General features: G+C 54.1%; 3 protein-coding genes across 4 annotated transcripts; 2 read left to right on the top strand and 1 right to left on the bottom strand.

Moving 5' to 3' along the window:
* Positions 1–19,404: 19,404 nt before the first annotated feature.
* On the top strand, positions 19,405–30,166 carry LOC119112904 (uncharacterized). 2 transcript variants are annotated; one of them, XM_037237211.1, is made up of 2 exons: positions 19,405–19,453; positions 28,106–30,166. In XM_037237211.1, exon 2 carries the CDS (start codon positions 28,109–28,111, stop codon positions 28,805–28,807), a length of 699 nt encoding a protein of 232 aa, XP_037093106.1. In that variant the 5' UTR covers positions 19,405–19,453; positions 28,106–28,108; the 3' UTR covers positions 28,808–30,166. The 2 variants fall into 2 exon arrangements, with proteins under 2 accessions (XP_037093106.1, XP_037093104.1); XM_037237209.1 differs by having other exon boundaries at positions 19,406–19,536.
* Positions 30,167–31,832: 1,666 nt separating this feature from the next.
* LOC119112511 (DDB1- and CUL4-associated factor 15) lies at positions 31,833–48,627 on the top strand. The gene is made up of 14 exons (XM_037236720.1): positions 31,833–31,891; positions 33,026–33,123; positions 35,443–35,558; positions 36,257–36,355; positions 36,709–36,864; positions 38,221–38,336; positions 39,379–39,668; positions 39,873–40,034; positions 40,299–40,416; positions 41,753–41,862; positions 42,576–42,710; positions 43,208–43,296; positions 45,650–45,909; positions 47,234–48,627. The coding sequence occupies exons 2-14, from the start codon at positions 33,070–33,072 to the stop codon at positions 47,317–47,319; spliced, it is 1,791 nt and encodes a 596-aa protein (XP_037092615.1). The 5' UTR covers positions 31,833–31,891; positions 33,026–33,069; the 3' UTR covers positions 47,320–48,627.
* Positions 48,628–51,354: 2,727 nt separating this feature from the next.
* On the bottom strand, positions 51,355–65,639 carry LOC119112507 (cGMP-specific 3',5'-cyclic phosphodiesterase). The gene is made up of 5 exons (XM_037236715.1): positions 65,499–65,639; positions 62,590–62,673; positions 60,813–60,966; positions 58,497–58,582; positions 51,355–53,026 (listed from the first exon to the last, which is right to left on the bottom strand). Exons 1-5 carry the CDS (start codon positions 65,637–65,639, stop codon positions 52,808–52,810), a joined length of 684 nt encoding a protein of 227 aa, XP_037092610.1. The 3' UTR covers positions 51,355–52,807.
* Between the last annotated feature and the right edge of the window lie 4,699 nt (positions 65,640–70,338).

The following is a 70,338-nucleotide window of genomic DNA, read 5'->3' as shown; positions in this document are numbered from 1 at the left end:
AGGTTACAGGAGAGTTACAGGACAAAACCGTGCAGGTTACAGGAGAGTTACAGGGGGGTATTTCAAAGTTATCTTGCCATTCATGAGGTCGTAAAACGATTAATTCAAATCCCGCCATTCTATAAGCCATGCGGTGATCAAGACCAAAGAAACATACAATTGTCGAATCGTTCATATCTAGCGTTCGCGAGCGCCATTTCCAGATATAATGACCATCAAGTGACTAGCAATCAATGTTGTGTAAGGTGGGATGACGTAATGAAACCGTGGCACATTTACTAAACAGAGAATCGTGCTGTCTTAGCAATCTTTTCCACTTAAAAAGCATGCCAATAGTTAGTAGTGAGCTTGTTTCATCATTTCTGTTACGTGCTTCAATATATTCTAATGAGAAACATTCTCTTGAAGACGAGTTGGGCCAGCAGCCAATCTCGTAGAGTTATCCTAAATTTTGGAAATGATCCGTTATGAAAATGACGTTCCGTTATGATACGTTCCGTTATGACGTTCTGCCAGCAAGGTAGTTTTCCGTGGGACAATCCACATGAATCCAGGAGGGAGAATCCCGAAAAATCCTCAAAGTACGGTCAATACGGAGAACCAGTTATCCCACGTTTCATTATAACTCTGACTGTGCATGGCTCACGTGAGGCGAAACTGGGGGATAATCTACAGACCTGCCGAACGAACCGAATTGGATATCTTTGGTCTAAAGTGCTTCTAATTATCTGGAATTATGGTTCTTCACTCTTGTCGGGTGCCCATCTGCTAACCTGCAAGGTTAACATTGAACGACGTTACGACGACGACAACGACGTTAACGACCGAACGAGCACGCTCGGTCGTTCGGGGCAGGGGTGACTTATCCGAATTTGGGATGGGGGCAAATATTTTGTGAAGGGCCCTCAAACCAATGTTAAAATTTCAGTGCAGATGCTTAGCCAGAGTCTCGGCAAGGGAGGGGCACAAAGTTGGCAAAGGGTCCGTTGTAAGTAAAGCTCCCTCCCCCCCAATACAAATTACCGAACATGGCCCATTTGTTGATGGAGGCACGCTTTTTTCATTTATACGTTCTGCAACTGGAATGGAAACTGGAAGCTACCGCGGGATCAATTCTGCCTGAATTTTAAAGTCAGTCAACTAAAGAAATCATGCGTCAAGCGACCACATGCAATAAATCACCAATGCTTTTCGTTTTACGATAGTCCAGTTGACCCTTCTTAAACCGATGGAACCCAAAAGTTCTGTCGCAGTCTTATCTGAGCTGCACAGAGATATTAAGGACCCGCGAATTTAGGTCGAAATGGCTTACCAATTTATATCAACGTAGCCAAGACATGTTAGCCTGGAAAAACTCAGCATTCAGTCTTAACTGATAAGTGATACAAATCATGTAACGCAGTTTGGAGCATGCGCGCTCGCAAATCTTTAAAAAATCTCGATGTCAGGCGTTGGAGTCTCTGCAGGCAGTGCAGCGTCGACCCCGCGGCTTACATTGAGCCGTTGCCAATGGTTGGAAGAAAGTAATGACACAGTTGACAAAAGTACATTTAAACGCTTTATGGCTTTAAACCGTGCATTTAGAAGGTGACCGGGCGTATATTTCAGCTGTCCGATTCATAGATTGATGAATTGCACGGATTGGCCTTTGCAATCTGGGGGTAGAACCGGAGGAGTAAAGGTAGAATCACAATTTTGTGTGATGCTGCAGGTGTTCATCTGTCCAGAGAACAGCCACAAAGCTGCAAAGAATACACACGAGCCTAAAATTCGAACGATACGGATTAAACATTCGGAGTATTATTCAACGATGGTCACTCTCGCACACACGGCGCCCACCGCCTGGTGTTACTTGCAAGAGGCCAGCGCCGTTGGGTTATACGCAGTAGCGTAGGCAGGGTAAGGGAGGGGAGTACAGGGGGCACGTTCCCCCTTAGGTTCTTAGGGGCCCTTTGGGCTCTTCGAAATCTACGATTAAAGGCCCGATTTGAGGGTCCGAAGGGCCCGAAAAGCCAGCCAGGTGTCTTATTCAGGGCCCCGGCCCGCAGGGCCCGGCACTCAAATGCTAGCCAGACGGTTCTGCACCTTGATCATTGGCCCACTGAGTCAATAAGGGCCTATATTTTGGTCACACGCCACCAGTAGCGCACAGTCGGCTCCTTGGTGGCATAGGCCTAAGGATCCATTTCCCAAGCAGTGACAAAGCCGGAGCCAGTGATTTATACTGTTCGTGGTCCCCACAGCGCTTCATAGGGCTCCTGTGCTGTCAAGGGGCCCAGAGTCGGCAAGAGGCAGTATTCGAAGAGGTCCGAAGAGCCTAGAGGACCCACCGTGTCCGACGATCAAGAGCCCGGTGGGAGGGTCTAAGGACATCAAGGGCTGGCCGGAGTCTTATTCAGAGGTCCAGACCTGCGACGACGGACCCTCAAATAACGGTCAGAGGGCCCTTTGCACCAATCAGGGACCCACTGAGTGTCGATATGGGCCTAGATGTCAGTTAATTACCACCGTGCCACATAGCTCCGTGTCAGTATGGGCCTGAGGACCCGCTTCCCAATCAGCTATAAAGCTGGGACCAGTGATTTATACTGGTCGGGGGCCTTGTATCTGTCAAGGGCCCACAACGCCTAAGAGAGAGCCCTGTGCTCGCAAGGGGCCCGAGCCGACCAAGGGAATTGTTTGACAAGATCCGTAACAGGGCCCGGGCGGCCCACCAGAACCGACTTTTAAAGGCCCGGCTGGAGGGTATAAGGGCCCGAAGGGCTGGCCGTAGGTCACATTAAGTCACATTTCACATAAATAAGCCACATAAGGTCGCATTTCAGACCGCGGCCCATAGGATCCTGGCCTGAAATATCAGTCAGAGGTCCTCTTGCCACATTTTAGCAACCCCTGAGGCAATGCGGGTGTCTAAGTGGGTCAGCAACCACGTACACCGAGCAGTTGGGTCCATGTCCGTCTGAACCCTTGAGATCCATTTCCCAAGCAGAAACGAGGCCAGGGTCTGCGATTTGCAATGTTCGAAGTCCCTAACACAATGAAATCCTGTGTCGGTTAGGGACCACAGTGCCGAACGGGGTTGCGGTGGCAGCAGGTGGCCCCGAGTCGGATCGATGTTTGAAGGGGCCTGAAGATGGGTCGGAGGGTCTCTCGAGACCGGAGATGAAGGCCCCGATGGGAAGGCTGAAGGGTCCGAAGGGCCGGCTGCAATTCGCAAGGACCCCCGTCCACAGGGCCGAGAAATGTCAGTAAGATGACTTCTTGTGCCGATAGGGACCCTTGACACAGAGCTTTCCTCTGTTTCGACCACAGATCACGAACAACGAACAGTCAGCTCTGTGCTGGTCTGACCTCTGGGGCCCATTTCTCCAGCAGGGACAAGGCCAGGCCCGCGATTTACGTTGATCTGGCTTCGTTATCGTGAAGGGGCCCGCAGTGCCTAACAGGGCATTCTGTGTCAACAAGGGGCCTCAACTCGGTCAGGGAAAGACTTGTCCAACAGGGACGGGAACGGGAGCTCGAATGGCAGAGGGTCTGCCGCGTTGGTCGGGGCCCTCTGGCAATTGAGGGAAACAAAAACTTATGATGAGCGATCACATTGAGATAATAGAAGAAATATATGCCAGTCAGGGCCCCCACTACCGAACGGTGCGCCCTCCAAACCTTTTCTAGCATGGGCCCGTTAAGCCCAACTGGAGTCTATGTGCCAATTATTTGATTGCCTGCGGTAAACAGGGATGTCGTGTTAATGACGGTTCGTGCGCCGATCCGGGGTCAGCTACGCGGGTCAGAAGGCCTCCTGCGTCAGGGAACGGACCAATGTGATATGATGTATTCCTCTACAGGCCTCCGGATCGGCCAGGGAATGCCCCCTCGTGTCGCCAGAATGACGGCCGGAAAACACAGCGCGGTGGAACAGAATGGCCTCCCAGCTTTTCGCCGGGAACCATTACCGGAAACAAAGAAGGGCTCTCAGTAGTGTTTACTGTATTGGTCAGGGGGCCACAGTGCGCCTAACAGGGGACCCCTTGTCGGTAAGGTCCCGAAACGGTAACGGCTCCGTTTTCTGATTAGAGAGAGGAACGTGACCCCGAATGTCAGGGGGCCTCTTTAGATGACCTGGCCCGCTGATGATGAAAGGCGATAGGATAAATGACAATGGGAGGGCTTATGATGAGACAGTGAAAGAGTCCTGTATCGGATGCGGGCCCAGGAACGAACTTGGCACGGACCTCCACCCCATTTCGGTCAGGGGCCCGATAAACCAAACTGCCAATTGTCGGACCCCTGTGTCGGTAAGCGATCCGTCGGCGTCATTGAGCCCCTGCGTCGATCCGGGATCGACTGCTCCCGTCTGAGAACCTACCGCGTAAGTGAGGGGACCGATGCATGATGCATCCCTCTGCAGCCCTCCTGATCGACCAGAGGGCCCCGGCCAGCGTGTCTCCAGAAAAGTAGCCGGCAAGTACCGCGCGTGGTGGGTTGGAACGGAGATCCCCTCCATCCCCCGACCGGGAAAGAGGATGGACCCCTATTGATCTACTTACGAGACTTCCTGTCCGTGAAAGGTAACGGGCCTCATTACTGTTCAACTCACTGGATCCCTCAACGGGTGATTCTGTGGCATGATGACACATGAAGAACGCTGTGGTCCCTCGAAAAATGTGGGCCAAATCTGGTAATTTCTCCGGTTGTTTTTTCACCTTTATCAAGCTGTGTGACGCCCCCACCCCTTGTTACCAAAACTTTGGCGTCTCCCCGGGCATAAAATTGAGCTTGTAGAATCTGATATAGGCTTTTCTTGGCCTAAAGTGTTCAGATAGGCCCTTTCCGGACCCGCGATGCTCACTTCATCAGTCTAAAACGTGTCATTTTATGATTTAAGAAGGGCCTTACTTGAGTCCATCATAGGCTCTTTCCAAACCCGAGAGAGTCCCTTCTGTGCTCACGATAGGGCCCACCCAGACCTCGGACGGCCCCTTCTGAGTTTGCGATGGGCTTGTCCTGATCAGAGACGGACCCTTTCCAGTTCTACGATGTGGTTTTTCAGGCCGGAAAAGGGTCATTCCTGTGCCTGACATTGTCGTAGAGATTTTGTGCCTTGAAATTGATCCTTTTGGGCCTGAGATTGGCTCTTTACGCTTACTTGGATTACACGCAATAAGCGAATATATTTCGGAAATTCGTCAGGGACCCTTTTGGGCCACCTGAAATATGGAAGAAAAGATAGTCTTGCCTCACACATGGCAACAGTTTGCCCCCCCCCCCCCCGGATATACCGACACTGGCTTCCTGAGCCTACCATGGGCCCACTCCAGACCAGGGATGGGATTTTCCCAGCCCCAAAAAGTAAGATAGGCCTTTTCTAAGCCTAACGTTCTCCCATTTTCAGCCTCTGCTGGGTCCCTGCCTGGTTTGAGACGAGCCATTTCTGAATTTATGATGGACCCTTTCCAGATTTGAGGGGGCACCTCTGAGTTTACAATGGGCCCTTTTCCCGACTTGAGACGGACCCTTTTTGTGGACACGAAACGATCGCCTTCTGAGCTTAAAATGGTCCCTTTCCAGAACAGGCATGGGGCTTCTACGCTTGCTTTGGTAACAAAGTAAGCAAATACTTCCACATCTCTGGGGGCTCCTTCTGGGTCACCTGAAATTGTGGAGAGGGGCAATCCCCTTGGAGGCGATCGCTCAATATCTTGGGGACGATCGGTCAATATATTGGAGGCGATCAGTCGATATCTTGCCAACAGCTGTCAGTCAGCGAATGACAGCTGCTTCAATCCGCAGCCTCCGAGCTCAAGTGACTGGACCCTAATTTTCCTTCTGGAAACTGGATGCGTTGATGATAAATGTTATACATGCTGTATAAGCACCGTAATTCATTTAGAGCGGATATCATCAGAGTGGCCGGCCGCTGTAATTGAGAAAAAGTTAAGCCTACCCTATCCGCTCCGCTGGAAGCGCCTTGGACATTTTGGGGTGCTTGCACCTTATTTATCTATAACAAGTATGTCTTTTATAACGCCATAACGACGCACCACCGCACTTCTTTACCATGAGCTGGACCAAACATCGTTTTGAGGACTTCCTACTCTCCCCTTTCCTGTCCTCCGAGTACATCCACGCGTTTCGGACATTGAAAACGGTGCTGGCAATTTGCGCTTTATTGACTACCGATCTGCGCTAGCTGCGTTGAAATCGATTGATAGATGTGCCGACTGTATCGACTCAAAAATGCCTAAGTAACCTCTGCATTTGGCCCCCTGTTCCCCGCACCTTCGGGGGGAACAAAATCGATAGAAAAAACCGCGTGTTGGTGTACTTGGGGGCGTGTTTCGTAACTTTCCACTGCTCAGCTCCCCCTCCCACCGACCCATAGGCGTAGGAACGTTTTAAAAAGTGGGGGCCAAGGTCAGGGTGTACTTCAGGATTTTTATTGGAAAGCGAGCCCGATGACCCGGGGGGGGGGGGGAGGGTAGAGATTGCTATCGCTCTTTATTCAAATGTCATGGCTGCTGTGCTAGCTATGCATGTAGAGCCGTTTATCACTGGTGCACAATCTTGCCTATTCGACTCATGTGTTATTTGGCAAATAAGGCTATCCAGCTTCCCTAGATTATTCGTCCATTTTAACATTGTCTCTCCTGGGGAGACACAATTCCACGAGGAGGTAGGTATTTTGGGTCATTTAGGAAGCATTTGCCTCCACAGTGTAGACGCCAAAATATGGCATGGATATAAGCTGGTGAGAACTTTGAAAGTGGATCGATGGCCCACAGTGCGCCAGGTTTTTCATGCGCCTTCATTTCATTGGCTGCTTTTCAAGAAATAGGACTTGCCGCAGCATTTTAGGCGGAGACAAATTCGGGAGCTTGAAACTGCTAGAAAAAATGACAAAATCCATAAAACTGAAGATTCTCTTTTGAGAATCAAGCCACATAAGAGGGCCTATCTGTCATATGTTCCTTATCTGGGCCCTGCTCCTGTCCGCCGTCGGTGGTCGCTGTCCTAGCCTGGATGTCTCCCGCATGACTGACTGCGAGCTGATCGTATGGCTACTTTGTTGCATATTTTTGGATCAGCGTTACCTCCACATGGTGTATGAAACATATGTTGGATACCTGCAACAGTATTTTTCCCGAATTATCTTCCCTTATACCACCCCACCGCAGAAAAAACCTCCGGGAAGCTGTCTGCCCTAGGTATGGTTTGGCCCAACGGACACTTCGTTGCCCATCATTCAACGTACGCGACTTGATCTGCTTTTGTGCGTAGGCAGAGGCGTAGCCAGAGCCTTGCCAAGAGGGAACAAGGTTGACAAATGCCCACCTTATGGTGACCCCCCCCCCAAAAAAAAAAAATCCCCGGTTATGGCTTAATTGTTAACCAGGGGCACGGTTTTCTTCGTTTTACTGTCATTTTTACCTTGTAACCAGAACAGAAACCAGGAGCTACCGTGAGCTCAATTCTGTTTGCATTTTGAGGTCAATAAGCTGCAGAAATCAGGCGTTGAACGACTGCATGGAAGAAATCACCGGCGCTCTTAATTTGCAATGGTTATTTGACTCTTTCTAAACCGATATAATTCAGAAGCTTTGTCAATTTTTCATCTGGGCTCTACAGACATTGGGGACATTGCGAAGGTAGATTGTAGATCGATATGTTTGATCCAAATTTGAAGACGAAAATTTGATTGCAATTCGAGTGGTCAACATTGTGTATTAACATGACCAAGCCATGTTTGTCTGAAAATGTTCACCATTCAGTCGGAATCGGTTAGTGATATAATTCATGTAACGAGTTTTTTTAACATGCTCGCTCGCAAATCTTAGCAACAAAAACTTCGACGCCAGGCGTTGCAGTCTCCATAGTCCGCTGGGCGTTAGCCCAGTAGCTAACATTTAGCCGTGGCTTACCGGTAGACGAAAATAATGACGCTTCTGAAATGATAATCTTTAAACACTTGAATCAACTAGTTATACAATTTATGTGGCGTAAGTTTGAGCATGCGCACTCGATAAGTTAAGAAACACAAGCCTCGCCCCCAGGCGTTGCAGTCTCCGCAGGCCGCGCAACGTCGGTCTAACAGATAATATTGAGTTGTGGCCAACGGGTGGACGAAAATGACGACTTTTCTGAGAAAGTATTCTTGGACGCCTCATGACATCAGATCTTGTATTTAGAATGCAGTCTGAGGGCATAGTTCACGCATGCAATTTTAAAATCGATGAAAAGAACGGATTGGCCCCTAAAGCACCGCGAAGGGGGGCTGGAATCTGGTGGTTGAACTGGAAGAGTAAAGGCAAAATCTCTATTTTTCGTGTTTCCGCAGCTATTTATCTGTCCAGAAGACAGATTAACACGGCGCCCGCCGTCTGGTGGCACTTGCAGTGGCCGATACTCATCGGTTTTACGGAAGTTGCAACCCAGACCATCCTTGTCCTTGCTCTCGAGGATGCGGGCGCGCATGTTCAAGCCTTTTGATGTAATTTGTTTCAATAATACATTCTGAAAGAGATGAGCGTTCTCAGGCAAACATGGCATGACTTTGCTCGTTCTTTAAATTCATTTCGATCCGTGCTTTTCAACAATAATGACAGCCCCACTCTACTCAACAATAATGAGAGCCCCACTCTACTCAACAATAATGAGACCCCTTATTCCCTTTCTGGCAAGGGGCCTCTTGAGTAGAACAACAGGGGTACATTACCGTTTCCGGTCAGAGGCCGAAGGGCCATTCCGTCCCATCGCGAATTGTCTTCTGGCTATCACTCTGGTGGCACTGGGCGGTTCTCCTGGTCGATCCGGAGGCCATTAGAAGGATATATCATGTCACATTGTTCCCAACCTTGACACGGGAGCCCTTCTGATCCGCGCGGTTAGCCCCGGATCAGCACAGGGACCCTCATTGACGCAACAACATCCCTGATCACCGCAGGCTGTCCGATAGGTTTTACATATACTCCAGTTCCATGTTGTTCTGTGTTCTTCAGAGATATTGAGTTCTCCCTGACTGTAGATTGCAGATGAAATGGGGTTCATAATTTGAATTAACATGGCTAGTCCATATTCATCTTATAATGCTCAAGATCCTGTCAGAGCTGATTACTGATAAAAAAAACTGCGTAATCTGGTGTTGAACATGCGTGCTCGCAAGTCATAACAATAACAGCCTCGACGCTCGGCGTTGCAGTCTCCAGGCCATGCGGCGCGGGCCTTGTGGCTGTAACACTATGTGGTGGCCAATGAGCAAACAAAAAAGATGACGCATCTTAAGGGAGATGGCTGGTGAAGTAGGTAAATCGCCATGCATGTTTAGTGAAGTCCAAAAGTAAGCCAAATGCAACCTTAATCTGAAAAGTGAGGAAGGGGTGTCAGTTAACATTGCTGGCTCCCCACCTTGAAAAGTGGGGGAGGGGGCATGGCCCCCTGGCCCTCCCCCCCCCCCTGTTCCTACGCCCATGCACCGACCCATCCTTTTAGCAAAAATACGTTTCTGCGCATGACTGTTTGAAGCCGAAGCTTCACACTAATGAGACTGTCCTGGAACTGAAAAACAACATTTTAGTTTTTTTGATTTGTGTGTGACATGTTTTGTATTTCTTAAAAACTGACGTTGAGCAGGCCGCTATCGTAAAACGTATGTCTTGTAAAATTCCACGGCATTTTTGGTATCGTTCTTTGCCTAAGCATGATCAATAAGGTGTGTCGTCAGTAGCAAGACCAAGTGAGACAAATACATTTTTGGCGCAGGAGTCCAAAGTACACGGCATTGCAAAAGCTCTCCCCAATACCCAAATTCGTGACGCGCGAGCCGATCAAAATATCATTGTAAACCGATGCCCGGCGCTGCAGTCACCGAATGTTGGGCGGCGCCCGCCGCCGCAGGTAACACAAAGCCGTGGGCGGCAAGCGATACAAAATACCTTTACGCAAGGAAACGATGCTACCAAGCGCTCCTTAAGCCGTCGTACAAATTTTGGTTGGACTAGACAGGGCGAGATGGCAGCGGAGCCTGAGCTTTGTTCCGCAGCTGGCAGTCGCGGAGGTCTCGGCTGTGTGACTGGTCCGTACCAGGGGATCAGTTCGGTGTACCTCACGGTCTCGATGTTTATCGCTGGGATGGCGAAGACCTTGGCCTGAAGAAGACCTTCGGTGTGCTGCTCACGAGCGGCGCGACGATCGGAACCGCCTGCTCGTGTACCATGCGGTTCTCATCCCACACCATGTTCAGCAGCAGCTGTTCCCGACGGGCCCTGCACCCGTTGCTCTGGAGGATTGGCTGCACCGTGACCTGTGTGTGCTGCGGCAGCTTGCGGAGCAGCGCGATGATTCGGAACAAGTCGCGTGAGCCAAGGTCGCAGCTGCTGTTTTACCAGATGGCGGAACATATCGGCAAATGGTGGCCGGCCACGCACTGGACGAGGTCCTTGAGGGCGCTGCTGGAGGTCTCGGTAGAGATATAAGCTAGGAGCAGGCGATTGGCCAATGTCAACCATCTCAAAACAAAAGCGAATGTATTAGAGCAATTCGAACTGAACATTAGATCGTACAGAAAATATTGCGCCTCTTTAGCGTAGGTAATGATGCCGATACCCAGAGTCCTTAAATGTGATGGAACACATATAAACAAATGTGCTAGTAAGCATAAACCAACGAGCAAATGATGCGATTTACTGCAACCCAAGGTATGATAGTAAGTAAATGTTCTAAAATGGTCAGATGAAATATCAATTGATGCGTGATAAAGTTTAAGCACTCGTTGCTATAAATTCGAAGATAATGCGTTTTCATATTTAACTGACATGGTTCGATGGTCCGATTCGCCGCTGGGCTGCAACGTTTCGGAGAGAGCCGTTTTGAACACCGGAGGCCAGAATGTACAGCAGCTGCTAGTTGGTGCTCAGCTACTGAATCAGTTTGGCCGTCAGGTTTGACACGTGCCCTGGCATAGGCTTGAATGCCACAACATCCCTCTTCCAGGCCGCTCCGGCTCAGGTCTTGCCGAAAGGTTCAGAACAAAATTTGATCCCGCGGTCGTGGCGTCCAAGCTCAGCAGCAGATGGCAGAGGTTCAGCTCGTTGCCGTGCAGCTGGCAGATGTGGCAGTGTACGGGTGACTCGGTGGTCAGCTCAAACAGCCGGAACACGTCGCCTTTCGTCTTGGTGTTGACGGCCGTTCCATCGCAGCCGAGCACATTGATGTGATTGTCGCACTGCAGGCTCACGGAGTGTAGCTCGTTGAGCAGGTGCAGGGTACGGCTGAACTCGGACGTAAAATGAGTCACGTAGCGGCTGCATGGCTCAGCGATGACAGCCACGTGTTTTTCGACGGCATTCGCGTGGCTGCGTGCCGCTCATGTAGATCCTGCCTTCGCGGCCGTCGGGGGTAGAGGATGGTCAAACCTTACTCTTGGATTGATTCAGCATTTAAACGTGCCGTCTCTTTTCTCGCTCTGTCTCCTGCGCAGCAGATCTTCTTAGGGTCTACAATATTGGATTTCAAGTAGCCGGTCCGTCTCTGCTGTCTTGTAGAAAGGCGTTGATGATAGCAGCAGCGGCTCGGTTCGAGGCACCGTAGTTCATGAGGCCGCTGGGCACCTGGGTGTGTGGCGCACTCTCTACTTTTGTCGCCGAGCCGGACTGAGTGCGACGAGGCGAGCGGTACACGATCTAGTGCGGGTCTGTCAGCAGTGCCAGTCCGTCAATCCCGCCCCCATACGGTGGGAGCGGGGCGGGCTGGCAGTGAGTAACACCTGGCGGCGACTAAGTATGGATATAACTCACGTCGGCGCCGTGCACTATCTTACAATCGTCGATTGCGGACCGTCGAGGTTCGCTGTGTGGCGACGTTTGAGGAGGCAGGACAGCGCCAGCGTCATCAAACAGCTAGAGCAAGTGTTCCATGAGAGAGGAGCACCGACGGAACTGTTGACCGATAACGCGATAGTTTTCCGCAGCCACGCTTTTGGAAGCTTTGCAGAGCGGTGGGGTATCGTGATGCGGTTCCGAACTGTGCATCAGCCATCCGGGAACGGCGTAGTGGAGCGCTGTCACCGTACGGTGAAGCGGATGGTGGCCCGCACCAGCTGCCCCGTGCTGGACGCCGTGCACTGGTATAACGTCACGCCTAAGGACGACGTGAGCGCCGGTACGGCGCCGGCGAACGTTCTCTACGCGCATGAGGTGAGAGTCCGCGGCATTGACAAGAACGAGCACGATCCCGGGGCTGTGACATGTCGATTCAGTGCCGGCGATCAGGTGTGGATTCGCGACCCAAGTCGCAGATGCGACGTCCCTAGCGCGGCTGGAACCGTGACCCGCGTGGTATCGCCTCAAACTGTAGAAGTAGAGGGGGTGCCACGTCACGTGCGTGACTTGCGAGCAGGCGGTGCCCCGACGCCTGTAACGCCAGCTGAGGAGACCGGACCGAGTACTCAGGTAGGCGATGAAGACGCCGACGACTGCGTCTGCTGGCTGGTACGGCGGGGAAGTGACGGCCAAGTCGAAGCGCCACCGGCTGCGGCGAACGGAGCAGTCCGCGACGACACGCAGGAGGAGGCAGCGGGCGGTCCCCCCAAGGAAGAAGAGGGGATCTACAGGGGAGAGGAAAGAGAGGGCACGCCCGCCGGAGAGCCCAGAAGGAGTCGCCGGCTGGTCAGACCACGCGTCTGCGACTTGTGCGACAAGCGTTGATCCACTCTGCCGCGTTCGCGCAGGATCTGGGGGGGAGGGGGGGGAGTGTGAGCTCCTGATTGAGTTTGTGATCGGGAATCAGGGGGGGGGGGGGGAGTGTGAAGGGAAACCTTCATCTGGTGCGCGTCGGAAGCGGCGGAGTGGGCGCAAGGGGCGAGGAACAGCGGCAGGAGAAATGTTTTTTGGCGAGAGCAGTGTCGGGTAGTGAAAAACGGCAAGGGGGTGAGTAGCTTGGAGAGCAGGGTACCGAGCTGTGTACGCTGTTGGAGGCCAGCGGGAGTGGCGTGCTGCGTGGCTCAAATACATAGCATTTTTTTAGATCCGCTAGCTGCTTCTTACACATATTTCACGGGCCACATGCAGTGCTCGATTCCTTGCAGTGTGACCGAAATGCACCGACTGTGATGGCCCCTTAAGCTGACCAAATTGCGCTGGAGGTGGTCTCGTCGTGTCACCGTGCTGCACCGACTGCGGGGTTACGTCGTCATGTCATCTGATCTGACATTTGAGCTGTACTGGAGGCAACGGATTCATGCGACCACGCTGCGGCGTCCTCGCCACCTGGCCGGCCTGCGCTGGAGGCAGTGGTCTCGTCATACCACGGTCTCGTCATACCAAGCTCCGGTGCTCTTGCCGTGTGACCGAGCTGGACGCAGCGGCCCCGTCCCGCGGCCGGGCTGGACGCGGCGGCCCCGTCCCGTGGCCGGGCTGGACGCAGCGGCCCCGTCCCGCGGCCGGGCTGGACGCGGCGGCCCCGTCCCGTGGCCGGGCTGGACGCGGCGGCCCCGTCCCGCGGCCGGGCTGGACGCGGTGGCTCCGCCCCGCGGCCGGGCTGGACGCAGCGGCCCCGTCCCGTAGCCGGGCTGGACGCGGCGGTCTCATCCCGTGATCAGGCTGGAGGCGGCGGTCTCGCTGTGCCGGGCTGCGGACGTCTCCTCATGTGACCGGGCTGCGCCCAGACTGCAAAAGTGCACGCTATGCCGAATACGTCCGGCGCAGCTACGGCATCGCGGTACACAATTCAAAGCATGTCCACCATAAATCCGGGCGCTCAGAGCTCGCCACTCGTTCGCTAGCAGGCTCAGCCCGTAGACGGGCAATTTTTCAAAGCATCGTGCTGTTGCCAAGGTTCCTTCAAGCAAACATATTCCGGTGATATTTTCGCATGAAAATAACTTGAAAACTCGGCGCGAATTGGCTTGTCCTGAGTTCGACGCAGACGAGCGCGGTGTTCAGCGGCCAGCGCACGGACGTCCCTGAGGTGCCCGGCGCACGGACGTCTCTGAGGTGCCCGGCGCACGGATGTCCCTGAGGTGCCCGGCGCACGGATGTCCCTGAGGTGCCCGGCACACGGACGTCCCTGAGGTGCCCGGCGCACGGACGTCCCTGACGTGCCCGGCGCACGGACGTCCCTGAGGTGCCGGGCGCACGGACGCCCCTGAGGTGCCCGGCGCTGCGGATGGCTTACTTGCAGACTGGGGCGGCGCTTGCTGCGGCGGTCCTGTTGTCTGGTGGCAATGGCAGTGAACTGAAGCAGTCAGTGTTGGTGACTCGCAAGGTGTCCCTTGCAGACGCTTAGGACAGATGGAGCCTGCTTTTACGCTCCATGGGTGTGTACATGATGCAAATGTAACCCATGTCTCCAGATTATTTACTAATTCTGTGTTAACCTGCGCACACGGACACCGACATCCGCACAGAAAAAAAGAACCGTTGTGAAGTTTGTGGACGGCTGGCTCAAGAAGAGTGTGTGAACACGGATGACTGCGCACATCTGTCCGAACTGTAACTCCGACGACTCCGACTGCACGTGCTTGTGGGCGTTAAGTCAGAATCGTCAGGCTGATCTGTCAGAAGCCAGAGTGAATGATTGCAAGCTTGAAAATGTGATGCTCGTCCTTCACGTTGCCCATTATGCCGGTGTTAGCCATGTTATTGGCTTGTTTTCTGTTTATTGAACACATTTTGAATGCACCATTTTACCATCAAGCAAGTCGTACCATTGGAGATTCGGATATTTGGCCAGAAGTTGACATTTATGATACCCGTGCAGGCCCATACATCCCACCTGAGCAACCAAAACAGGGGTGACAGTTACTGTCAGAACAAAACAAAACAACACTGATTGTTACCAACGGCATCAATCTGTCATCTCGCGATCATGACAAATTAAAAACGTCAGACGATTGTCACTGTTCAATGTCGTATCGTATTTAACTTGCTTGCAATGCAACCCACTCTATGCGAAAAACAACACTTTTCTGCCCACCATGCGACACAGCCCACCATGGAGTGGGGCATGCATTATTTGAGAGAGGTTCGCTCGGGACTTACCTTCCGAAAAACAAGTACGGATCCTCTCCAAAAGGTTGCTGCAGCACCAGTGCGGCCCGAAGCTGACGTTGGACCACCTGCCATCTCGCGGCAGATGTGTGCGTTAGTGTTTTATGGTCGTGCCGGTCGCAGATGGATGTCGCTCGCGGGCTGCTCTCCAGTATATATGTTCGAAATAGTGTTTTATTGTCCTCTTGTGGCTCTCTCTTGGTTGCGTTTCGGCTGCGCGCCGCTCATACAGGAGCGCCTTCATCGCGCCGAGTCTCCACCTCCTACTGGCTTGGTGGCAGCGCATCGTTCACATGCCTCCAAGTAATCCTTGGATCCCGGCTGCTCCAAGTACTTAGATCGGTGAACCTTGTTTGATTTACACCATTTGCGACACTGTATCACGAGATGGCGGCGGCGCCTACACCAAAGCGGTGGGCGCTCACGAAAATTGAAGCCATAACTTTCCTTGAACATTGGCGTCAAAGTCTCGGGTACAACCTGTCGTCGGTCTCATATTGTACACAATTTCTCAAAGGTGTACAATAACTGAAAAACTGCAGCTGTCCGACACGGATCTTGTTGATGACAGCGAGGACGTGCCGGCCGCCATGCGCCGAACGGCGGAGCGGCGCGCTGCCCACTTCGGCCGTATGCTGGACCAGATCGCCAGCTTTTGCCCCGTCATTTCACGCAATACCATCTCCAAAACTTAACGTCACTAGCTCAAATTTGGCAAAGTAATGGTCTTCACTACGGGTTCCACTCGTGCAGCACTCAACAACCAGATTTTGCAGGGATTCGCCTCGAATATGGTGAACGCCCCGAGGACCTCTCCCAGCGCCTGATGACGTTCAAGACAACATGCTGAAGGTCGAGGTTGAAATCACGGATCATTCCACCTCCTTTCACGGATGAGAGCTTGTCCCCAACGCTGGAAAGCCTTGTCCGACTGCTCTGGCTGTGACCCACTCATGCGGACCTCCTATCGCACGTTAAGCAGCAATCATGTTTGCAGCTCCGTTGCCGCGCCCTGGCCACGCTGAAGCCACATTGAAGCCGCGCTCTGGCCATACTGAAGCCGCGCTGAAGCCGCGTCCTGGCCACGCTGAAGCCGCACTGAAGCCGCTCGCCATTGCCGCGCCCTGGCCACGTTGAAATCGCGCGCTGAAGCCACGCTGAGGCCGCGCCCTGGCCGCACTTAAGTCGCGCTGAAGCCGCGCCCCGGCCACGCGGAACTCACGCTGAAGCCGCGCCCTGGTCATACTGAAGCCGCGCTGAAGCCGCGCCCTGGTCACGCTGAAGCCGCGCTGAAGCCGCGCCCTGGCCACGCTGAAGCTGCGCTGATGCCGCGCCCTGGTCACACTGAAGCCGCGCTGAAGCCGCGCCCTGGCCACGCTGAAGCCGCGCGCTGAAGCCCGTGATCAGTCAGACGCTGGGCTCTGCTGGCCGAGCTCCCGTCGGCGGAAGACACGAAGGTGCTGTCATCTGTCGCCTCTGACTTAAGCCGGGCAGCCAGCTGCGACTGCCGGGACCTGCCGCCATCCTCCCGCTCCAGCCGGCCGAGTCCGCTGGAGGTGCTTGTCATCCGCAGAACTCGCCCCGCTCTATGCGGTCTGCAGGCGACCGGTCGCCCTGGCAGTGATATCCTCCTTCTGAGCCGCTGCTGCTGCCTCCCGGGGCCGGGCCTGGCGGTTCATGGCCGGTGTCCATCTGATCGCTGGTTGTGACCTCGTTGATGGCCACGTATGCACTCCAAAACCGTCGTGATCTGTGCCTCATCAATGATCCTGCATCCACCCATTGTGATCCGACCCCACAACAGGATCCCGCGCGGCGAGTGCAGCCTCACCCATCTGCGTAACGGCACGCATATTAAAACCATCATCCACTGAGGCTTACGCTCGACACCGGCGCCGAGGTCAGTCTCAACCGCCCCTCTCTAGCGTCTCCCATTGGCGCTAATGTCAAGAAGTCCACCCGGTCCGCCTATCAAGCCGATGGCCACTGACCACTGTCACTGGGTAAACTATCCCGTCCTCGCGCCGTGACATGCACGCGCTTTCCCTCCAAGCTCTGGGGGTTGAAGGTCCAACGTCCACATTCTGGCCGGCTCTCTCGCTCTTCATGCCTTGAACGACATATCTGAGCACCCTACTGGACGTTCTGTGTCCATCAAGGGTCGTTAAGCATTCGGGTATTCCAACCCCCACCAGAGGGTCCTTCATCGCTCTGTTCGAAGCGCCCCTTGCGCAGTGCTGGCTCCCGCCGAGACCATTACGCTCAGGCCCGGACTCAGGCCCACACAGATCCCACAGCCGGGCATGCTGGCCCGGACTCAGGCCCACACAGATCCCACAGCCGGGCATACTGGCCCGGACTCAGACGCACACAGATCCCACAGCCGGGCATGCTGGCCCGGACTCAGGCCCACACAGATCCCACAGCCTGGCATACTAGCCCATACTCAGACTCACACAGATCCCACAGCCGGGCCTCCGAGACCATAACGCTCAGGCCCGGACTCAGACTCACACAGGTCCCACAGCCGGGCGCAAGAGCCGGCGGCGCAGCTGTCAGCCGATGGTAATGAAGTTCGCCAACACTTCCAGCTGATTGTACGGTAACGTCACAAAGCCACCAAATCACTGCCAACCTGGTGAGAGTTTGCGCGTCTAGACCCGGCAATTTAGTGATGGGACCTGGACGCTTCTCGTCACATATCGGTCACTGCCAGTCGGTCGCAAATGCAGACTGAGAGTCGTGCTGTGGGAATGGGTTCATGGCTCACTTTGCATGACCTCTGAGATGGATATGAAATGAGGCCGGATGGCTAGGGTCATGACTGAACAGAACTAGGCGAGTATATAGACAAGGCCGGATGGAAGCCGACGGGAAGAAACGGGACGATACGACCAGGTGGAATCAGACAGGATCGAAGAGCATCGTAAGTGACGGAAATGAATCGGGTTGGACAGAGTGGCATCGCACAGACTTCGACAGAACCGGACCAGATCAGAGAGAACCAGATGTGACATCATGAATGGAGGCAGAACCGGGCGAAAACAGACCAAATAAGAGGGAATCGTACAGAACCAGACCCAACGGGACCGGATGGACCCAGGAGGGACCTGACCGAACCGTGCGTGACCAGAGGGGACCAAATGGGACTTGCCGACGGAAGACCTCCTGTTCGTTGCTGTGGGTTTCTCACCAACACATGGCCAATCTTTTTTCGGGTACCCAAACAACACAAACCGCGTGCCCGGCCTTGCCTCGGTCTGGAGCTTACTGCTGGGCATCGATGGTCTCTGGTCGAACTAGAGGCCTGCATTGCTCCAGAGAATCTCTATCGATGCAAGGGTCCATCTGACTGACATCTGAAGTCACGGCCATACGTAGTTGGATCCTGAATGTGACCTACAGCCAGCTCTCTGGGCCATTCAGCTTTCCAATCAGCCTTTTGATTGTCAGCCTTGAGGACATATTTTGGGCCTCTCTTCGAAGTTCCTCAAGCACTGCCCTGGTCGAATCGGGGCCCATGCTAACTCTGGGCATCCCCGTTACGCACTGTGGACCCTTGGCCAGCCTGGTGACCCTCATTGGCTCCGGGGCCTGACCAATGTAAACTACGGGTCCCGGCCTTGTAGTTGCTTAGGATATTTGTCCTCAGGTCCAGACCGATACGTAGCCGACTGTTCGGTACTGACGCCGCCTAACCAACATAGGGGACCTCGTTGACTCAGGGGTCCCCAGTCGACGTAAAGGGCCATCTGGCCGGCATTGGGGGATATGACACTGCACGTCGGGCCGGCAGGAGGGGCACGCGCTCATATGCCCTCGTTCCTGCCTGCATTGCTGCCCAGACAAAAGTGAAGGGGTCTCCCAGCAAGTGCGAAGAGATCAGTGGCAACGTAGAAGGCATCTTACCGATCAGATGAGCCCGGCAAATGAGCATACAGACGTCTAGCAAGAGCGACCTTTTGAACAGCGTAATGAGCCTTAATCTTTGCCTTGCCACCCTCTTAATCAGCGAAAAATTATTTCCGTCTACTCATAGACCCTTCACGTTTGCTTGCGACTGTTCTTGATCGACTGGGGGCCTAAAGTTGTCAAATTTCGTTACGTTTTGTGCTAAAAACTGCTTCTGTCGTGATGTATATGGGCCCCTTTGGGACCTATGGACCCCCTGGAGCCACAAGAAAGGCCGCGTTGCCATGCTCCTCCTCCCCCCACCCTCTGGATCCTGAACTAGACATATGCGGTCGTGTACAAGCTCGTCGACAATTTGGCGGAAATGCAGTTTTATGACGTGGTCGTACAATCAGCTGGAAGTGCTAACGTTCACTATAATCAGCTGACAGGTGCACGCCTGACTCACACACCCCTGTAATGGAAAACGCCTTCTAGTCGTGCTTTTTAAGACGTGGACGGTAAGGGAGAAACAGCATCAGGAGAATTGAACACTGGTAGAATCGTGAGCTGTACGCACGGCGAACGGCACGCCCATATATAGGTACGACCAGGGCCTGTTGTGATGCGGGGTCTGACCATGATATAGGCCTTGGGGCATATCAGGGCATATGTACTGAGTTTGTTTCTGGTGCTGTCCTTTCCATTCCTTGTGTTCAGCCCTGGTTTATCTCATGGTCATGCAGGTAGGCAGATACAGGATTTGTGAACACATTATTGAGCATTTATTGCAAACTGTGTACAGTGATTTTTTTCTAATGTTAGGTAGGAAAGTACACCCTGGCCTATATGTATATGTATATATGTGGTGTGTGTGTGTGTGTGTGTGTGTGTGTGTGTGTGTGTGTGTGTGTGTGTGTGTGTGTGTGTGTGTGTGTGTGTGTGTGTGTGTGTGTGTGTGTGTGTGTGTGTGTGCATGTGTGTGTGTGTATTGCCTCACTGATGCAGGTAGCATAGCAGTCTGTTCCATACATATGATGCCCTTTGACATCTTACAATTCTTTTCAGCCAGCCTGTATTCTTACTATTGTTTTATAAATGTGTTATGCACCATGTTAACACTTCCAATACTTAACATATAATTTGTTTTGCCATTTTGCTATACCACTTCACTCCATTGGCTTGCAATATATTTTGCAGTACTTGTGCACCTGCTACTTTCTGGCACATGAGTTTTTGCCAGCTGGTTTAACAGGCCTTGAAAGAAATGTTCCCTATTTGAAGAGTATTGGAGCCAGCATCAGTATGATAAAGTAAACTTATTTGTGATTATTTGTATTCTTTTAAGTGGAAGACACTGCTCTAGAGAATTCAGTTTCTCTATTTAGAAAATATGCTCCTCAAGGTGTCATTATTTGATTGCATCATATCTAGCATAATGTTGATTGAAAGCCGGTTGGCTGTTGTCATACCTGTAAATCATCTTGAATGCCCAAGACACAAACAGACACCTATGTTCTTGGCTTGAACACTGCATGGCCAATAGGTGGCAGGATTTGAATGATGTTTGCATTGTGTCATGCATGCTTGAATGACCTTGAAGTAGTCAACATGTCTATGGGCTTGTAACTCAGAAACTAAAAGGTTGCAGGTCTGAACCCAGCATTGACTGGGGTTCCAAATCTGCCCCCATGTCCAATATGCTTGATAATTCAAAAACATCCTCATATTCTCACAAAATGTTCAGCATCTGTTAATGGATGAATTCTCTGCATTGTGTCCAAGTATTGACTATGAAAGCAGGATAGATTGAGTGTGGATAACATCAGAGTGATATGATGTTAGCTAATTTTTCTTACAAAAGTGCATATCCATAAACAAATTGACACAGAAGCTGAATGAAAAGCATGCATTTATCTGTTAACAGAAAATGTGAGCTAGTTGGTCAATCATTCAAGTGCTTTTTCATTGTGTAGCTTTAATATTGCACATTTAAATATTGTCATGCAAAATAACCAAAAAATTGTACAAAGTAGACTCAACATTGTTTGGTCTCAGTCTCAAAATTATGCATGCATAACAAAAAGCATCCTTAAGATGATTATGAAGGATGCCTATACAAAGTCTCAAGCAATTTTCTGTAATAATGACTAAGTTATGGCTCAAAATGCATGACAGAGCATGTTGTCCATGCCCCGGTGGGCCCGGGTCGGCGCCGGCAGGCGGCGGAGCTCGGGTCTGCCGCAGCAGCGCGATGGCTGGGCGGCGGAAAGGGTTTACCAGTTTCAGGCCCTAACCAATGGCCACGTGACTATGGGTGGGGTTGAAGGGTATCAGGCTGCGCTGTTGGCAGGACCCAACCGTCGAAAACGACGCGGAAATCGAGCCAACCTTATTCACTATGAGGTCACCCATTTGATTTGTCCTTGACAGCTTATGAACAAGAAATAGATCTTGCTCATGTGTCTGATGCCCATAATTAAAGCTTAGCTCTTCCATACGCTTCTGCCTTCCACACGCTGCTAACTGAAATACGTGGTGGGAGTGGCCAGATATTCCAAAAGAACATTTTTGTAGTTGGACCTTAATCTGTGACCTTAATACACGCCTAAACTCAAATTGCTATGCGGTCTGGGGCCACACGCCATGGTGTTATTGATCAAAACTTTAATTTTTGAATTTGGCTGGCCATTCTTAATATGAGCAGGGGTCGAATCTGCCCCCCCCCCCTCCGATCAGTGGTGTGCCATTGAGGAGCTCGATGAGTACTGGGTTAGGAAGGACAGGGCTGTGAACTGCACCAAATGATCCTCAAGATGGCTATTTCAGTTCAAAACCCCATACAAATGGAACACCCCTTTAAAGGATGACAGCACCGTGAACTGAACTGAATGATCTTCAGCATGGGTATTTCAGTTCAAACCCCCCATGCTGATGTGGAACACTCCCTTTAACCTGCTGGCTGAAACTGTTTCAGATGAATGCTGTCCACCATGTTTGCAGGGTGATGTGTATCGTGTTTTAGCTTATATGAGTCACACCTGGGATCTTGTTTTTGCTGGAAGCTTTTTGTTGGTTTTTCGAAAAGTTGAGCATGTTCGACTTAAGGTATTTGTTTGTGTGCCAGGGCGATTGCATTATCTCAATAAATTATAAGTAAAAGTTAACTTGCAAAATAATCATGGCAAAATAAACCAAAGTCGGTTACCAAATAGCATTGAAATGAGGCACGAACTGGATTCTTAGCTTATTTACAGCTAGCCGGCTGGTCGACGAGATCAGCTAATGGCTGGTGACTAATGCGTAGTTTTTGCTTTGTTGGGAAGGAGTACAAGATATCATGGGACTTAAAATGTATTATTAAATGTGGTGCATAAGTATAATATGTACCACAACTTCAATAACCAACGTACATGATACATACGACGTTGGCGGCATGTAAAATTATGTTCAACAATTACGCGTATAAATTCACCGGCCTACATCCGACTGCCGCTCTAAGGCGAAGGCACCAAGGCCAGTAGGGACGGAACTTGAGCGATCATGGGTGCCGCAGGAGGCCAACAAAGAGGCTCCCGTCGACAAGTGTAGGGTTCTCAAAGCAAGCGAAAAGAACACAAGACCAACGTGGTGGCCCCTAAATGATCGGTAGTGTCCCGGCAGGCTGACATATAAGGCTCCGGCCAGAGCACAGGACCATCTGAGCGAAGGGAATTACCCAAGGCCATGAATTAATGCCCCTGTGCGATCGAAAGTGCCCGGGCAGATTAACAAAAATGACCTCAATAAAAGGTAAGGGTCCTCCGCGAACGAGATCGAAGGAAAGGTGTCCTTAATTCATGCAGAGTGCCCCAGCGCATCGAGTGGGTCGGTACCTTACTTTGCATGGGCCCTAGCAACAGTGCAAGACTTGAGGAAGTGGAGAGCACCCGAGACTAATATGAAGGGCCCCTGAGCAGCTGAGTATACCCCGGTGTGTGGGGCCCCGGCAAAAACGCATAGAGGCTTTCGGAAGTATAAGAAGAATCTGTGGTGGGCCGCTGATTGATCAGGAGTGCCCAGGCATGCTTCGCGCATAGTGCCCCAACAGAAGCCGAGTGCCCTACGAGGAAATGCAAAGACGCCCAGGACAACGCGGAAGCGTTCTTAGCCATCCTCATCAAAGTAGCACGTCTGGATAGCGTAATGACCCTCAAAATGTCCCCCAGTCACAGTCCCCTCAATCAGCGAAGATTCATCTTGGTCTGCAAGGGTTTTTCACGTTGGTTGCGACTGTTCCTAGGGGGTGCCGGTAGTGCAGTGGTTGACGTGTGTGCGTTAACCATTGCGCGTCGGGGAAACCAGAGGTACGGGGTTCGATTCCCCACGGTGCCCGCCCTTCCTGCCCGGGTGAGAGGCAGGCGACGCTATGTAGCCTCAGCATCTGAGTGCGTTGTAAAGCCCCAATGACACACAGACACACACGCTGGTCGTCTTGAGGCCCAAAGGCATTCAATTTTGTCGTGTTTTGTGTCAGAAAATTGCGCCTGCGCGGCTGGTTATGGGCCCTTTCGAAGCCTATGGGTTTCCTCGAGGCACAAGGGGACATGGTTCCGTGCTCCCCTCCCCCCCCCCCCTCTGGATCCGCCATTGGCCCGAGTAGCTTAATAGATGGGTCTCGACAAGAACATAGGGTGAAACACTCGAATCAGAAATAACCAAGACACAATATGGAGGGCCCAGGAATGATCGAGTGTGCTCGAGCAGATTAACAGATGGGGCCCCGACAAGAGTATAGGGCCATCCATTCAAATAATGAGTACCCATGACACAGTTTGGGGACTCCCAAACGGTCGAGTGTACCCAAGCAGGTTAACAGATAGAGCCCCCGACAAGAGCGTGGGTCTTTCCATTCAAATGGGAAGTACCCAAAACCCTACGTAGATGGCCCCCGAACAATTCATTGTAGCCGATCAGGTTAATTTGGAGGGCCCGAGCGACCGAGTGTGCTCAAGCAGGTTAGGAGATGGCCCCCGACAAGAGCGTAGGTGCCTAAGCAATTGCAAGAAAATTGGAGGTGCCCTAGACCAATGTAGGGAGCCCATGTGAATGTGTCTGTAGCTGAACCGAGACCAACAGAAAGGGCCCAGGAGTAACCGAGAATAACCCCGCAGATTAACACATGGGCTCCCGACTAAAACGTACAGAGCCTTTCGGGCGAATGGAGAGAATCCGTGGGAGGCTTTGACAAGAGTGCCCCGGCACACTGTCAGGAAGGGCCTGGCAACAGCGTTGGGCCCTGCGAGTCCGCATATCTATGGGCTTGTAACTCAGAAACTAGAAGGTTGCATGTCTGAACCCAGCATTGATTGGGGTTTCAAATATACCCCCACGTCCAACATGCTTGATAATTCAAATAGCGCAAATGCAAAGAAATCGAGGGTAAGGTGGTCACATAGGGCCCCAGAAACAACGCAGGGCCTCTGGAATGTGTTATGAGCCTTAAATTCTCCAGTCATCACCCTCTCAATCAGTGAAGAATAACCGCTCACGGGCCTTTCACTTTCGATCTGTTGGTCGCCGGGAGGCTCAGAGACGTCCGATTTCGTTGCTTTTGTTTAAAAACCGCGTCTGTTCGGTAGACCTTGGGGCTCCTTCGGAGCGTATGGCCCCGAAGGGGCCTAAGGGGCGTGGCCCCATGGGCCCCTTCCTCTCAGGATCCCCCTGCTTAGAGAAGTCTGACCCCTGTGAAATACCCCGAACCACTGTCAGCCCATGTGAGTCTTTCTGGAAGGTACTTTAGGTGTTTGACATCGTGTGGTGAAACGAATTTATGTCATTTTGTAGCTCACATGCTTTTGCCAGTTGAAGTTGGCTGATGTTCAGAAAGCTGTTAAGTTCCTCTTTAGCCTTTTGCTACAAATAAAGAGACTCGTGACTTTTCAGATGTAAGGACGTGGTGAATTCTGTTGCCTTTATGATTCGTTACTCTGTTACGATCCAGCCCGTGACCCAGGTACCCCTCCAGTTTTGGTTTAAGTGCATGGAGAGAAAAGGAAGAATGACGCCAAAAGCGAAGGGGCTACTTGTTGTCATGCCCTTTTTTACGTTATTTTTGGAAGCAGTTGGGTTTGGCTAGTTGTGGCGTGAATGTTAACCAATTTGAACGGCGGACAACCGCCTGCTTAAAAACACGCAGGATATTTTGTACTGTCTTGTGCTGAAGCAGCAGTATTTTCCGGCTTATTTGGGTATTTTTCTCCTTGGAGATTGGCGGAATTATGACTTCTTCCGAGCTAAGCAATAGAGCTTGGTATTTTGCACGGAATCATGCAGGCGGCTAATAGATCCTGAGTAGTCTTTCGCGCAGCGATCGTATTTGGCCTACACGAATGCAGTCGTAGAGTTTTTCCCGACGGCTCGCGCGTGCCTGAACACTCCACATGAGTGGAACCACTGCCAATGTGTTTGACTACTATAGCGGAATGCCAAGTTACGAACTTAAAGACAACACTGACTCTGTTGCCATGGGCTAGTTTAAAGAAATAGTGGTTTTAACGTCAACAGATGGAAAAGATATCACAAATTCACGGCAAATCAAATTTATCGATGTGATCGTAGACTACTCTTTCGTGGGAGAGGCACGTGCTTGTCATTTTAAGAAGTGAGAGGTTCTGATTTGTTCCCCCAATATCAGATGTGCCGTTAAATGAATGCCTTTCATCCAATAACTGTGAGTCGCTTCAAATAATTGCCTCATGGTATCGTTCCCTGTTTCTCATACGCGGAGTGGAATGAAAGATGTTGCGATGCGGAGCGGAGCGGACCATTTGGTGTAAAAAGTTAAGATTACTTTGTGAGATCATGGACCTATCGCAGGTCAGTCAGGTCATGGTTTCAGCGAAGGCAATTTCTAGGGAATCGTTCAATCTGACCCAACAACGTCGTGTTAGAAGTCATAGATCTTTGAGATACTTTCTTAGGCAAGACAAAAATTGAATGAACAAATTTCATTGACCTAGGGTCAGGTATGAAGGTTAGACCAAGGTCAAAACCGACATGTTGTATTACTGTGGTGCTCGCTTTATGGGGTAGTTTCTGGCGCCCATTTATAATTTATTGATGACAAGGACCGCATGATATACCTTTAATAGGCTTATTCAAGGTCAGCGGAGGTCACTGACGTAAAATGACCCAGGTCAGCACTCTGCTTTTAGGAGCATACTGCCTAGCGTAATCTTTGTCGCGTATTCAGATGCAAGGCTCAAAGCAGTCTTATACGATTTTGGACACCTTCAAAGGGGCAAACAATGTCACTGACCTTAAATGAGCATGTGAACTTTTGCTAAGAACAGTTATCTAGGTTCTGGGGGCCCTTTGGAGACCAATCTGGAATATGACCTTGTTTGACCTCATTTGACCATTGAAGAGCATGACTTAAACCCTGATCTAAGTGAGTTCACGTGAAGGTCAACACACCCTGTGAGTTGGGTGTTTCTAGCTCTCTTAGTTCCTGAGATCTCAGGGGGATGTCAAATTGAGCCCTCACCCGAGCGAAGTGTACCCAACCGGCCACCCCAGCGTGTGTTAACAGTGTTGCCCACCCATGATAATCACATCGTGGAAAAAAAATGCTGAAAGGCAACAAGCAGAATAAAGTTTGGTTGCAAGCATCACTGATGGCCTAATGTTTGAGCTTAGATGTAAAAGCATCGCAAAGCCAAATTGAAAAATGAGATCTTTCATTGATGACGCTCTTGAAATATGCGTATACAGGCTGAAACAAGGCCCACCAAGCCCATGTGGGCCGTCGTTAAATTACGGTGCATGTTTTTAGCCATTGTTCTGCCCTCTGCCCTCTCCCCATCGGTTGCGCCAACCGACCCCACCCATCCTGGCTACGCTGCGTTAAGCGTAGTCCTAAAAAGAGTGTCCGTTTGATCCCTTGCAGAACTATAGATATGGAACGAAAAACGAACGTGCTCCTTGTCACGTGAGGACGCAGGTATATCCGTCCTTAAGGACCTAGCAATTTTTTTAAAATATGATTATTTGCAACCAGACCTAAGTGTAGTGTTATGTTGTCCAAAGGTTCCCCTTTTCCTATATTACGGTTCGGCTACTTACCGAAATGTTCCCCTCCATCCAGCCATGCATAAAATAAGTTATGGACGACCCCTTCGGCATATAGAGGATACGGAACCCATACGGTGCATGCTGGTTGTCACCCCCATGTTTACATTCGCGGATCCAAGGGCTTGGGGTGTGGAGGCAACAGGGTCATAGGATCCAAGGGTTTGGGGAGGGAGACACAGGGTCATAGGATCCAAGGGTTTGGGGAGGGAGACACAGGGTCATAGGATCCAAGGGCTTGGGGTGTGGAGGCAACAGGGTCATAGGATCCAAGGGTTTGGGGAGGGAGACACAGGGTCATAGGATCCAGGGGTTTGGGGAGGGAGACAGAGGGTCATAGGATCCAAGGGTTTGGGGAGGGAGACACAGGGTCATGGGATCCAAGGGTTTGGGGAGGGAGACACAGGGTCATAGGATCCAAGGGTTTGGGGAGGGAGACACAGGGTCATAGGATCCAAGGGTTTGGGGAGGGAGACACAGGGTCATAGCTCACCGTCCCGGACTGGTGAAAACAACTTATATAGTCCAGGTATGGACAGTTGTGTAAAGTTTGGATCTAGCTTCCCCAGACTGGGTGCTGGATGTAGCCATTGGAGACGAAGCCGGACTACTGGCATCAAAGCGGAACCCGAAGGCGATACGGCGGTGTGAAGCCAAAGTCAAGGCCAAAGTTTGTCATTGCGAAGCAGAAGTCAAAGCCGGTGGCTTCGCAGTTTTGAAATAAGAAGCTGAGTTCAAAGTCAGTGGCCTCGAATTTAGGTGTGCTCGGAGCCGAAGTGGAGTGCAATAAATTTCACACAAAACAAACAATCCAGACGTGTCTGCTGGGCAAACATCTCGTCACATACCCTGGACGTAGAACCACGAGTTCGCAATGTTCAAATGGGCTAAATTGTTTCATAGCTTGGGAGTTTGAGTAAAGTCTTGTTCTTCCATGACTCAGTATTGCTCGTAACTGAATGGGAACATATTCGGATAGCTGCAAAGCGCCATGGTAGTGTCTTTTGAAAGAAATAAGCGTTGTATTTAACCGCATAGTAAATCGAGTTTTCTTCTAACAGGTGATGCTGAAAATGGGAAGCTACGCCGCACGACGCGCACGTCGCCCAGCGAACCCTGTCTATGTAGCGAGGCGAGCCGGGCTGGAGCAGCACTGGCCTGACGGGGGTCTGCCGTGGGAGATGGTGGCGAACGAGCCTCGCCTGTGGGAGGCTATGCGTCAGGCAATGCCAGAGCAGCAGCTGAACATGCTGGAGTGCCGTATCCCGTGGACGGTGGAGCGGTTGCGGGTGCTTGAGGCCGCCACCCGGAGGGCGAGCCCGAGCCTGCCGCAGCTCCCTGAGCCGTCCAGCTTGGAAGTGGAGCCGAGCCTTTCCACGCAGCCACCAACCATGCATCAGCCACCGAGCCGCGCGCCGGTCCAGGGCCCTCGCGCCTCGCCCCGGCCCGCTGGCGCGCCGGCCGCCGGAGACGTGGAGCGGTACCGGCCCGTCATCCAGAACCTGGCCAGCAACCTGGGCAGTTCGCACTCGCGGGAGCTGGCGTACGAGCTGGGGCTGCCCATCGGCACGGTGGACGGCCTGAAGGAGTCGAGCCGCTCGGTCAGCGAGTTCACGCGGTCGGTGGTGGTGCGGTTCCTCAGCTCGCCGTGTCTGCACCGCGAGGACCCGATGGACAAACTGCTGACTGCTCTGCGGCGCATGAACCTGAACATGACGGCAGATAATCTAAGCGATCTCATGGACTTCGAGGGTCTGCGGTAGGCGGAACATGTGCTGCTCCGGCCTGCGGTAGCCGGAGCATGTGCTGCTCCGGTCTGCGGTAGGCAGAGCATGTGCTGCTCCGGTCTGCCTTAGGCGGAGCATGTGCTGCTCCGGTCTGCGGTAGGCGGAGCATGTGCAGCTCCGGTCTGCGGTAGGCGGAGCATTAGCGTGTGGTGCTCCGGTCTGTGAAACTGGTCATCATTATCGCTTACATTTCAGGGTGTTCAGCTGTGCTGTACACCTGGCTAGGTGCAAGGCTGCGGAGAGTCGGTCCCCAATCGAGTTATGTAAGGAGGGTGGCCTGAATTCCTTGTGCTAAGAACGAGCGCAGGTGTTTTACCCAGAACTTATTTTAAGCAGTGTTTATTGGTACATTCAACAGGCAGCCACCCACGCGAGAACTGCTATCGTATCTCAGTTAGGGTTGGCTAGCTGCGAGGCTGTACTTACAAACGGGCGTAGGTTTGCCCTGCTGTGCGACATTCTGGTATGGTTGCCAGTTTCATCCTGATCATCCGGATCATCCAGCCATCCGGGTCTTATATCTGCTCGCTTGCAGTTATCTATGGTATGTAGCGCGGCAGGCATAATGTTGTTTCGCAAATGACACCGGTGCATCGGAGTCCTGACCACTGTGTGGGTGCAAAATTTTTAATAAGGCTTGTTAGTGCATGATGCACGGATGTTTACCTTGCGAGGGCCCATGTATCCACATGGGCCCTCGCATACGAGGCTCATATACACAGTACGTGTGCAATGATTATCAGCAAGGTGTGGGACCATCCAATGTCTCTGAGATTTGACTATGTTCCGTACAACACCAAACGCGTACCAGGGCAACCGGATGCTGCTGGTCTGGGCTTGGTGTCGTCGGATCGCCGCCGGTTGAAGATAGTGGTCCAGGTGCGAAGAGGGCATTGTTACACACCGTTTCATCAAAAGTTGGCGTGCTATTCAAGACGCTAAGAATGAGTTTGAATTGATGGGTGGAACCTGTGAGGAATGGAATCATAGCTGTAAGGTTCGATGTTGATGGCAAATGCATGCCACATTTGAACTGTTGATATTTGACTGCCAAGTGTGCGTGGCTGATTAGGCCACGTTGATAAGTTAGTCTGTCGCTGGGCAAGAACGAACGAATTACTAGGAACCTGACAAGCTAGATTCATAACAGTACGAGGCAATGTGGTACGCGTAAATGCAATACGAAAAATCTGTACATGAAAATAATTGTGACGCCTACAATTATGCGACGCTTCACGGGCGCAACTTTTTTCGTGAACAGCAACGTGAATGTGAAGGTTTACGTCCCGAGTTTTGCGTACGAAGGTCTCCAACACTAAGGTTTGCGGATTGAAATTTGTGTGCGACGATTTGCTTATGAACAAGGGCGATATAAAGTTCTGCGTGCGAGGAAACACGTTACTCAAAGATGTGATTGGTAGCTTTGCCCGGAGTGTCGCTAGTGTAGTGATTAACGCTTCTATACCAACCGCTGCGCGTCTGGGAAACCAGAGGCAGGGGGTTCGATTCCCCGCGGTGCCCGCTCTTCCTGCCGGGGTGAGGGCAAGCGACGCCATATAGCCTCAGCAGCTGGGTGCGTCGTAGAGTCCGAATGACAACATAGCTTTTCCCGACCTGGGACTCCCTCAAGTGAGTGTCATTATGCGTCATTTATTCATCAGTACAGATAAGACACCCGAAAACAGTGGAAACTTTCGTGGATGAGAAAAACGCTGTACCGATGTGGAGGACTTCAAACCATTAGATAGCCTTCGCGGGTTAGTTGATAGGATTTCTGTAATAGCGCAGAGCTTTTCAGGCAAATGAAAAAAAAAACAAAAACCATCGCAAAGGGTCTCAAAGCTATCGTGTATCCCCAGGCGCGAGGCAGCGCAGGGCGCCCCGAGCAAATGGAAGAACTTTGAGACCAATGTGGACGGCCACAGTGCGGTCGTGAGTGCGGTGGTGGAATGAGACATTGGGCGTCCGGTCTCATAAGACCCTGCAAGCAGAAGGGAAGAACCAGGGTCGTATGATTTCTAAAAACACGTGTTCGGGGGCTGAACGTTGGAAAATGGCGGAACCCAGTCCCTAAATAACGCTAGCAAACGAATTTTTTCTTGGATTTGACCAGCTTTCTGCCCGAAGTTGGAGAGACAGGAACTCAGATTCGGGGGGATGGGGGGGGGGGGGGACGCTCCAACTGAACAGGAAACAACACTGAGAAGAATAATTCGATATTAATGTGGAAGGCACCCTGGGCGATGGAGAAAATTCGCCCGGTCAACATGTGGGGATCTGTCAGCAGGTACAGAGCCCCTGGGCAGCGCTCTGGGTTATAGTACTGTTTTTCCAGTAACAGCTCTCACAAGCACCCAAAAGGTTTTTCTGCTCGTGTGACCTGCATTCCCGTGTGGTATGCCCGTTTCCGGCTTTGTCGAGGCTGGATGTTGTTGTTTTTCCTGCTTCTTGTTACAAATCTGCATTTATTCTGCCGCTGTTGGTTACCTTGAGAATTACAGCCGAGTGCACTGAGGAGAGCCCATTGGCCTCTGTGAGGAGGGGGGGGGGGGGGGGGGGGCGGTCATCTCCCCATGCGGCTCCCCCTGACTACGCCCCTGTTCGGGTGGTCCAAAAACCCGCATTAAACATTCATTTGGACAATTAAAGAGCACATCATGAAGGTCTGATCACATGCCCACATAGGGGTCGCCAGGGTCAAGCGCGTTTAGACACTAGGGGTCATTATTTTATTATGCCATTCGCATTTATGCTTGATTCGACGCTTGATGCTGGCGAGTTGTAGCTTCCCAGGTCTATGTCTTGGGACCAATCATGCGGTGGTGATCTGGTGCTGTGAAAAGATGGCTAGCAAGGAACGCAAGCCCAGCTACTTTTTATTGCATTCCAGCCAGAACGTTTATTGCGGGGGTGTTTAGTGGTCTTGTGACGTCACGCCTGCAATCAGCTGAAGGTTTTGTGACCTTCACAGGGCGCACCGTCTCGCATGATCAGCTGGCAGCCCCGCCGCGGCAGACCTCGCCTGATGGGGACGGTTCGGTGTTGATGGGGAACGAGAAGGCGAGTTGTTGGTATTGTGTCATGAGTTACAACATAGTTTGGCCAAGATTCTTAAAGCATTTGCAAATTTATGATGCATAGCGATACCAATTGGCATGGTTGTCATGCTGGATTCAGTTAATTCAGCTGTTTTGAGAGGCAAGCATGTGCAAACTAGCGGTACTTTGGGAGCAGTTTACGTGTCGTCAGTCCCATAAACCCGTCATTGCTGATAGGACCTGCTTGCTGCTCCATATTCATTGTTCCTGTCCATTTGTAGACCCACCTGTAGCTTGGAGGCAGTGGAAATCGAGACCACAGGTGGCCGAGCATTCAGATTGATAGGCTGGATGTAAGGATTGTGGCAGGCCTACCTTTGTAAGATCAGTGCATCAGACAGCCGTGGGCCCTTCTTCTGGAAAAAGGCCCTTGTGACTCTTACATATATATATATATATATATTATATGTATATATATATATATATATATATATATATATATATATATATGTACACATACATTAATACATTTGCATTTATATTGTTTATGAACATGATGCATATTTATTATATGAAGTTGTTTTGCCATCAAAGTTGTATGACAGTCATAACTTTATTTTAACCTGTGGCTAACATGGTTATGCTAACCTTCATGGTCAAGGGGGAGGGAGATCTAGATCCACTTCTGTTGCTGCGCATGTGCAGGCCATGTGAAATGCCCAGTGTCACTTGACAAAAGTCTCAGAGTGAATATAATATTTGGCTAAGTTAACAGAAAGGTCAGCTCACAGCTGGCTAATTGAGGCAAAGCAGCCATCTGGGTGGCCATGTTGCAGTATTGTAAATGTGTAAAACTCTATTTGGCTCTGTCTAATGAAAGGATCAAGATTGAATTGAATTGACTACAACTGAGAGGTACAACTAGACTGGTGAGTTCGTGATATATAGAACAAGGATTGCTTGGAAGGTACCAACTCTAGGCCAAAATTGTCCTTTGATCCATTTAACACCAATGAAAATTATTGGTTGACCTAAAATTAATTGCTGCTGTCCCATGCTAGCTTACAACATTTAGATCTTTTAGCCCAGTGATAGGCCTTTGTGATCTGGGAGATGCACTAGGGAGGCAAATAACTATTTTCTGCTTATTTCACAGGAATGAAATGCTAATGGTTGCAAAAACAGCCTAACAGATAATCAATGATGAAGACATCTCAATCCGAATCACTTCCTTCAAAACTGATGCATCGTCAGGTAAGTTGCATTCTTTTGTCATTCAGGTTTGCTTTTGGTGAACAATATGTTAATAAGGATTTGGTGAACAATATGTTTATAAGGAAAGCAGCCCAAGAAACAGTCAACCAACCTTAAATAAAGATGCTGTAAATGGGGTCATGTGATAGATAAGTAGACATGATGCATGATAACCCTATCTTACCTACTGCTGTCATGGATATGAAGGGCCACTTGGTCTGTTAGTTCTGTTCATGTCAAGCTCCTGAAATGGTGAGCTCCTCTCTCATGTATGGTATAAGGAAAGAGTACGTATGCAGTACGCAGTGACTGCCAAGTCAGAATTTCAAAGATTTTCAAATCTGTGTAGCCTGCCTCTGCTCTCTCCAAGTGTTCTACTCCACCTTGCTGAATAGTTCAAGGTGAGAGTTATATTCAGAATGGCATATTAACATTGTGCACAGTAATGGGAGGGTAGACCAGTAAAGGCATAAGTGATCCATGGATTACATCTAGCATCTGGGATGCCTGGAATACTGCAACACTGCTGCTGCTCTCTGGTCACAGAACTTTGGTCCACTGTGTGTCAAAAGTCTGGATCTTATGTGGTTCCAATGGCCTGGAGCTCCATGCCATTCCAGGAGTAAATCTTCTTGGCCATTGCCAACCTAAGTGCAAAGTCATGCACTTTTTCACATTTAACTGCAGGAACCAGGACTTGGACCACCACAACAAGGCATTCAGATCTTTCTGCAGTGTGGATCTGCCCAGTCATCTGTGCACACATTTGTATGAGCTGGTCTTGATGGTGAGGAGCTTCATAGAAACTTGTTCAAATCAAGGGTGGTCCAGACAAAAATGATGTATAAAGACAATCCCAACATGGATGCCTGAGCAATGTGACAGACCTCTTCACTCTAATCTGTCATGCAATTGGGCATGAATACTGTCAGTGACATGCCAAGAAAGCTGGAACATATTGGATAAGTTTGCTGTTGACATCACAGCCCTGAAGCCTATGAAGAAGGTGTTAGTGTTGGAGTGAATCAAAGGTCTTACTGAAGTTGATGCCTTCATTCCACTCCTTCATGGCATCCAATAGCTGAATGGAGCATGCATTTTTTGACAAAAATTTGCTTGAGCCTGGCTGAGCTTGTTTGTATTTGTTGTGTGCTCCAATAGGCTATACCATTATCCAATATTCGATATGCCTCACCAAGGAACCTTGCTTCATGGGTCAAACTGCTGCCCAGCCAACAGAGTGGTAGGAGGATGTCTATTGTCTGCTGTCCTCCTCGCATGTAGGGAAGACATGACCAAGTTTCCAGTCTGAGAGAAGCACACTGATGTCAATGGACTTGCAAAAGGCTTGCACAAGGGAACAGACAGTATTTCAAAAGATCCTGGTGAGGCGCTGGGCTGCCTTCAGCCAGCTGGTGGGCTGGAGGCAGACACATTCATGTCGGCTGAGTCCGCGGTGTGATGTGTCGGGTGGCGAGAGAGCAGTCCGCGGTGTGATGTTTCGAGTGGCGAGGGAGCAGTCCGCGGTGTGGTGTGTCGGGCGGCGAGAGAGCAGTCCGCAGTGTGGTGTGTCGGGCGGCGAGGGAGCAGTCCGCGGTGTGATGTTTCGAGTGGCGAGGGAGCAGTCCGCGGTGTGGTGTGTCGGGCGGCGAGAGAGCAGTCCGCAGTGTGATGTGTCGGGCGGCGAGAGAGCAGACCGCGGTGTGATGTGTCGGGCGGCGAGAGAGCAGACCGCGGTGTGATGTGTCGGGCGGCGAGGGAGCAGTCCGCAGTGTGGTGTGTCGGGCGGCGAGGGAGCAGTCCGCGGTGTGATGTTTCGAGTGGCGAGGGAGCGGTCCGCGGTGTGGTGTGTCGGGCGGCGAGAGAGCAGTCCGCAGTGTGGTGTGTCGGGCGGCGAGGGAGCAGACCGCTGTGTGATGTGTCGGGCGGCGAGAGAGCAGACCGCGGCGAGAGAGCAGTCCGCGGTGTGATGTTTCGAGTGGCGAGGGAGCAGTCCGCGGTGTGATGTGTCGGGCGGCGAGATAGCAGTCCGCGGTGTGATGTTTCGAGCGGCGAGAGAGCAGACCGCCTCGCCTGCCCATCCGGCAAGTGCCGAATGTGTTTACCGATGTTGCCGCACCTCAGTTGGTGCCACATCAGCACTACATCCGGGTGGTTCTGCGCGTGTCAGCGGCGGAGCATGGCGAGATTCGCCGAAGCGGATATGACGCGATATGTGCACTGCGGGTACGGCATGAAGGCTCTTGCAAGATGATCTTTGGTGGAGCAATGTTACTTCAGTCACATTGGAAACCGCTGTATTTATGCTTTCGTTCACAGGTCCAGGGGCATTTCCCCAAAAGATCGAAGATCCCAGCTTCGCTGTTCACAAAGTTTCCTGGCAGACTTGCATTCTGTCTGAAGGATATTGTTCCATCGCCCTCAGTATTGAGCAAGTAAGTGCTGGGTATGCTCAGTTGATGTCCGTTTGTCAGTCTAGCTTATGTTTCAATGATGACAATGATTAAAAGGTGAAATCCACACATTTTTAATGGATGGTTTTCTGTGATGAGCTTGCTTAAGCAGTGCTTGTTGTGTGAGCCTTGATCCGTGGCCTCCGACCGCCAAATCCAGGTAGAAATCAACGGTAGAATTTGGTGGTGAAATCTTAACGTGCCAAAATGCGCGACACGATCTAGCCTGCCCTTTGGCGTCAGCCGTCAACGGCAAATGGGGTCGGCCTGGAGCGGCCCGCACCCGCCCTGCCGCTGATGGGGGATCTCAAGGCAGTCGGTCGAGCCAACCGAGCTATCTGGATGGATCATTGCATTCCACGTCAACAGTGATAATGAATAATCTGATTTTTCATCGATTTGAATTTGTAAGAACTGACAGATGCATGTTCGGACGTCAAGTATCTTCATGTTTCATAATTCTGCTAGGTGCAATTCATGGCGGAGAGACACGGACCATCCGCTCCCTAGCTTTGATATCCCATTCACTCTGTTTAAGACCAGGTGATGTGCGTGAAATGACAAGGCGTTGGCTGGATTGACGTTGAAGCCTCTTGGTATATGACTTGCGTTTTGTGACGCACTGCGCGCCAGTGGCAGGGTGGGAATACCTTGCATTGACATAATTATTGCTGTTTCAGTCACATTTTCCTGGGATTCTCCAAATGTGGTCAGTTTGTTATTTCTTATACTCAGAGCACCGAGTTCGATGAGACGTCCATGATCTACATGCAATTCAGGTGAGCGCACTGCTCAATGTGTGTGTTAGCTCCGTAGCGGGGTGGTGGGGCTGACTGGTGCCTCGTCAGGGATCTTTGTGACAGGGTGGAGCGCGCGCTGTCTCTCGTCCGTCGTGTGCACTCACCAGTGTCGCTGGAAAGCGTGGAGCGCGCGCCGTCTCTCGTCCGCCGTGTGCACTCACTAGTGTCGCCGGAGAGCGTGGAGCGCGCGCTGTGTCTCGTCCGCCGTGTGCACTCACCAGTGTCGCCAGAGAGCGCGACGCCGGCCGCAGTGCCAGCGGCCTGCTGCCCTCCTGCTGGACATGTCTTGGCCGCTGCATGAGGCGGTGATCAGAGCCGCACGCCGTCCATAGGTACCGGCTGCACTGGTGGATCTTTGTGCCGCACCAGAAGCTGCGCAAGGCGGCCGAGGTGACGCTGTTCGGTGAGCAGACGGTGGAGAGCCGCCTGTTCCTGGCCGTCTGCTACTGGCCTGAGGAGGACCACCGCGTGGTGGTGTACGGCTGCAGGTGGGTCGGCCGGCCGGCCGGGGCTCCGGCGCCCGCCGGCAGCCGCAGCCCAGTACACTGCTGTTGGGGGCCAGCGTAGGATGTTGCCATCACACTGTTTTGGTAGGGGTCTGATGACGACAGGATTGAGCGGGAGAGGGGGGGGGGGGGGGGGGGGGGGGCGGAGGACAGCCGTGAACCTGCACACTGACGTCACCTGTGGGGTTAGTTACGCTTGGAGTGCATTCCGGGATGTCATGCCGTTTCGGGTTGTGGACGTAATATTATAAAATACTTGTGAATTAATGGTCAGTGGTGTTTTCTGTGCATTATGTTCTATCTGATGGAGGGACTACATGAGCTGCTTGAAACATTTTGTTTGAATTTGATTAAGATGCTTAATATCACAGACCGCCATCAGGTGATCGCAGGTGACAGGTGTACCATCAAGGAAAGTTCCACAAGATATTAAAGGTGTAACGTAGTGTACTCAAAGTATGCAGCATAGTGCTTGCGTGCGTGCGCGTGTTTCCACCGATGCTCTCCCTTCTTGCTCGTTTGTTCTCCATGCCAGCTGTCGCACAAACCAGCCGCTGCGTGCCAGAAGGTAGAACAAATGACACTTGTGTCCAAGTTAGACAATGGAAGGCTTGAAAGACTTCGTGACCACCGACCGCGTGACGTGAGCGAGTCCGTCAGATCGGCGACGTCCTGACCTGCACGGTAGTGTGCCGCCTGGACGTGTCTGGCTGTGGCGTGACCTGGCCGCCTGGACGTGTCTGGCTGTGGCGTGACCTGGCCGCCGCCTGGACGTGTCTGGCTGTGGCGTGACCTGGCCGCCGTCTGGACGTGTCTGGCTGTGGCGTGACCTGGCCGCCTGGACGTGTCTGGCTGTGACGTGACCTGGCCACCTGGACGTGTCTGACTGTGACGTGACCTGGCCGCCGTCTGGACGTGTCTGGCTGTGGCGTGACCTGGCCGCCGTCTGGACGTGTCTGGCTGTGGCGTGACCTGGCCGCCGCCTGGACGTGTCTGGCTGTGGCGTGACCTGGCCGCCGTCTGGACGTGTCTGGCTGTGACGTGACCTGGCCGCTGGTGGCCCTGTGACCGGGTGCCGCTGGTGACCTTGTGACCAGGTGCCACTGGTGGCCCTGTGACCGGGTGCCACTGGTGGCCCTGTGACCGGGTGCCACTGGTGGCCCTGTGACCAGGTGCCACTGGTGGCCCTGTGACTGGGTGCCACTGGTGGCCCTGTGACCGGGTGCTGCTGGTGACCTTGTGACCGGGTGCCACTGGTGGCCCTGTGACCGGGTGCCACTGGTGACCTTGTGACCGGGTGCCGCTGTTGACCTTGTGACCGGGTGCCGCTGCCGGCAGCGATCGATCCGAGGACAGCGTGCAGGGCTCGCGCTGCTACCTGACCATCACCGCCGTGCCCTCGCTGGACGCCTGTCTCGACTGTGTCCGTGTAGCCGAATCATACGGCGAGGACGGTAAGCCCCAGTGTGCATCGCCGCCTATCATTCGCGGACCATGTTGTGTTTATCTCAAACGCCTGGGTAACGGTATACAGCCGTCAGATGTGCTTGATATTAGGGACAAGAGCTTTCAGCTCCTTATTTTTGGCATTATGAAGTGAAGCTAGTTTGCTGAGTTATTGACCTTTTATATGCCTGAAGGTGCTGGTTAAGTTATGTTATAGCGGTAAGCAATATTGAGTACCTCCAATACAGTCATTGTTTAGCACTGTAGCGTCTTTTCACCATTACCTCCTTGTGTATTGAAGGTCGTTGACTTAATGGTCGTAAGCATTAATCATAGAATCATAATAGTCAGCAAAGAAGTTTGAGCTCGCGCAGCTATCAGTTATGGGTCAGTCGTGGAGTCAGTGATGAAATGAGTCCATGCTGAACACATAACGTGCATGATGCGTCCCGAATTCAGTCAGCGGTCGGTGACTGGTGCTGACTCTGACTGGCTGCCTGTGTGACTGGTGCTGGCTCTGACTGACCAGCTGTGTGACAGCTGCTGGCTCTGACTGGCTGGCTGTGTGACCAGTGCTGACTTTGACTGGCTGGCTGTGTGACTGGTGCTGGCTCTGACTGGCCGGCTGTGTGACCGGTACTGGCTCTGACTGGCCGGCTGTGTGACCGGTGCTGGCTCTGACTGACCGGCTGTGTGACCGGTGCTGGCCCTGACTGACCGGCCGTGTGACCGGTGCTGGCCCTGACTGGCTGGCTGTGTGACTGGTGCTGGCTGTGACTGGCAGGCTGTGTGACTGGTGCTGGCTCTGACTGGCTGGTTGTGTGACCAGTGCTGGCTCTGACTGACTGGCTGTGTGACCGGTGCTGGCTCTGACTGGCCGACTGTGTGACTGGTGCTGGCTCTGACTGGCCGTCTGTGTGACCGGTGCTGGCTCTGACTGGCCGGCTGTGTGACCGGTGCTGGCTCTGACTGACCGGCTGTGTGACCGGTGCTGATGTGCGGCCGACAGAGCTGGCCGAGAGCTGACCGGTGCTGATGTGCGGCCGACAGAGCTGGCCGAGAGCTGGGACTCGTGCGTGCGCTTCAGCTGTCTCCGGCACGGCGCCACTGTGCACACGAGCTTCGAGCTGGTGCCACCGTTCCCCGTGTTCCTGCCGCGGCTGAGTCTGCGCCGACGCGGCGCAGTGGTCATCAACACGGGCAACTTCCTGCACGTGGTGACGGCGCAGGTGGCGGCTCCGCGGCCGGAGCCGCCGCCGGCCGACGACGCCAGTTGCGCCGGCAGTGACCAGCTCTCGCTCAGCAGTCTGGAGGTGGACGTGGCTGAGGAGCCGGGGCCGGCGCCGGCGGCGGCGCGCGGCGGCCTGCCGTGGCGTTTTGACCCGCGCTCGCCGCGCGCCGACGACCCGCGGCTGCGCTCGCCTCGGCCGCCGGAGGAGGCGCGCCGGCGGCCGCCGCGACCCGAGCCGACCGCCGAGCGCGCCGCCAGCCCGGCCGAGCGGTGCGGCCGCGGCTGGCGGCGTGGCCTGCCTGCCGTCCGGCAGGCCAACATCAACGCCGACGAGTACGAGTTCTCCGAGGACGGCTCGGAAACGCACCGCGAGAACTTCACCGTTTTTCGCAAGAAGCGGTTGGCCGACAAGAAGTACGAGTTTTCAGACGAGAACTCTGAGAACGTGCCGCGCTTCTTCGCGGCGCGGCCGTCGGTGAGCGGCGAGGGCCCGTGCCTTGTGCCTGTCAGTGACGCGCTACTAAGTCCGGCCGGCGGCATCAACTCCAAGCGCCGCTTGCTGACGGAGGAGGCGGCTGCTGCCGCCGCCGCTGAGGAGCGCCGCTCGGTGGACGGTGACGCCGTGCTGCGTGCCATCAACTGTAACACCGAGCCGGAGTTGTTCTTCAGCAGCGCGGCGGCCGAGAGCGACTGCGAGTCGGAGGCGTCGCTGCTGACAGCCAGTCCGCGGCCGGCCGAGCGCGTGCGGCCGGCTGTCGTGCCGCCGCCGCCTGCGCCCGGCGCCTGCTGCGTCCACCTGCGCCGACGCTACGTCGAGGTCGACGATGAGCTCGTGTCCGTCATCACCGACGTCGAAGGTGGGCTATGTTGTGAGGATGGTGTGTGTTTTGTTTCTGGTAAGTAAACCTCACTTGATGGCACACAGAAACGCTCGCCTGGGAACGACGGTGCCGGCGGGCGCAGGCCGGCCGCCGGTTTGGTGGGATCCAGACGTTACTATCCTGGGGGAGCAGTGTGAGGGGTGCAGCTTCGAGGCGAGCTTAGAGGCCGTGCGCCAACAGGTGAGGGGCCGCACGGAGCAGGCCGAGGGCGAGCTGCCCGGCTCACGCCCACAGGAGGCTCAGCAGCGCACCTCGCCAGTGTGATGGCTGGCCGCTCGGAGCAGGCCGAGGGCGAGCTGCCCGGCTCACGCCCACAGGAGGCTCAGCAGCACACCTCGCCGGCATAATGGCTGGCCGTTTGGAGCACACGGCCTGCTTATGTTGCTCGTTTTATGCCCACGTCGTGGTCGTTGTTCCGATGCGTTTCTTTGCTTCCAGAAGTGTCGTGAAAACCAGTTCGACTAGGTTAGGGCACTTTTCGTCTTCAAAATGGAATGCAGGAGAGATAGCAGGCGGGGCAATACTGGGTGCGCGTGGGCTATCACTGCTGCCGTGTGTTGTCCGCACGGGGGCCAGACTCTGGGAAGCACGTGGGTTCTCGCGGGGCGATACCCTCCAGGGCAGCCCTGAAGCCGACTACACTACCTTGCTCTCAAAGCAATGTTTCATCGCATGGTTGGCATTTCGTGACAGGAGAGACTCGTGCGCAATCGCTCGTTGAGAAGCTGGGACACGTTCGTAATGGCCAGTGTTGTGGTGTGGCTCTTGCCCCCATGCGTAGCTCCTAACGTCATTGCATTTTAGTCAGACGTGTACAAGTTTGGCCTGTGTTTGGCCTGTGTGGGCAGCGGGGTGTTGTGATTGTGCGCTGTGCTATACAGAGGACGAGCTCGGTCGAGTGTTGTGCCTGTCCGCTGTGTTGCTGTGCTGTACAGGTGACGAGCTCGGCCGAGTGTCTTGCCTGTCTGCTGTGTTGCTGTGCTGTACAGAGGACGAGCTCGGCCGAGTGTTGTGTCTGTCCGCTGTGTTGCTGTGCTGTACAGAAGACGAGCTCGGCCGAGTGTTTGCCTGTCCGCTGTGTTGCTGTGCTGTACAGAGGATGAGCTCGGCCGAGTGTTGTGCCTGTCCGCTGTGTTGCTGTGCTGTACAGAGGGCGAGCTCGGCCGAGTGTTGTGCCTGTCCGCTGTGTTGCTGTGCTGTACAGAAGACGAGCTCCGCCGAGTGTCGTGCCTGTCCGCTGTGTTGCTGTGCTGTACAGAGGACGAGCTCGACCGAGTGTTGTGACTGTACGCTGTGCTGCTGTGCTGTACAGAGGACGACCTGAGCCGGTCCACGGGGTACCACTACGCCTTGCCGCTGGAGGTGCACGGCTCCGGATACTCCCAGATGCACATGGTCACCCATTCGAAGGCGGAGAAGCTGGTGAGAGCCACGCCCCGATCCTCGGACTGGCCGGCCGCTCTGTGGCCTCTTGAAACGATAGCCGACGAGAAGCCGCTTGGGCGCATCGTCTGCCAGGAGTTCGTCAGCGGGCTGGCTGGCAGGGGATGGCCGCCGCCCATTGCCGGCGGCGAGATGCCAAGTGGATGCTGAAACGCGTGAGGGGAGTTTCGCCCGTTATTTGCCTCTGGTGTCCTAAGTCGCCTCACTGTTGAGCGGCCAGCGAATATGCGTGTGGCGCGGTGCTACTGTTAGCGCTGGTGCGCTCCTCAGCCCCGGCTGACCCGGCCCGCTCCTCGGCCCCGGCTGACCCGGCCCGCTCCTCGGCCCCGGCTGACCGGGCCCGCTCCTCGGCCCCGGCTGACCCGGCCCGCTCCTCGCCCCAGCTGACCCGGCCCGCTCCTCGGCCCCGGCTGATCCGGCCCGCTCCTCGCCCCAGCTGACCCGGCCCGCTCCTCGGCCCCGGCTGACCGGGCCCGCTCCTCGGCCCCGGCTGACCGGGCCCGCTCCTCGGCCCCGGCTGACCGGGCCCGCTCCTCGGCCCCGGCTGACCCGGCCCGCTCCTCGCCCCAGCTGACCCGGCCCGCTCCTTGGTCCCGGCTGACCCGGCCCGCTCCTCGGCCCCGGCTGACCGGGCCCGCCCCTCGGCCCCGGCTGACCCGGCCCGGCACTCTGCCGTCCTGATGCCGCTCCAGGTGCTGCCCTGTGTGCTGGTCAGCCAGCTCAGCCTGGACGTCGAGCAGTTTTGCCACGAGATATCGCAGCGACTGTGCGCAGAGGCCGGCAAGAAGTACTGGTTCTGTAACGACTATGACGTCGAGGTGGTGGAGGTGAGTGGTGACAGTCAGCTGCTGTGCTCTCAGCACGTTGATAGTGAAAGTTAAGTGACAGCGGAATACCTGGACGTACAGTGATTCACATGCACCAAGCCCGGAGATCTAGTCGCGTGGGTTTACGAATGCGGCAGCCACTGGCTTACGAGCGTGGCAGGCGCTAGTCGACACGTGACTTGACTGGCGAGGCTGTGCTCGACACGTGACCTGACTGGCGAGGCTGCGCTCGACACGTGATTTGACTGGCGAGGCTGTGCTCGACACGTGACTGGACTGGCGAGGCTGCGCTCGACACGTGACCTGACTGGCGAGGCTGCGCTCGACACGTGACCTGACGGGCGAGGCTGCGCTCGACACGTGACCTGACTGGCGAGGCTGTGCTCGACACGTGACCTGGCTGGCGGGGCTGCGCGGGACACGTGACCGGGTGCTCTCGACACCGTCCGTCGATGTGAGCGCCGCCCCGGCTGCAGCGGTGTCCGGCCTGCCGTCAGGTGAATCCGGACTCAGGTGACGTGGTGGCCGTGGCCGTGGTGCTGGTGCAGGCCGCCGTCAAGATGAAGGGCCTCTCCAACGCCACCAGGTGAGAGGATGGCGCCTGCTGCGGGGACTCTGGCGGGGCGACGAGGCCTGAGCAGGGCTTATCCTCGACGGGCTGGCTGTCGGGCAGCTGTCATTTGCATGGCCCAGCCATTTAGCGCGTGTCAAGCTTCTTTTCGTTTCTGAAAGCTATTGGTGATCCTGTGGCATTGTGTGCCAAAAGTCGGCAAACAATATGACTGTCCCGTGAACAACTGATTTTGCAGTAGTCAAGCATGCTAAGGGCGCCAATCATGCAATAACACCTGGCGCTGGTTTCGACAAATTTCCAGCGCTTAGAGGTGTGGTTGAACTATACCGGAATAGGGCATATCAAAATTTATCCATTAGGGTGCGCGGCATGTAAATATAGATTGGTGTTACCAGACTTGCTGTCCGGCAGCCCCCCACGCACATTTCGGTGAGTGACAATCGATTGCCGTTTGAACCCCATCCCTGACATCTGACCTGCCTGGACGATCTGCACAGCCCGAGGCGCCCAGATGCTGGGTTGACCGCCTCTCGCTGCATGCTGATTGGTCGATTTAAGCAAGAGAAAGAGTGATAGGCGACGAGCCTCGAGCGAGATTGGCGTAGCATAAAACTACCGACATCCCTGCCACCCAAGATGCCGAATATTGTGGCGCTGCTCGAATGACCAAGGTTATCGGTGCTGGCACCCGGTATCTCCGCCGTAAGCGCGCAGTCTTTTTGGTCCAGCAGCGCTCATCTGATGACGATTATGGCGTCGAAGTTCGCTGTCCTTGTATGAGAACAACTGCGAACCACTAGCTGTGATTACGCAAAATTTCCAGCCGATTATTTATTACAATGTCGATCTATGACTGGAAATTATTGGACGTGGCTCGTTCGCAGGGGTACGCATAATAAATTACACTTTTTTATTTCGTGCAATATAGGTAATACTGCCGATGGTACTCGGTTTGACGGCTGCCAGTCCGCAGCTTCAGCCGTACGCTACGGCTCGGTTGATGGACACGTCTCCGCTGGGCTTTGGGACTAACGTGGCGTAGGTTTTGCGTCGTACGGTGTAAAAGCGAGGGATCCTCGGGACGCGTGCTGCGTGTGTGTGTGGTGGCATAGTTCATAAGTCTGAGCTCGTTGTGCGGACTACAGTCTGTTATGTCGGCCACGCCGTGGTGGTGTTCACCTGCGCTCGCTTCTGTCTTGCTATTCATGTTCAGCCAATGATAGATGATGATTAAAGTCGACAGCATACCCACAGGCTAACTTCAGGGAACGACCGCTGTCTCGCGTCTCGTGTAAATCTTTCTAAGCCACCCAATTGGACCCGACGGGCCCATCCGTATGCCAGCTGTGCATAGTTCCCGTGGTTCCGCGGCTGCATATGAGTAGTGTTATGTGGGAGGGTGGCCGTTCCTTGCGCTGACCCCGGCCGTGTTCGACGCTGACCCCGGCTGTGCCTGACGCTGACCCCGGCCGTGTTCGACGCTGACCCCGGCCGTGTTCGACGCTGACCCCGGCCGTGCTCGACGCTGACCCCGGCTGTGTTCGACGCTGACCCCGGCCGTGTTCGATGCTGACCCCGGCCGTGTTCGACGCTGACCCCGGCTGTGCTCGACGCTGACCCCGGCCGTGTTCGACGCTGACCCCGGCCGTGCTCGACGCTGACCCCCGGCCGCGTTCGACGCTGACCCCGGCTGTGCCTGACGCTGACCCCGGCTGTGCCCGACGCTGACCCCGGCCGTGCTCGACGCTGACCCCGGCCGCGTTCGATGCTGACCCCAGCGGTGCCTGACGCTGACCCCGGCCGTGTTCGACGCTGACCCCGGCCGTGCTCGACGCTGACCCCGGCCGTGCTCGACGCTGACCTCGGCTGTGTTCGACGCTGACCCCGGCCGTGTTCGACGCTGACCCCGGCCGTGCTCGACGCTGACCCCGGCCGTGCTCGACGCTGACCTCGGCTGTGTTCGACGCTGACCCCGGCCGTGTTCGACGCTGACCCCGGCCGTGTTCGACGCTGACCCCGGCTGTGCCTGACGCTGACCCCGGCTGTGCCTGACGCTGACCCCGGCCGTGTTCGACGCTGACCTCGGCCGTGTTCGACGCTGACCCCGGCTGTGCCTGACGCTGACCCCGGCTGTGCCTGACGCTGACCCCGGCCGTGTTCGACGCTGACCTCGGCCGTGTTCGACGCTGACCCCGGCTGTGCCTGACGCTGACCCCGTCTGTGCCCGACGCTGACCCCGGCCGTGTTCGACGCTGACCTCGACCGTGTTTGACGCTGACCCCGGCTGTGCCCGACGCTGACCCCGGCCGTGTTCGACGCTGACCCCGGCCGTGCCCGACGCTGACCCCGGCCGTGCGGACGACAGGCGGCCGCTGAGCTCGGTGCACCGGTACCAGTACCGGGCCTCGTTCACCTTCTCCTGGAACATGGAGACGGGTCAGTACAGCATGCTGACCTCGGACCGGCTGACGGAGGTGACGGACGCCCGGGACCTGCAGCCGGCCGGCGGCGGGCCGCGCTGGCAGCCGGCCCGCCTGCTGGCCACCGCTCTGCGGCACCCCAGCCCGCTGCCGCAGACCGCCTATAACACCGTCAGGGTTATGACCAACCAGCCGGCCCTCACCGGTGAGCGAACGCCGGGCGCTGCCCCCACCACTGCGAACACTAGGCTGCGGTCAGGTACCAGAGAGGCTCCAGCTGTGGTGAGGGGTGGGGCGGGGGAGGGGTATTAGAGGGGCTCCAGCTATGGTGAGGGGCGGGGTGGGGGAGGGGTACTAGAGGGGCTCCAGCTATGGTGAGGGATGGGGTGGGGGAGGGGTACTAGAGGGGCTCCAGCTATGGTGGGGGTAGGGTGGGGGAGGGGTACTAGAGGCTTAAGCTGATAGCTTAAGAATGGAGGGAAGTGAGCCTTAATTGAGTGATGTGAGCAGGTGGTGATGGTAGTGCCATGGAGGGAAGTGAGCTTTGATTGAGTAATGTGAGAAGGTGGTGATGGTGGTGCAATGGAGGGAAGTGGGCTTCGATTGAGTGATGTGAGGAGTGGGTGATGGTAATGCAATGGAGGGAAGTGAGCTTTGATTGAGTAATGTAAGAAGGTGGTGATGGTGGTGCAATGGAGGGAAGTGGGCTTTGATTGAGTGATGTGAGGAGTGGGTGATGGTAGTGCAATGGAGGGAAGTGGGCTTTAACTGAATGGCGTTGGGAGGTGGGGATGGTAGTGCAATGGAGGGAAGTGGGCTTTATTGAGTGGTGTGAGTAGGGGATGACGGTAGTGTGGTTTCCTAGTGTGATAGTTTTCCAGTGTGGTACGGCGTGTTATCTGTATCCAAATTCTGGTGCGTGCGCTACAAGCTGTGGTACACTTCACTGTAGGGCTTTAGCATGAGAGCAGTGTCCGTGACTTGCTGTGCGGGACCCCGGATGCAGTGCAGGCGTTGCTGTGGCTGGAATGGCATCCCCTGTGTATGGCGATGTGTTCCCTGCCTCGGCCCGGATTCAGAGTGTGACTGCCGTGTGGTGGGCTTTGCCAGCCTGACGCCTTGGACTGGTGGAGACTGATGAGGTCTTAGATGGTGCTGGTGAGATATGAAGTCAACTATTGATCCTTCACTAATTGCCTTCGCCTCCATTGACGTATGGCTGTTCAGCGGCAGTGACTGTGAATGCCGTGTGGCGACGATGAGGCGGACCGCCGGCTCATCGTCTCGTTAGTATTTGTAGTGTCCAATAGGTAGTTGAATTGTACTTCGGCTTCAAAAGGCATTGGAACCAATTTGCTGATGGTGGGCCACTTTTGTCGAATATATGCCATTGTGAGCCAAAAAAGCTAAGCAGAAGATGTCCGCTTTCCCGCGCGTTGTCATGCCAACGTCTGGGGCCATATTCGGTCGTACCAGCGATGAACAGGCGCCATGGGTGTGCGTTCATCTGACACGACTGTGGTCGGCAGGTACCTCACTGAAGACGATCGTCGACCCGCACAACATGTTGGCCCTGCTTCTGGCGCCGCAGAGGGCGGCCAGTGAGGATCGGTGATTGCGCTCCGGCTTGATCTGGTCTGGTCTGGTCTGGTCTGGTCTGGTCTGGTCTGGTCCGGTCCGGTCCGGTCTGTTCTCTGGTCCGGTCCGGTCTGGTTGGTCTGGTCTGGTCCGATGCAGCCCGGTCCGGTTCAGTCCAGTTCGACCCGATGTGCTCCGGTTCGCCACCGCCCCGCAGCGTCGGCACCCGGCGGCTCGTTCCTTCTCGTTTCGTTCTTCGCTCCATGGGCTGTGACTCATTCGGGGACCCTGCGCGCCGAACAATACTCGTCCGCTCGGTGGGAGCGGTGTGTCCGAGCGTGCCGTGCGGTGGGCACAGCACCGGCAGCGCTGCATGGCACCGGCTGACATGTCCCAGTCGTCTGTCCTCCGCTGCAGCCAGGCCTCTGCTAGCACAGGACCGCTGCTAAGACATCGATGTTTGTCCGAGGTTTCAAGAACGGGTGTGGAAGCGCGTAAAACACGACGTATAACCGTCGTAAACCAGGCGCATGACCGAAAGATCGCAAAATCTCGTACTTGAACCGGACTTACTGGCGATGCCTTGTTTGGAACAATGTCATCAGCGGCTGTGGCGGCTCACGTTTTCTCTGCGCGAATGGTGCAACAGCGGGTCAAGCATTGGGCCAGTGGTGGCGATGGGCACTATTACTCGTTTCTTACCGAATTTCTGCGTGTGTTGGCGATGGCCGCAGGCTCTTACAGCTCCGTATGCTCGGTAAATATGATCGATTCGCTGTCGCGGTCGCCGCGACACTCACGCGTGTTCCAGCGTCAGTATTGCGTGAAATCGCACTGTCGCCGCATTGGCCGACTGCGCTCGCGACTGGTGGTCGTATTTTCAGCAGTGTGATACGCAACAGACGCCGGCCAAGCCGCCAGCGTAGTGCGCCCCGCCGGCTCACAGCCGGTCATGCTGGTCCCGACTGCTCGAGGATGGCGGCTGTCGATGTGACACCAGCTCAGATCTGACCGTGAGGGCGAGATCGAAGCGTTCCTCCGGACGACTGGCCCTCCCCGTGCCCATATTCCGTTATATTTTGTTCTGATGCGGGCGCGCGGCGTGGCAATGAAGCGGCCCGGCCTGTGGCGCTTTCCGGTTGTGTGCTGAGACATTTGGTGACATAGAATGCAGGCTCCGTGTTGTGATTGAGATGTAGAGCCTCGAGAATCGTTTCTTTGTGTTCCTCAGTTTGCCCTCGAGACTGCTCAATTGTCGTTACGGCCGACCGTTTGGCCGTATAGTAGGAAATCGTTGGGTTTGCCGCTCTTGAGTAGGTCAATACACGGATCACCATGTGTGTCAGCCGCAGTGTGCGCCGCATGCCCTGCACCCCGGAGCCGTGGTATTTAGGCCCGGACAGTGGATCCGCGCTGCCAGTTCGGCGGCTCGTGTCTGAGAGGCGACACTAGCCGACAGGGACGTGTCGGGGAGGCGACGCCAGCCGACAGAGACGTGTCGGGGAGGCGACGCCAGGCGAGCGTGACATGGTCGCGGCAGCCAGGACTCCGCTGGCCCAGCAGGTTGACTGAGGGGCGGCAGCGCCGTCGAGGTGCGCTGCTCGATACACTCCCACCTATTTTGGGATGTATATGGTCCACACTCGTCTTCCTGGAGCGTCGCGCTTAAGCATGCTAACGACTCAGAGCCGCCATAAAGCTGATCGAGTCGGCTGAAATCTGGACAGTTACGATGTTACGTCATCCGAGATGTGCGACAGATTCTGGAATTGAATTAACGGCCGGCGGTGGTCACGAAGTCGGGACGGTCGATGTCATGTCTCAGCTGGCGCACCCTGGCGGCCAGAGCCATCTCAGGTCTGCCGCCGCACTCTGGCGCCCGGGCCATCTGCCGTCGTAGTCTGGCGGCCGGGCCATCTGCCGCCGCAGTCTGGTGGCCGCGGCCGGGCCATCTGCCGCCGCCGTCTGGCGGCCCGGCCATCTGACGCCGCAGTCTGGTGGCCGGGCCATCTGCCGCCGCAGTCTGGTGGCCGGGCCATCTGACGCCGCGGTCTGGCGGCCGGGCCATCTGACGCCGCGGTCTGGCGGCCGGGCCATCTGCCGCCGCAGTCTGGTGGCCGCGGCCCGGCCAGCTGCCGCCGCCGTCTGGTGGCCGGGCCATCTGACGCCGCAGTCTGGTGGCCGCGGCCCGGCCAGCTGCCGCCGCCGTCTGGTGGCCGGGCCATCTGCCGCCGCCGTCCGGTGGCCGGGCCATCTGACGCCGCCGTCTGGCGGCCGGGCCATCGCGGACCTGCCGCCGCAGCCTGGCGGCTGGCGCGCCCTAATGGCCGGAGTCAAAGTAGAACTGACGTCGCGGTCAGCGGGGATCTGTGGAATTGGATCGCCGGAATCCGCAGATCGCAGAACGCTGCCATCGATGGAACACGGTGTAACCCAACGTGTCTCACTTTTGATAGTTCATCGACAGTTCCGCTGGAATTCATAACGTGATCACGAGCCGGACAGCAGGCCGGGCGAGTCTTGCCTGCCCGGCCTGCTGTCCGGCCCACCTATCATACCGGCTGGGAGATCCAGCAGTACTCGTACGGAATGGGGCACGCATTTTGTTGCGCACCAATCTTGTGAAATTTGCGGGCGTGGCTAATACGTTTATAAAATGTGTGGTAGATTCTGGTAGAAGTACTGCTGGTCCTTGTTTGGTTGCAATTAGCCCAATCCACAACACTTGCAATTACCAACGCGAAACAACAAGCCTGGCCGCAAACTTTCTTAAAACTTTGTCATGAGTTGAAACGAAAGTCCTGGAAAATGCAAAAGTGGAAGGGAAAATGTGCGTAAAACTGATAAGGGATGGGTGCATGTTACTACGGACACAGGCCAGTGAGTGGGTAGCGGGTGCATTAAGTAACGGAAATTTAACCCATGGAGACTTCTACTTGCTTCAACAGTTGGGCGAATCTCATTGTGAGCGGCTTGGCCTGTCCGTTACGCTTCCGCCGAGATAGCATTTCGGACACTTCGTACTATGCCGGAATTATCTGACCTTCCAAATACCAGCAGATGCTAGCCAACAGTAATTAGATCTCTCCAGCAGTGCCCCTGCTTATGGTCGCGAGTTAACCGCAAGCGTATAAAAAACAGGGTCTTAGCCCAAGTATGTTTACATGCGTGCTTTGCATTATTGGAAGCATTCGATAACCTCTATTTGGCAAAATCATATTTTAACTGTAATTGATTTGGTCCATGTGGACAAAGAAGCGATCGGACCCCTCCCCAGCTGTTCCTGGGTCCCCGACAGTTCACATGCATCACACGACACCCAGTTGTGATCAGTCTTGATGCAACAGATCGCGTGTCTTAAGTTGCTTGAGGGGGCGTAATAGCCGAGGTGTCGGCGTCTTCGGTCCCCGTGTGAGGAGGGAGGGGGGGGGGGGGGTGCGTTGCGCCATGGCCCAAGAGCGCCAACATCGTCACTGCGGTCGCAGTCGCTGGTGCTCCATAAAGGTGCGCGGCGACGTGCGCGGCGTCCTTTCTCAAAGTCATTGTCACGAGGCCGGCCAGGTACACTCAAACAGCCGTGATTGGCACATTCCCCTGAAACAGTTCGTGAGGCCTACCCTGACATGCTCCCCAGACAGTTCTGGGATCGTCTCAGTACAGTGCGGGGCTCGGCTCGTGGCAAGTCACGTTAGATTTATGTCTGGAGAAAGGGACCGAGCCTCAGAACAGAAAACTAAAACAGCTTTAAATGCAAAATAGGGCATGTGACAGCAGTACAGCATGCATGACCCGCAGACAAGTGCAACATGTTTAAAGCACAATAGGAACCAGTAAAGGTAAGAGTGGTGAGTCGTATCCTTCAACAGAACAGGGACAGAACCGTGAAAATCTATGAGCATTTTCCGCATCGAGATGTTTGTGCGATCAATGACTGTAAATGATGTGATACAGTCGTGCAAACGTTATGCGTCTGCAGGAGTTGTGCAGTTACGGGGCGCTTCCGTGCAGTCAACCTACGGCATTTGATGGCTCTAAGGGCATACACGGCTTAGATGAATAGACGTGTATTGTGGCTATCAGGTTCAACATGTACATAACGACGTCCGACGCGGTGGGTCGTGTGTCAAGCGACGCCTGCACTCGCGGCATTGGCCGGATGTGGCTGCGCTGATCCCGAGACGGCGCATGACTTTGACAAGGTGGTTACAGGCACGGAGAAACTCACACAGATAACACATTTAACGACCGGTTCCCGGGAGGTTCTTTCACTCGCAGCCTTCCAGGTAACATGTATGGACGCAAATTCCAGTGGCCACGTAGGTGGCCACTGGCCAGTAGTGCTGTCTACGGGTTTTCGCTCTGTGACTAGTTTCTTTGATCCCCAAATGGAGGGGGTGGCTGCCAAATTATCGGTTTGTGCGCAGGTAAGACTTGCGCGTCTGGCGATGCGATTGTTGGGGACATCGCGCCGTACAATGTTTCCTCTCCCCGTGACATGACAATGGGAACGCCCCAGCCGTCTGTGCGCATCGGGGCAGTGGAGCGTGCTGGTGGTCCGCAGCAGGCGAGGAATGCCGCTATCCAGCTGATTGCGGACTAGCTAAAAGCATTGACATCTGTTAGCGTTGGCGTTGATTTGTCAGCTTTGTGTGCAAATGAAATGCATTTAAATTACATGCAGTTACTTTGAAAAAGGAAAGTACGTTGACCCAAACCTGAATGGATGATTGCTTGGTGAGGCATGGCGTGGCGAGTCCGTGCCTCTCGTGCGCTGACGGTCTGTCTGTGGTGTGGCGTGTCTCGACAACGTGCCATAACTAGTGCCGACTGAGCGGGCGCGGTCGTAGGGATCCTCCAGCGGCCACCACCTGTACTCCGCCAGCGGCCACCACCTGTACTCCGCCAGCGGCCACCACCTGTGCGGTGCACTCAGCTGCAGAGGCTACATGGCGTCGCCCGCCGCTCGCCCTGATAATGTGTGAGGGCCGGGCACTGCGGGGGATCGAACCGCGTGTCCCTGTTCTCTGAGACACGCAGCCTAACCGCTACGCTACCGGCACTCTTCTCTCCAGCAACCATAACGGCGAGCTACTCCGTATTAAAGCAACAAAAACAACCTATGCCATGAGGAGCTTATAAGCTTCCGTTTGATCTGACATTGAGTGACGTCCTCTAAAGAATAGAATGCATGGCTAGACTTGTCATGCAGCACGTTTCCAAGCGGCGGAGGGCGTTCTCCGAACAGACGGTGTGTTCGAATGTCTTCGTTGACTTCACGAGAAGTACGCGTGGGAAGAAACATACGCGGTGTACAGCACATATAGCCGGTAGGCGAAGCTGTCCTTGTCCCCCTCCAGCACATATACCAAAAGTCCATATAGTTGGCGGACAGCTCTCGTCATTCACACCTGCCCGAGTCCTGTCCTCCATCCGGCTCGGAGAGCTTCGACGGCATTCCATGACGAGACACGACTCCTCGGCGTGGCCGAAAGGCTCGGCCGCCGGCCGCGAGCTTCATGCCGCGCTCACGAGATGGCGCAGAGCCTGGTCTCGCGGTCGTAGCGCCGGATGCTGCGACCGAAGCGTCGCGCGCGGGTCGGGGGTGCCACCGCCGGCCCCACGCCGACCGGCTCTGAGCAGCGGCGGCCGAGGGCAGCGTCTCTGCCGACCTCGGCGTCGTCCCTGGGGCGGCCGATGCTGGAGAGTGTCGGCGACGCCAGCTGGCCGCTGCTCCAGTGCATTCTCTGCAACAGCGGCGGCGCGTCACCCGGCCTGAGGCGTCACCGATCACGCTGTACAGCCATATATGACAATACATTCCGGTGTTAGTTGAAAACTGCAGTAGCATCTCAGCATAAAACAAATTGTCATTCCATTTAATCGGACGCAATTGACTCCATGGCGAATATAAAGCGTTTGTAAACGTTGAAAAACGGCGCTCCTAGGCCCTTTGCAAGGGTTTGGAAAATATTCCTTTGCTGATAATTTTGACATCAAGAAATGCACGTGTGTTTATGAAAAAAGGATGTCTCTCTGTCTATAGTTGGCACTGTGATATGACGGAATTTTTGCTTACCGGAGATATTTGTCGCGAGGTGGCAATAGCAATACTGCTCATCTCAACGATATGCCCGTTATGGTAGCCCATAAACGTAGCCCAACGCCTTTGTGAGCTTTCAAAGGTGTTTTGGCATGTGCATGTAGGATAGGTTGAACAACTTTTTTTGCAAAACGTTCGTAGGCTTACCGACGTTTACTACGTCAAATGGCTCCAGCGCAAAATGACCATTGCGGTCGAAGCGCCCCTAAAAGCAAACCTCATCCCGTCACATGACCAGAGTGAGATGCATGTATCGTTTTTAAGGCCTTGAGCTGAATGACATGCATGCTGACATCTGTGGCGAGAAAGTGTTTTGCTTATCTGGAAGGTGAATATTGCGCCCAATCATGTCATCCTTCTCTCAATACCGAACCAACGATATCAGTTATTGTCAGGAATAGCCTCTGGCGCTCGGGCCAGACCGCTGCCCACCCCGCACCTCCACCCCGTCGGGATGGTCCACCCCCCACTCACACTCCCCCGGGCCAGCCCACTGCCCACCCCGCACCCTCACCCCCCCCCCCCCCCCCCCCCCCCACCCCGTCGGGATGGTCCACCCCCCACTCACACTCCCCCGGGCCAGCCCACTGCCCACCCCGCACCCTCACCCCCCCCCCCCCACCTCGTCGGGATGGTCCACCCCCCACTCACACTCCCCCGGGCCAGCCCACTGCCCACCCCGCACCCTCACCCCCCCCCCCCCCCCCACCCCCGTCGGGATGGTCCACCCCCCACTCACACTCCCCCGGGCCAGCCCACTGCCCACCCCGCACCCTCACCCCCCCCCCCCCCCACCCCGTCGGGATGGTCCACTCCCCACTCACACTCCCTCGGGCCAGCCCACTGCCCACCCCCGCACCCTCACCCCCCCCCCCCCCCCCACCCCGTCGGGATGGTCCACCCCCCACTCACACTCCCTCGGGTTAACCCACTGCCCACCCCGCACCTCACCCCGTCGGGATGGTCCACCCCCCACTCACACTCCCTCGAGCCAGCCCACTGCCCACCCCGCACCCTCACCCCCCCCCCCCCCACCCCGTCGGGATGGTCCACTCCCCACTCACGCTCCCTCGGGTTAGCCCACTGCCTACCCCGCACCCCCACCCCGTCGGGATGGTCCACTCCTCACTCACACTCCCTCGGGCCAGTTCTGGATGCGCCGCATCAGCCGCCGCCTGCGACGCATGAGAACCGTTGTGTCCTCATTGGCTGGCTGCTCATTGCGCTTTTTGTCACTCTCTTAATTTCCGGAGTGCGCTAAGACGGTCGAGTGTTTATAGTGCGCAAAGACGGTCGAGTGTTTATAGTGCGCTAAGACGGTCGAGTGTTTATAGTGCGCTAAGACGGTCGAGTGTTTATAGTGCGCTAAGACGGTCGAGTGTTTATAGACCGCCCACGGCGGCTGCGTTAAGGCATACACTTTTTGCACGCCCTCTTTCTAGCGGCAGCCTTGACACAATATGGTGGAGCGTTTCGGACGCAAGTGACAGTCATTCTTCTCGAAGAGGCACTCGAACAGCCGCTGTCTGCACGGCACCAGGTAACTGGCAAGTGGATGGCGAGTAGGCCGCGCCAGTCCCCTCCCCCCCCCCCCCCCCAACATCCGACTTATGGGCGGCATTTTCACGCGACAATACGGCTTTGCCTCGCGGAGCAAGAAGACAGCGCTCCGCACCCTTCTGTGTGCGTACGGATATTCCTTTTTAGTACAAAGATATCCAAGGTGTGATGAGAATGTGATCTGATTATGAGGACAATGATCTGCAAGATGTGATGCAATTGCGACATCCACCAGTTCCGTCCTGGCACTGGACCTCGCCAAATGCTGACATTTCGCTGGCTCGGGTCAAGACATGTGATGAATGTCCTCAGTGAGGCCGGTCCACATCCCTGGAGCGCAGGGTATGTTCTGAAGGACACGTGTTCACGTATGACGGAGTGGGATGCTTGTTTGAGAGCATCTTCGCCACTCCGTCATAACAGCTCGTTTTAACGTCACACAGGAGTCGGAACACTGGCAGCCCTACTTTCGGCGGGCTCGGCTAGGAAAAATCATGCTTAGTGGACTGCGCATTGGTCACACCCGTGCGTCTCACGGGCACACCCGTGTGGCAAGCAGCGGCACCCGTGTTCTCGCTGTGGTGCTCCACTAACCGTACGTCACGTAATCAGCTCGTGACCGCATTTCAACGAGAGTCTGCGCCATTTTGGAAGGCGCGCTTCAGCTCTTCGATGTCGCGACGTTCTACGAGACGACACCTGACACGGACAAACCATTTGCTTTCCTGAGAGCTATGTTTTTTTAGCCATATGCAGTTCGGCTAGGGAGGAAACACTTTTGTTATGGGCGTCGAATGACCGCTGATGTCGAGCGTGCCCCCGACTCAATTATCATCATCGCATCATGACGCAGTATAGCGTGCACCGCAAAAAGCCGTAATTTTTCTCCTCGGTGCTCCAGTCGAGTTAGTGCGAGAAAACAAGCTGCCTACTTGGAGAGAGTGCTGCAGCGATATTTTCAGCCTCAGCGAGCGGATACGCTGATCAAGAGACGAAAATACGGTTTGGAGTCAAGCTAATGAGGATGTGGAACAAAACCCGCATTCGCATCACGCCGGAGCAAAGCGTAATAACGAGTCCAGAAAGACAGCTTGAAAACCACAGAGCTGTCCTCGAAACAAGCGCAGGAGATCCGCCCAGCCAATGAAGAAGCAGGAGTTTAGGTGCGGCACCGACAACCTCCTTGATATTACCCAAATTAAGATCATGAATATCACCAACATCGACAACGACAAAGTGTCCCCAGGGCCCAAATGTGAGCCAAGCCACTAAGACTGGCTGGTGGAAACCAACACCTTTCTGGGAAAATAGAGTAATTTTGTATTCACCACCGAGCGCTGCAGAAAAGGTCCGCCGTCAGGCTGAAAACCAAGCCAAACAGGCGGCAGCCGCCCAACTGAACAAAGGGGGGGGGGGGGGGGCTGAAGACCGGGCCAAACAGGCGGCAGCCGCCCAACTGAACAAAGGGAGGCTGAAAACCAAGTCGAACAGGCGGCAGCCGCCCAACTGAACAAAGGGGGGGGGGGGGCTGAAAACCGGGCCAAACAGGCCGCAGCCGCCCAACCGAACAAAAGGAGGCAACTGCCCGGCTGCAAGGGGACAGCTGTTCGATTACACTTCTGGTGTATTTACCGACAACTGGTGGAATGCGCATGACATTCTCCTTAGCACGTTATAGAACTATGTAATTTCTCATGCACAAGCAAGGTTCGACGTTTGAGATATAGCTGTAATGGAGATATCCGAGCAACTATATTTTTGAATGATATACTAAGGGCTTTGTGTGGTTCATCAGGATACCTAAGATTATTCCAAACCTGCCATTTGGGATATTTTTAAGCTCAGGAAGTTCGTTAAAAATGTTCGCACTAAATGCGCATGTGTGAGCATTCATATTTTCGGACACCGGCGCGGCGCATAGACAATATGTTGGGCATAGGTGCCTCAAGAATTAGTACCGTGCCTCACACAATAAGCAGCTGGGTAGGCCAACACATTTCAGGATTTTACTGTCTGTTCTTTTTCATCTAAAATTTCAGGTCCACAGCAGTTATGTGCAATCTTGCATTGATAAGCCGAGCATATCTTCTTCCAAAGAATGACGTTTACAGAGGCCAGTTTTGTCGATACTGAGTTAATCCTGAATCGAACAAACGGGGGGCACCGACAAATAGTGCCTAGTTAGCACTACTTTTGTGTCATTCTGTGCATGCCCAAGCCAAAAAATTCAGAAAAGTCCATCCCCAATGCCTCAACTTCAATTCGAAAATAATCATATAGAACCAAATGTGTTCTACGAGCGCTTTTCCTGAAATCCAACCACATGTTCGGCTGTTTTTGCACATTTCCTCGGCTTAGAGACATCTCAGATAGTTCATATGGTATAATTCAAGGTCGTTGGTGTCATGATGTCCTAAGTCCTAAGTTAATTCCAAGAGGTCAGTCCTGTCAGTCCAGAGTCAGAGGCCCGTTTACTGAACACCAGTTATCACATCGGCTCCCTAAATAAAACACAATCGCCTGTTTCGTTGCAAGAGCTAGACGTCAATTTTACTCCACGAGCGCTTTCCGTGTAATGTTGCAAATGCTTCATTACAGCGAAAAGGGCGTTATAAAAGTTTTGGTTTGGTAATGGGTGACTCATAACTGACCAGACTCATTTTCTGCACTTTATTAGTGCAGAAAATGCGTCTCTATTTTAGTGTGTGTGTGTGTGTGTGTGTGTCTATTGTCTCTATCCTAGTGTCTCTATTTTACATGCATTACGCACATTGAATGCAACACCCACACCATCGACGTAATTGGCTTGCTCAGAATCAGGAATGCTCATAGTTGACACGATACGGTCCAGTTACGGAAATAAACAGGCAATCGAAGACCAGCGAAAAAGCAAACGGTGGTACGCCGGCATCAACACATATCGCGCTCTCTCAAGCGCTGGACATTGATCTCACGCACCGTAGTCGCCTATTTCAGAACAGAGCTCAGCTGTGGCCTGACCCCGGCACACGGACGCACTGGTATGCCATTTTCGTCACTGCGGCTTGCTCCTAGGCGCATCCACGTGCAACGTTCATGAATGAGCCACGTGCAGTGGTTTGAAACAACCCTCGTTAACTAATGATTTTGAAACTATGCTACTACAAATTTGAGCTTCTTTCTCCGAAGTGATTAGCGGAGACATTTGTCGCAAAACGGCCGCAAGGTGACAGCGCCTCTTCACCCGGGGTCCGGACGGATGGCGTGGTCCGCAAGGTGACAGCGCCTCTTCACCCGGGGTCCGGACGGATGGCATGGTCCGCAAGGTGACAGCGCCTCTTCACCCGGGGTCCGGACGGATGGCTTGGTCTGAACCCGTGTACGCGCGGCTGGTGGCGGCCTTACAATCTCACCACCGTAGGCAACGCTCATTTTGACATGCAGCTTGTCTTGCTCGACGCATGAGTTTAATTTTACGTATAAGCGAGCACAGGGGGTGCACCCAGAAAGCAAGGGGAAAACCTCTTGGGAGACTTTCTGCCTAGCTATCTGTAGGCCGCACATTTGAACCTTACCTTGACATCCAGGCCTTGATTCGTGACTTCTGGATGGTTTGGTGACTCCTGGGCCTTGCCTTGAAGTGTAATGCGATCAACTGAGACTGAAACAGATAAAGGAGGATAAACAGACAATTAATGCACCGTGTTTCTACGTCTGCGTGCGAATGCACGCAATCCCGAAGTGGATATTACAAGAGATGCGGCTGGAGTCATGTCCGAACACAGAGGCTTAAGTGGGTTACGTTCTTTGTACACAGAAGTCATAAACTCAGCCCAGGTATCATTGTTTGTTTTGAACATAAATGCATTTGCAAATAATAAGAGAAATATAAGCATCTTCCGGTCACCATCACGAAAAGTCAAAACACGCCTTGAAGGATCTCTCAGAATGACACATCACGGGGATGGCACATCCCCAAAATTGATGACACAATGACACATCCCTTACCCGCCCCGGGTAAGGTGAAATCTGCGCTTGCTATCCGAGCAGTAGCATCGGTATAATGGTCTTTCAAACGCAGTGCCACGGCTACTTTACATAAAGCAGTTAGGAGTCAAGTCAGGCCAACGACCGAAACTCACGGAGCCAGCAATGCCGAACACAACGCCGGATACCTGAGGCTTTAGATGACTGGCGAGAGGAAAACGCTCGACAGTTCGTGAGACAATGCATCTACGGTCCCCTGTGATAATGACAATATTGCTGAGGAATGGAGTCAAATGAAATCAGATTGGAGACTAGCCGAATGCGGATTAAATGCAAAGTAAATTGGGCAAACCAGTGACGCTGACGCGCTGGCAACTCACTCCCATAAAGCGCCAAGTTTGCCGGATGTCCAGGCACACGGCCGAAGTGACAAGCCTGAGGAGTGTGCTGCCGTCGGCCTTGTCTCTGTGCGCTAGACTCCTTCCGCGAATGTTGGCGGCAGCTCTCGGCTGGCAGGCAATAACGTGGCGGGATATGGTCCAAGACCGAACTGAGCGAGAGGCGCGCTCGATGACAGGCCATGTTCTATGGATGACATCAGAAATAGGCACTGCTCGGCTGAGACTTCACTCCATTTGAGAGTGGTTCTGTAGTCGATCGGCGATGCAGTCGGTCAGCCGACGGCCGTGGGGACGGACACGGACTTTTCCAGACTAACGCTAGTTGACATAGCTACCGTCCGCTTTTATCGGCTTTTAGTTTATTTGGCATCCTTTTCTCTCGTGAGCAGATGAATCAAAACCTGTCCGTTGCGAACTGTAAGGTATGATACCATTTCAGGTAAATCAGGAGTAGGACAAATTTTGGCATCCCTCCGCCGCACATAATAAATAACCCCGCATTCGTAACCCCTTTTGCAATACAGACGTGCCGGCATTCTTTTAGCAGACAGTGCTGGTAACTGATGCATTCTTGGACTGCACATCCCATTGTGCTCCTTTGCGTCTTCAAAATGAGTAGAATTGGTGTGGAAAAAACGAGCAGGTATTTAAGGGAGCACCGACGGGGCTGACATCAGGCGGTCACGAGTCGCGGCAAGTGACTTATTTGTCCGACTTTTGCAAACATGTCAACTGAGCTGTGGCCATAGAGGGGCGACTGGCAATGTCGTAGTCTTACACGGTACCAAAAGCATCCCTCCGCGTTCCTTCCGGCCAAGCCAACCGAAGTCAATGTAACCCGCTGGATTGTCGTGGCGCAACTTGTTTTCTGGGTTCAGTACATTCAGCAAGCTCCGCTTGGCGTGCCATCTTAGCTCAAAGTCGCCTATGCTGGTACAAACTCTTTGGGTGCAAAACAACCCTCCGCTGTCACAGCAACAACCCCCGCTGTGTCATGACACCAGCCCCCGCTGTGCCATGGCACCAGCCCCCGCCGTGCCATGGCATCAGCCCCAGCTATGTCATGGCACCAGCTCCCGCTGTGTCATGGCACCAGCCCCCGCCGTGCCACGGCACCAGCCCCAGCTGATTCCATGGCACCAGCCCCCGCTGTGCCACGGAACCAGCACCCGCTGATGCCATGGCACCAGCCCCAGTTGTGTCACTGACACCAGCTCTACCTGTGTCATGGCACCAGCCCCCGCTGTGCCATGGTACCATCTCCAGCTGTGTCATGACACCAGCTCCGGGGTGTCATGACACAGCTGGAGAGATAGGTTTTGATTATGACACCAGCTCCAGCTGTGTCATGGCACCAGCCCCGCTGTGTCATGGCACCAGCCCCCGCTGTGTCATGGCACCAGCCCCCGCTGTGTCATGGCACCAGCGCTCAGGCACCAGCCGACTGCGGGCTCGGCCCTTCCCAGAGTATGTCGTCCGGCGTACGTGTGGTCGGCCACCTACTGTCATGAGATGTTTCCACCGGTTCTTCGATGGAGTCGCGGTCGATCCAGGTCAGCCCCATGTCGACCTGATCGGCCAGGTGTTGCCAATGCTGCAGGTTCCGCAGGCAGCCCTCGTACATGGGCCGCATCCAGGGGAACGCCTCGGAGAGCGCCTGCCGACGGCGTCAGGGGACTATACCACACAGCAGCGCACTACAAGTACATAATGCATCGGGAGAATTTGTCGTTTAGCGAGGATTATCACCGCAGCGATCGCGCTCTGTCACAGTCTGATTATCACCGCAGCGATCGGGCTCTGTCGCAGCTGGAGGAAGAGAAGTAGCGAGCTTGCATATATGATATCGCAATCTTGGTAACAATGCCTTATATTTCGATGTAATGTGACCTTGCTGTTACGGAGAACAGGTACGCAATGATCTGATACTGACTTCCTAAGAAAATTGAGTCCATGCATCCCCAAACACTGCAGTCGCATCGTGGAAATGGTTACGCGCCGACCGAGATGTGCCATCGATCGCAGCGAGCTGCCCGCTTTGGCGGCGCCCGGAGTGTTATCTAAATCATAGGAGAGCGAGACGGGCGCGAGATCGATGGCTGGAGATCGCCAGCCGCGCTGTCGGGCCGCCGCTCGAGATTGGCCCGCTCTGGCGGCTCGTGCCGTCCGGAGCTCCGCGGCCGCCTCAGACCCGAGTGATACGTCACGCTTATGGGACAGGCGCGCGACACCTGTCAGTCAGAGCGCACCACCGAGGCTCCGAGCGCTGCCCAGTCCAGCTGCCCAAATGCACCGGTGGCATAAAAAGCACAACATGATGCTCCGTTTTCGACATCAGCCGCTTGACGACAAACCAGGCGCCTCATCAACCCAGCCCCACCACGACAAAGACAATCGATTTGTCCGATGATAATTCAAACTTCATTTGAGCATCTTGGGAGCTAAGCTTACAGAAACAAAGGGTTTGTCATATTGCCGCACTTCTACACTGTCACTGACGGTGCGGGCGGGCAGACAAATGCAGCATCTGTGGGCGCCGCTGTATATGGCCGCTGTATATCACTGGTTTCCCATCAGATGTGCGGCACCTGACCTAAGGGAAGCGTGATTTTCGACTCAACTCCACGCATGTTTGGTGTATACAGTACAAGCCTTAAACTCCTGCTTTTACGGAATTTTAGATCCGGTGTTCTTGTAGATATTTTTGTCAATGTCAACGCCGTCTCCCTGTGGCTACGCGCTGGTTAAGGTTACGCCGGCTTAAACCCACCTTCCCCTGAAAAAGGAACGCCGCCTCGGCCCCTTGCTGGGTTAGAGATGTGTAAAACAAGCAACGGGCGTGTTCCTTGCCATGCTAAGAGGTCTCTGGTGTTCAGCTTTAAGAGCTTGATTTGTATTTACCTAAGTTTACATGATTTCCGCCCTCACCGGAGGGTACCGTTACGCTGCTGGAAGCGTCCCCTCCCTCCCTAGTTACGCTTCCGTCACGCCGCTCCATTACAGGACTTTTCTCCCACTCGACGAATATCGTAATTTACGGACGGCCCCTAGTCAGCCAAACATTGGTTATATTGGCAAAGCAAGAGACTTCGACGCTGTGCTCATGGTCACGAGCGCAACTTCCAAACGTCGAGCTTTGTCAAGAAAGTGAACGCTCTCTTGGTAATGCCGTTTAACCAGTGGCTCTGGGCATACCGAAGTTCGGTTATGCTCAGAACAAGAGCTCCCAACCCTTCCCACTTTCGAATGCATGATGGCTCATCTCATCGAGCACACGTACCTTGTATAGAGGTATACAAATCAAGTTGATAAACTCCATTTGCATTTTGGGCAGTTCGTCCCTTCGCTCCCGGTCCATCATGGCCTGTAACGTTAGGTCCTTGTCAGAGAGCAGTTCATCACCCTTGGGATCGTGCCAGCTACGTCCACACAGCGCAATGATGCTGAAGCGTCGTACGTACATTGGATTTCGACCTCCTGACTGACCGGGCAGGTCAGGAAGGTCGGTCGCATGCGTGCATGTACATACCTGCGTGCGCCCAACAGACATACCCGGCTTGATAAACGCGATGCGGTGTTCTTGCTGCACAGACGCAAATAAACGCGGCACATCAGACGACTAACCACATCCAGTGCCATCTTCAGATACCACGTAGTGTTAAATTCGTGCATTTTTGTAGATCAATCGCATCTTTAAAAAAATCCTGCATAAAATGCACATATTTAGTGCATGCTACATACTACATTTAGAGCTATTTTCAGTGATAGCAATAGGTTGTTGAGCATCATGGCTTGAAATTTTACACAGCCCTAGGGTTGATTACGAATCAAACAACAGCATGCAGTCGTTTTCCAAGTCTTGCTTTCCTTGGGAATCGGTTGGAAAAGGATTACAAGTACCAGTTTACAACTTTCCCATCGTAGTTTAAGATCACATTGCGCACGGAGGGCAAGATAAGTACCCCTGTGCACCAGGCACTGCCATTGTGAGCCTGGTGCGTTAAACAACGGTAACCTATGAGCAGAGAGACAACAGGTATTCGAAAGCAGAGTGCACCAGCTCCCTCCCGGCGTTTCGGTAGCAAACGTTTTGTGACCGCTGTCAGCTGTGGTTTGGGTCTTCCTCGGCGGTGTTCACTCGCCTCAGGACACCCCTGCTCGAACTCCACACAGCTTGGCGTCGCACCAGCCTGTTGATCGCGTGTTACAAGTGTCGTGAAGTGATCCATAGCAGCCAGTGTAAACTCATCTCGAAGAGACAGGAGAAGTTCGATGACGCCTCATTGGCTGCGACGATGTCGTGGTGTCTGTCTCGACACAGCGTGTTTGAGGCGCGTTCGGGCGACTCCAGGGGCTGTCAGCGAGGGCCTGATTTGCCGCCGTTGGCATGAGCCGTGGTGCTTCGCATGCATCACTGCACGCAGTCTCAGGCAGACACGACTGAACGGCCAGGCGGCCGTGACTGATGGGAAACTAGCCTGCCGCGTCACGCTGTAACGCCTCCAACTCTCTCCCGCATTTTCCGCGTTTTCTTCCCGCATGCTATCAGTTCATTACCCGGCAACTCAATGACCACAATTTTTTTCAACATCACAATTTTAAGATGGTGCATGCAAAACCTTCTCACGTACAACACCTTCTTCAAAACTTTCTTTCCTTACAGCACTTCGATGCCTACTGGTCGGGAACAAATTGAAGATGAGAATCAGAACTTAAGCTCATTTTAACTCGCGGAAAGCATAATCCAGAATTTAGAGCCCAGCCTCAGTTCATCAGTCACGCCCAAAGCCTTGCAAAGTTTGATGACGAGTGAGACCGCGCCCCAAACAGGTTTTTCAACATTGATGTCAGATCTCAACAGCCAGAGCAAATACAGACGAGCAAGCAGCTACGCTGGAGGCGAATGTGCCGGCTGCAAATTGCTAACATTGGAGTGGAGCGAACGCGAGGCACCTTCCAGCCACGTCACCTTCTTGAAGCCCTCGCTCGCGTGCTTTGTTCAAGCTGTGCCATCAAGCGTGACTGGACCCGTGCCAATACAGAAAGCGACCACGTTATGAAGAAGGTGAAAAGCGAAGAGAGTAATTTAACAAAGAAGGCGACCGCGTGACCTGCAGTCGCCTTCTTCTCCCCTCATCTTACAGAGCTGGCCGTCTGCTAGGCCATCTGCAGTCGCTTTCTTCTCCCCTCATCCTACAAAGCTGGCCGTCTGCTAGGCCATCTCCAGACAAAAGGGACAAAAATTAGATAAGAAGACAAACGTAAACATTAAATCGATTGGCAAACTGCAGCATCATTCAGCCCATGATGCCACAGAGAGTTTGTCCTGCGAACTGTCCTTGCTGGCTGAATGATATTGGGCGTGGTAGGAGGTTTTTGCCTGCCCTGCTCGTCAATAGTCTCCCGTCGGGTGGCAAAGTGAAGCATCGTAAAAATAGCTGAGCACGACCCAGACTAATGTACCTGACAGAACCTGATCGCACCTGGCGACCCAACTGAAGGTAAGCATAGCTCATCGCTGCCTTAAACGCCGCAAAAATAACCAATATAGCCCCAGAAACGTGGACAAATTGCCCACTGTCGCCCATCTACCTCGCCGCTGATCGGCTTAGGTTTCCCGTGACGTCCGACTCCACTAGAGTAAGCCATGACGCGACCCCGAGCTGGTCTGCTGCTGGTGATGTCCCTCGGCCCCAGCCGGGCGAGAGGCGTCCGCCGGACTCACACTGGTGATGTCCCTCGGCCCCAGCCGGGCGAGAGGCGCCCGCCGGGCTCACGCTGGTGATGTCCCTCGCCCCAGCCGGGCGAGAGGCGTCCGCCGGACTCACACTGGTGATGTCCCTCGGCCCCAGCCGGGCGAGAGGCGCCCGCCGGACTCACGCTGGTGATGTCCCTCGGCCCCAGCCGGGCGAGAGGCGCCCGCCGGGCTCACGCTGGTGATGTCCCTCGCCCCAGCCGGGCGAGAGGCGCCCGCCGGACTCACACTGGTGATGTCCCTCGGCCCCAGCCGGGCGAGAGACGCCCGCCGGGCTCACGCTGGTGATGTCCCTCGCCCCAGCCGGGCGAGAGGCGCCCGCCGGACTCACACTGGTGATGTCCCTCGCCCCAGCCGGGCGAGAGGCGCCCGCTAGTCTGCCGTTGGTGGTGTCCCTCGGCCCCAGCCGGGCGAGAGGCGCGCGCCGGACTCACGCTGGGCTGCTCGTTCAGCTTGGTCCGCTCCAGGTCGCCCTGATAGAAGAACTCGTCGGCCACCTGCTTGGCCACCCGATGCTGAATCTCCCACGGCTTGGCGATGGCGCTAACGTCACAGGCCGTCATCAGCATTCCCATGAGAACTGAAACACATGCCCAGCAGCGGTCACACACACACACACACACACACACACACACACACACACACACACACACACACACACACACACACACACACACACACACACACACACACACACACACACACACACACACACACACACACACACACACACACACACACACACACACGGCGCCATCAGTGCGTGGATGCAAACGTACCCCCCCCCCCTACGTACGCAAGCGTAGGGGGTGCTGAACAGTGAAAAATGACGACACCTTTCCCCAAAATACACCGATAAACGGCTCTTTCTCAACAGGCTAAGCTCGCTTCCCCTCAGAGTTAAGAATATTGGAGCTCAAGTTAGAGGGCGGAAGGAACCTGGAAACTTTCTGCCCCGCAACTAAAAGGAGACCACACCCCTGAGGCCATCTTAACGCATCGCTGGTGACTGACGCTTGGTGTCTGCCGGGCCAAACCCTCAGACTGAGCATGAACGGGTGTCACACCACCTCGGCACCCACTTTTTTCTTGGCCTCGTCGTGCCACTCGACCTCGCCGTCCTGCACGACGCGCTCGAAGCGGTCTCTGTTCCTGAAGTACTGGTCAAGATCGGTGGACAGGATCGCCTCCTGCACTGTGTCCATCACGCAGCGGTAGTCCTCGGGAGTCAGTGCCTGGAGGAAGGACAGCAGGTCAGAGAGACACAACCTGGCGGACAGACAGCCGGTCAGAGAGACACAACCTCTCGGACAGACAGCCGGTCAGAGAGACACAACCTGGCGGACAGACAGCCGGTCAGAGAGACACAACCTGATGGACAGACAGCCGGTCAGAGAGACACAACCTGGCGGACAGACAGTCGGTCAGAGAGACACAACCTGATGGACAGATAGCCGGTCAGAGAGACGCAACCTGGCGGACAGACAGTCGGTCAGAGAGACACAACCTGATGGACAGATAGCCGGCTAGAATGGCACAACCTGGAGGGCAGATAGCTGGTCAGGAGAAGCACTAACTGGAGGTCAGATGCCGGCCAGTGAAACGTCACCCGCCGGACAGGCGGTTGATCAGGGGACATCGCCTGGCAGTCACACAGCCCTGTCAGTATCAGAATTCCAGCTTTCTTGCGCGCGATTGCAGCTAAATTTCCCCTCACTAGCTTTCGCACATGATGGCTTTCAGAAATGTCATGAGAACGCTATCTAACATAGAATTACAGCTGCACTGCATTTTCTTTGATGTCGTGAGGCGCGCCATCTCAAGCTACTCAAAACATGTGACAACCGATCTCCATAATGAGCAAATGCATGATGGAAAAACATGACTGAACGTGAACAAGTCAATCGATGCCTGTACATGCATGTATCAAGCACACACAGTACACGAATGACGAAAGTGGCGCTTACGCCGGCTTTTGTGAATCAAGAACTGATTCCTCGCCCACATTTGCACACCCGAAGCCGCACAACACACACACACACACACACACACACACACACACACACACACACACACACACACACACACACACACACACACACACACCACACACACACACACACACACACACACACACACACACACACACACGCACACACACACACACACACACACATACACACACACACACATACACACACATACACACACACACATACACACACACACACACATACACACACACACACACACACACACACACACACACACACACACACACACACACACACACACGTAGTTACACGCGTACGCACCACAAACACTAACGCTCGCGCGCACTCCCTCACACGCGCACGCACGCGGCCTCAAAGCAGTCGTGAAACTTGAAAAAAAGAAGACCCGAGGCGTGAGATAGTGCCTCGTAGAGACGTTAAATTTAGGACATGAGAGCTCAGATAATATTATATTGCATGCTCATGTTTTGTATTGCGAGAGCAGGATCCTCTGTCCACTGCTGTGTCCCCAAAGAGCAGGATCCTCTATTCACTGCTGTGTCTCCGAAGAGCAGTGTCCTCTATCCACTGCTGTGTCTCCGAAGAGCAGCGTCCTCTGTCCACTGCTGTGTCTTGGAGAGCAGCGTCCTCTGTCCACTGCTGTCTCTCCGAAGAGCAGGATCCTGCGTTCACTGCTGTGTCTTGGAGAGCAGCGTTCTCTGTTCACTGCTGTGTTTCCAAAGAGCAGGATCCTCTATTCACTGCTGTGTCTCAGAAGAGCAGTGTCCTCTATCCACTGCTGTGTCTCCGAAGAGCAGCGTCCTCTGTCCACTGCTGTGTCTTGGAGAGCAGCGTCCTCTGTCCACTGCTGTGTCTTGGAGAGCAGCGTCCTCTATCCACTGCTGTGTCTCCGAAGAGCAATCCTTGTTCACTGCTGTGTCTCCGAAGAGCAGCGTCATTTGTTCACTGCTGTGTCTTGGAGAGCAGCGTCCTCTGTCCAATGCTGTGTCTCCGAAGAGCAGGATCCTGCGTTCACTGCTGTGTCTTGGAGATCAGGATTCTCTGTCCACTGCTGTGTCTTGAAGAGCAGCGTCCTCTGTTCACTGCTGTGTCTTGGAGAGCAGCGTCCTCTGTCCACTGCTGTGTCCTGGAGAGCAGCGTCCTCTATCCACTGCTGTGTTTTGGAGAGCAGCGACCTCCGTCCACTGCTGTGTCTTGGAGAGCAGCCTGCAATGTGCACAGCGCGTGGCTGCGTGCTTGTGTTTTTCTCGAATAAGGATGCTAAGAACTGAAGAAGTATGCACTGGTGAAAGGAATGAGTGGTAAGGCTTGAAAGTCATGAGATATACCAGAAGGCATCTACGCATAACATGCAAACGGAGGGAACGTGACATTGACTAACCTCATATACCCTTGTATGTCAATTATTTACCTCAATTCACTGGATAAGTTCTGGTCCAGATCCGTCTTTTTTGATAACCCTGACTGATGAGGATATTATTTTCAATAAAAGCTGACGATTAGAACTGTTTTTTTATTAGGTCAAACCTTTACCCATTATGCCGGGCCAAAAGTTTAATTTTACAGCAGATCGCAATTTTTGGCCTTACAACGGCATACCTACGAGACCATGACCCATGGCGACGCAACAAGTAAACAGCCGTGTTCCTTGTTTAGTTCTGTGTGCAATGCCGCCCGCGCCCCGCGCCGTCGTTGTCGCGCCGCCGGCGCCGGCTGTAGATCGCCGCACGGTGTCCTTTAAAGCACCACACTGTAGTAGGTGCGCCGGCTGTAGATCGCCGCACAGTGTCCTTTAAAGCACCACACTGTAGTAGGTGCACCGGCTGTAGATCGCTGCACGGTGTCCTTTAAAGCACCACACTGTAGTGGGTGCGCCGGCTGTAGATCGCCGCACAGTGTCCTTTAAAGCACCACACTGTGGTAGGTGCGCCGGCTGTAGATCGCCGCACAGTGTCCTTTAAAGCACCACACTGTAGTAGGTGCACCGGCTGTAGATCGCCGCACAGTGTCCCTTAAAGCACCACACTGTAGTAGGTGCGCCGGCTGTAGATCGCCGCACAGTGTCCCTTAAAGCACCACACTGTAGTAGGTGCACCGGCTGTAGATCGCCGCACAGTGTCCCTTAAAGCACCACCGCTGCTCCGAATTAAAAAAGCTAGGGACACGTTTTTGCTGTCAAAACAAGCACAGTGAGTGCCCCACACGCTGCTAAAATTGGGGCGCAATTGCGCAGTACGCCAAGTAAGAGGCGTGCCCAAACAGCCTAAGGGAATGGAGGGGTCGCATCGTCCACCCTATCAGGGCGAGGGTTAATCACCGGGCCAAAATGCCATTGCATTTATTTTACAGGACAGGTTGAAACAGTGCTGGAGAACGTACCTGGAATATGTTGTTGCCCTCGCTGTTCAGGATCATGATGCACTGATCGAAGTGGTGGTGCTCCATGGTGCTTGTAGAGTAGAGCTTTGCCAACGGACTGTCCGTCTTGGATTGGAAGGCGTTGTTTGTGCCCCGGTGGTCCAGGTCGTGCGAGAGACACGCCACCATCAGGCCCAGCACCTGTCCACACACATACACATACACACACACACAACCAATATTAAGTGCTTGTCAAGTACCAAATACGACGTAAAGAAAGTGGCCGTTTTTGCTGTGTACAACCATACCCGCGCTTTATACACGAAATAGTTGTTTTATGCTTCATCTTATGTTAACTTCGCTACGCCGCTGTAATAGGTAGATGTGCAACACACGCCTACTTTCCGAATGATCATTTATCAACCAGATAACGGTCGCTTGGATTTAGATTGTGCGGTGCCAAACCCAGCGCGAATGTGAGCCCTATTTGAGACCCGTTCAGGTGGCTGGTTGGATGCCCTTCACTCGGATGCAGGGTTCAGCTTGACCTCCGGACACCTCAAAAGTGAAGAGAGCTGGAGACACCAAATTTACAGGGTAGGCTGGGCTGTATCGATTTACAGGGTAGGCTGGGCTGTATCGATTTTGACAGGGCGTCATAATTTGAGGTTCCATAATATTTGGGTCATACTATGTCAAACAAGGCTATACCCTATATTGCTGTCCAAGGTGCCAACCAGACCTCCTCACGCAGCCGCCTGGAACCAAGATACCTGCTCCAAGCAAACAGTCGCTGATGTGCACTCAAGGTCAGTGACCTTTTTACCCTTTAAAAAGTCATGGAGATTGAAATCCTACGAGAATGGATTGCTCTTTCGTATCTGAATGGGCGTCAAGGGTT

The sequence above is a fragment of the Pollicipes pollicipes genome, unplaced genomic scaffold (assembly GCF_011947565.3).
Source record: "Pollicipes pollicipes isolate AB1234 unplaced genomic scaffold, Ppol_2.1 Scaffold_7261;HRSCAF=8764_pilon_pilon_pilon, whole genome shotgun sequence".
Lineage (NCBI taxonomy): Eukaryota > Metazoa > Arthropoda > Thecostraca > Pollicipedomorpha > Pollicipedidae > Pollicipes > Pollicipes pollicipes.
Note: the sequence above shows the minus strand (reverse complement) of the source record. Positions and strands in the feature narration are given on the sequence as shown.

What these genes read in the sequence shown, in the direction of transcription:
- LOC119112904 (XM_037237211.1), top strand. Translation starts at nt 28,109, where the DNA reads ATGCTGAAAATGGGAAGCTACGCCGCACGACGCGCACGTCGCCCAGCG.
- LOC119112511 (XM_037236720.1), top strand. Translation starts at nt 33,070, where the DNA reads ATGATGAAGACATCTCAATCCGAATCACTTCCTTCAAAACTGATGCAT. An exon ending in TGGCTGAGGAGCCGGGGCCG is followed by an intron (nt 39,669 to 39,872) that starts GCGCCGGCGGCG and finishes GCCGTCCGGCAG; the next exon opens with GCCAACATCAACGCCGACGA. An exon ending in ATTCGAAGGCGGAGAAGCTG is followed by an intron (nt 41,863 to 42,575) that starts GTGAGAGCCACG and finishes ATGCCGCTCCAG; the next exon opens with GTGCTGCCCTGTGTGCTGGT.
- LOC119112507 (XM_037236715.1), bottom strand. Translation starts at nt 65,639, where the DNA reads ATGGGAATGCTGATGACGGCCTGTGACGTTAGCGCCATCGCCAAGCCG. An exon ending in TTTGTATACCTCTATACAAG is followed by an intron (nt 60,967 to 62,589) that starts GTACGTGTGCTC and finishes CGCCGTCGGCAG; the next exon opens with GCGCTCTCCGAGGCGTTCCC. An exon ending in ATCAAGGCCTGGATGTCAAG is followed by an intron (nt 53,027 to 58,496) that starts GTAAGGTTCAAA and finishes CCGCTGTTGCAG; the next exon opens with AGAATGCACTGGAGCAGCGG.